We start from the raw sequence: 71,026 nt of genomic DNA on the forward strand, positions 1-71,026 counted from the left end.
AGGCCCAGAGAAAGAGTCCAGAATATGATGAGTCTCCATTGCTGTTTGGGCTCTGCTGGCTCCAGGAGGAATGTGTCCCTGGCCTTTGGGGCACGTAGAAGTGTCCCTATTGCCTGGAGGAAGTCAGCCCCTTGTGTTGGTCCAGCATTCTTTGTTTCACCCCAGAGCTGAACCTAAGGCAGAGAAGGGGTTGATGGAACCACCCAAGATGAGATGTGGCCAAGATCCTTCCCTGAGAACCACCTGCTCTGAACAAGGCCCCAGACTCTGGGCTCACCACAGTTTCTGACCGAACCTTGCAGCTGGCATTCCGGCTTCCAGATTCAGAGTCTGGGGTGGGGGTTTCTGATTATGCTCAGCATCCATCCTCTAGCAGGGATTGAAGAGAGGGTGTGTCTACCCTTCCAACTTCCACAGTGGGCAAGGGGGCTGCCTCTTCCTGCTTCTTGGGGTTCCCACAAATGGGGACTCAGATGTTGGGCAGCCCAAGTGACCAAAACCAGCTTTCTCACCACTTTATGAAGTCCATATTCTCTTTCAGTACTCCTCCGAAGGGCCCCATTTCCTGGTCCCAGTTTGATGGGACACGCAACAGTTATTGTACCTACATGTACCAGGCAGTGTGCTAAGTATTAGGACAAAGGTGATGAAGATTGCTTTCTACTGGGGGAGAGACTGATGATAAATAAGTAAGGAAACAAGATAATTATAGATGTGATGAAAGAAATGGACAGGAAGCTGTGAAAGGAAGTAAGTATATATAGTGAGTTTCTGTAACCTGAACCCCAAAACTTAGTCTTATAGCACTTTTACTTAGCTTGTGATTCTGTGAGTCAGGAATTTGGGAAAGGCTAGGGTGGGAGGTTTATCTCTACTCCATGTGGTGTTTGCTGAGGTGCCTGAGGCTGGAGAATCCACTTCCAAGATGGTTTATATTTTGCCCCAAATTTTGTAGTGAAAATTTTCAAATATATAAAAAATTTGATAGAATTGAACAGGAAACACTATACCTACCACCCAGATTCTCCAATTAACAGTATATCATCTTTATCACACACCTGTGCATCTCTTCACTTGCCCAAGATGGCTTTTTCACTCCCAGATCAGATGTCTACTGCTTCTTGAATTCTCTTCCTCCCGTGTGCTTTGGGCTTCTCACAGCTCAGTGATCTCAGGCTAGTCACACTTGTTACATGGTGACTGACTTCCATGGTATGCTATTGGTGAAAGTAGGCCTGGGGTAGAAGAGCGAATGGGATGGATCTATCTTTAAAAAAATAATAATCAGCCCTGACTGGTTTGGCTCCGTGGATAGAGCGTCGGCCTGCGGACGCCAGGGCCCCAGGTTCAATTCCGGTCAAGGGCATGTACCTTGGTTGTGGGCACATACTCAGTAGGGGGTGTGCAGGAGGCAGATGATCAATGTTTCTCTCTCTCATCGATGTTTCTGGCTCTCTATCCCTCTCCCTTCCTCTCTGTGTAAAATCAATAAAATATATTAAAAAAAATAAAATATATTTTTTTAAAAAATAAAAACATAATAATCAGCTAGAGAGGGTGATAAAGGAAGCTCTTCCTGAAAAGGTGGTATTTGAGCTAAGTTCGGAGGGGTGAGGACAGCCTTTCTTGTGAAGATCCAGGAGAGAAGAGCATTCCAGGCAAAGAGACTGAGGAAGGCAAAGGCTCAGAGGTGGACAAACAAGTCTTTCTACTCTGCCTTCCTTTTTCATATTCAAATCCCACTCGTCATCTGGGAACCACATCAAGCCACCTCCCTCATGAAGCCTTCCCAGATACCTCAGTCCTTGCTGATCTTTCCCTCTTCCTAGAGCACTCATGCCTGAATTGCTCATCTGACTTCCACCAGTTGGCTGGGGAGTGCAATGGTTACAGCCACAGCTTCTGTGAGGCCTTGGGGAAGTTGCTTACCTTCTCCAGCCCTAGGTTTCTTCACTTGTAAATGGGAATAATAATACCTGCAATATCGGATGGCTGTGGGGAAACTATTAACATATGTAAAGTGCTTGGCTCCTGGTGATTATTCAATAAATGGCAGCTATAATTAATAATTGCAAACTGGGTAACCTCATCATGTGTTAATCTAGTTTAGAATTTTTTTCAGAGCAGAGACCATGTCTTTTTCAATTTTTTCTCTTTCATAGGACAAACAGTGTGCCTCAAGTAGGTGTGATGGATAGGAACAAGCATTCCACAAAGCTCTCCATTGTGCTGTGGTGCTAATGGAGCCATGCATAGCTCAGAGACGAGCAAGACTCAGCTGGAACCCTTCAGAAGCTTGAGAAAGTAGCTGTGCCTGCAGCAGCCGCACTGAAGATCTTTCGCATTTGGATACGGAGAGTAACAGTTTTCAAAGCACCTGCACATCTGTATTAGTTTGCTAGGGCTGCAGTAACACAAAGTAGGTGGCTTACACAACAGATACTTATTTTCTCACAGTTCTGGAGGCCAGGAGTCTGAAATGAAGGCGTGTGTCAGCACCTTCTGAGGGATGAGAGGAAGACTCTGTTCCTTGGCTTTCCCCTAGCTTGTGGTGGTTTGCTGGCAATCTTTGGCATTCCTTAGTTTGTAGAAGCATCACCCTGATCTCTGTCTCCATTTTCATATGACATTCTCTCTACATGTGCATCTGTGACCAACTTCTCTTCTTTATTAAGGACACCAATTATATTGGATTAGGATCCACCCCAGTGACCTCATTTTAACTTGATTGCCTCTGTAAGTTCCCTATTTACATATGATCACATTCTGAGGTACAGGGATTGGGACTCCAACTTATCCTTTTTTGGGGACACAATTCAACACATAAAACATCACTATCTCCTATGACCCTCCTCACCTACACCCCACAGTTAACCACTTCCGGGCAAGTAGCAAGTCTTGTACTAAATATCTGTACCTTTCAGGCCTTCTTATGCTCCAAGCCTTTCCCATGGCCTTTCCACCTCCCACCATGCTCTTCTCTTTGCCTGGAAAACTCCTACTCATTCTTCATTTCTTAGCTTACATGTCACATCCACAGGAGGCCTTTCCTGATTACACTCTCTTGATGGTATCTCCCATGTCATTTATTCTCATGGTTTCCTCTCCCCCCACCTCATGGTTCATTTGAACATATTTCTCTGTGTGATTGATTAATGGAGCTGTCAGACATTAACTCCTAGTCTGTAAGCACGGTGAGGGTGGGGACTCACCTACTCATCATTGTCTTCTCAGTTCCATAGCACGTGATCAAGAAATGAAACTCCATAAATATTTGTTGAATGAATGAATGAATGGATCCTCCATACCAACCTTACATAGTATGGGATTAGCGGATGTTGAGTGAATTATAATAATTTCTGTCTGTATCCTCCAAGAGAGAGGGAGCTCTTTTAGGGTAAGATTAGGTCTCTTTTGTTGTTAATCCTCACTGGAGGATATTTTTCCATTGATTTTTAGGGAGAGTGGAAAAGAGGGAAAGACAGAGAAACATCGATGTGAGAGAAACACACCAATTGGTTGCCTCCTGCACTAGCCCTGACCAGGGCCCAGGCCGGGGAGAAGCCTGCAACCAAGGTGCATGCCCTTGCCTGGAATCGAGCCTGCGACCCCTTGGTCCCCAGGGGACCGCTCTATCCACTGAGCCAAATCAGCTAGGGCATGTGATTAGGTCTTAATTCTTTTTTGAATCGTCAGCATCCAACCCCTCTCCTCCTTGATCTTCTATGAAGTAGTTATCTATGCTGCACAACAAATTACTCTGAAATTTAGGAGCTTAAAATAGTAGCATTTTTTATTTCACAATTTCTCTGAGACAGGAATTCAAGTATGACTTTGCTGAGTGTTTCTGGCTCAATGCCTCTCATGAGGTTATACTTTATGATTTTGGCAAGTCGTCTGAAGGTTTCACTGGGGCTGGAGGATCCACTCCTAAGGTCGCGCATACACACATGGCTGGCAAGTTAGAGTTGGTTGTTTGCAGGAGGCTTCATTTATGGCCCATGGGAGCCTCTTTCTAGGGCTGCTTGCTTGTCTTCACAACATGGATTTCCCGTGAGTGATCAAAAGAGAGCAAAGAGGAAGAGCAATGTCTTTTATGTGTTAATCTTGGAATTCATGCTCCATGATTTCCACCACATCCTATTGGTTATACTGGTCTGGCACAGAATTAAGGCTTCTTCAATAAACATCTATAAACGTTTGCTGACATGGGCTGAGTGATAGATTTGGAGAAGCGAGGCGGGGCGGGGTCTCGGTCTTGCTTCCCCAGGCCTTTCCCTCTGGCTCAAACCCACAGAGTCGGGACAAAAGTCTAACAAACTACCAGCCTTAGCAACGCGGGCGGAGCTGAGCCCGCTGGTTGCTAGGCGCGTCACTTCCGGGAACCGTGGTCGCGGAGAACCACTTCCGGGGCGAGGCGCCGGCGGCGCGGGAGGTGAGTGCGGCGGCACCGCTGGCGGCCCGGCGGGGCTTGGGGCGGGGCGGAGTCGCAGCGGCGGCGGGAGCGGGGTGTAGGCTGGGGCCCGCGGCTCTGCGGTCCCGGCGGCTCTGCTCCGCCGGTTTCGGTCTCTCCGCGCGCGGCCAGAGTAACTTCCCAGGGGCCGTTAGGAAGTTACTTGCGGAGGGAACTTGAGTTCCCGGGAGGCGGCGGCCTCGCCTGGCGCCGTCCCGACCAGAGAACCCCGCGTTCCTCGGGGTTCTGACCGGACTTTTCCTCCGACCGGTGGAGCCAGGCTCCGGGGTTCGAGGCCCGAGGGCCCCGTGGTGCTGTGTGTAACCGCGGGCCATCTCTGGCTTCCTCGCTTGACCTGAGGATTAAATGAGATGGTGAATGCTAAGCAGTTGGTGAAGGTGCGCAGTTGCGTGTTGGGTGAATTCTTTTCAGAGCAACTGGGAAACGAGTATGTGAAACCTCACACTTTTTAAGTGGTGCAACAAATTCTAGTTTATTAATTACATTTTGCAGGACCCCTGGACCCCCGTTTCAGCCCTCTGGCTTCCAGTCTGACTGCTCTGGGAGATGACATTTTGCAAAACTTTAACCCACGTTGGAGCATTCTTGGGAATTTGTTGTAAGGGGATGGGTCTGGTTATACGCAGCCCATTGCTATGGGACAGGGACCAACTCATGATACTGATTTTCTATTCCCTAGTCTGTTTCAGTTGACTTCTCAAAATAGAATTTTATTTTATTTTTTAAAATGAGGAATGCCTGTAAAAGAAAAATTTTTTTAAAATTGATTTCAGAGAGGAAGTGAGAGGGAGAGAGAGATAGAAACATCAATGATGAGAGAGAATCATTGATCGGCTGCCTCCTGCGCCCCACAATGGGGACAAACCTGGCAAATTCCCGTAACCTGAGCAACGCCTAAGGGCTCAGAACAGAATTTTAAAATCGCTTCATTAGAAGCCAAGAATCCCCTACCAACACACTTGGAATCTGGGTTTTTCAGTCTCAGAGAAGATTTTATTTCAATTTGCTAAGTCTGGAGAGTTATAAACGTCTCCGGGGTTATTTATTTTGAAATGTTGACTTTTTCAGTAAACTTATTTTAGAGCAATTTTAGATTTACATAATTACATATTGTGAAGATACTACAGCGAAAGTCCTTTTAATGGCCTGTTGACCCTACACAGTTTGCTTACTCTACTGTTCTTGATCATCACATTCATTCCTGCCACAGGACCTTATCCCTTGCTGTTCCTTCACCATGGGGTTCCCTAACAGGTATTTTAATTACTTGTTCCTTTGCTTTCTTGCTTCTGCTGAAATGTCACCTTCTCAGGGAGTCCCTTCCCTGAACACCCCACATTTATAATACTTATCCTGACATTACATTATATGTGTGTATGTATGAGTGCCACTAACTGGATGGGACCACCATGGCAAAAACTAGAATGTACATAGTAGGTTTTCAATAAATATTGAAATGAATGCCTCTGACCACTAGTGTCTGGCATTCAGAAATGAACCTCAAGGGGTATAGTAATGAAATTATTTGCCATGTTTGGTAATAAATTAGTATGCACTTTTTATTAAATTCTGATAGGGGTATGAAATTTCCCCCTTGCATATATATATATATGTATATATATATATGAAATATATATATATATATGAAATATATATACATATATATATATATATTTCAGAGAGGAGGAGGAGGAGAGAGAGAAACATCAATGATGGGAGAGAATCATTGATGGGCTGCCTCCTGCAAATCCCACACTGTACATTGACCTGGGTATGTGCCCTGACCAGGAATTGAACCATGACCTCCTGGTTCGATTCCTGGTCAGGGCACATGCCCAGGTTCATGGGTCGATGCTCAACCACTGAGCCATGCTGATCAGGTGCCCCTTTGCTCTTTAGCAAGTCTAAGCACCACAGGATTAGAGAGATTGCAGGATATTCATCTCTGCTCTGATTCACTGGGAAAGCCTAAGCAAGACCCATGCCTCTCAGCTCCTCCTCATTGTTAAGTGAAGCAGTTGGTTGAGGCATCTGCTCTTGTTTTAAAGGTGGAAAACAGGCATAGGCTTTATTATTTACCAAATATTTCAGTCAGGACCAGGAACAAACTCAAGATGGACCCAGGGTCCCTGTTGTCCAGGAGCTTATAGTGTAGCAAGTAAAAAACTTTAGACTCAGTGTAGCATTTATCAAACAATAGGAAGTAAATGTTGACTTGTGGCCAGGTGGCTCAGCTGGTTGGAGCGTGGTCGTGGTCACGTACACCAAAAGGTTGCAGGTTCCATCCCCGGAGACAACTGATCAGTGTTTCTCAAATTGATGTACCTCTCTTTCCCTTTCTTTCTAAAAAGCAATGAAAACATATTCTCTGGGTGAGGATTACAAAAAAACAAAAGAAATAGGTTTTGAATTTTGACCCAGAACATCTATACTTGGATGTAGATGGATATGACTGAAAAAAAAGGCTGGACACAATGCTCACCCTTGCTAATGTGATATTTTCTATTATTTATTTATTTTTAATTTAAATTCTTTATTGTTTAAAGTATTACATGTGTTTCCTTCCCCCCTCCCCCCCCCATTGACTTCTCCCCAGCCATTCTCACTCTCCAGCACATGCCCTCACCCCCCCCTACTGCCTGTGTCCATGGGTTATGCTTATATGCACACATACAAGTCCTTTGGTTGATCTCTTACCCCACTCCCACCCCCCCATTCCCACACCCACCTCCACCTTCCCCCTGAGATTGGATGGTCTGTTCGATGCTTCTATGTCTCTGGATCTATTTTTGTTCATCAGTTTATGTTCATTAGATTCCACAAATGAGTGAGATCACGTGATATTTATCTTTTTCCGACTGGCTTATTTCATTTAGCATAATGCTCTCCACTTCCATCCATGATGTTGCAAATGGTAAGAGTTCCTTCTTTTTTACAGCAGCGTAGTATTCCATTGTGTAGATGTACCACAGTTTTTAATCACTCATCTGCTGATGGGCACTTAGGCTGTTTCCAAATCTTAGCTATTGTAAATTGTGCTGCTATGAACATAATGGTGCATATATCCTTTCTGATTGGTGTTTTTGATTTCTTGGGATATATTCCTAGAAGTGGGATCACTGGGTCAAATGAAAGTTCCATTTTTAATTTTTTGAGGAAATGCCATACTGGGTCAAATGGGAGTTGCATTTTTAATTTTTTGAGGAAACTCCATACTGTTTTCCACAGTGGCTGCACCAGTCTGCATTCCCGCCAGCAGTGCACAAGGGTTCCTTTTTCTCCGTATCCTCGCCAGCACTTGTCGTTTGTTGATTTGTTGATGATAACCATTCTGACAAGTGTGTGATGGTACCTCATTGTCATTTTGGTTTGCATCTCTTGATGATTAGTGACTTTGAGTATGTTCTCATATGTCTTGGCCTTCTGTATGTCCTCTTTTGAAAAGTATTTATTTAGGTCCTTTGCCCATTTTTTGATTGGATTGTTTATCTTCCTTTTGTTAAGTTGTATGAGTTCCCTATAAATTTTGGAGATTAAACCCTTATCAGATATAACAACATAAACTAATTAACAAAAACAGATCCAGAGATAGAGAAGCATCGATCAGACTGTCAAACTCCAGAGGGAAGGGAGGGGAAGGTGGAGGTAAGGGGGAAAGATCAACCAAAGGACTTGTATGCATGCATATAAGCATAACCCATGGACACAGGCAGTAGGGGGGGTGAGGGCATGAGTTGGGGAGGTTGGGCGGGGCGGGGGGGGGGTTATGGTGGGATAAGGACACATATGTAATACCTTAATCAATAAAGAAATTTTTAAAAAAAGACTTTTATGGTTTCCTGTCATCCTTCCTTGCCTCCGTTGTCAAATATTAATTGAGTATAATGGCTTGGGTCGATTTCTGGGTTCTCTGTTATGTTCCATTGGTCTATATGCCTGTTCTTGTGCCAGTACCAGGCAGTTTTGAGAAGAGTGGCTTTGTAATGTAGCTTGATATCTGGTATTGAGATCCCTACAAGTTTGTTCTTCTTTCTCAGGATTGCTTTGGCTATTTGGGGTCTTTTTTAATTCCATGTGAATTTTTGGAGGGTTTGTTCTAGCTAGGTGACATATAATGTTGGTATTTTAATGGGTATTGCATTGAATCTATAGATTGCTTTGGGTAAGTATGGACATTTTAATGATATTGATTCTACCAGTCGATGAACATGGTATATTCTTCCATTTATGTCTTCCTCTATCTCTTTTTTTCAACGTCCTGTAGTTTTCCGAATACAGGTCTTTTACCTCCTTAGTTAAGTTTATTCCTAGATATCTTTTGTTTAAAAAAATATGTTTTTATTGATTTCAGAGAGGAAGGGAGAGGGAGACAGATAGAAACATCAATGATGGGAGAGAATCATTGATCGGCTGCCTCCTGCACGCCCCCCACTGGGGGTCGAGCCTGCAACTCAGGCATATGCCCTTGACCGGAATCGAACCCGCAACCCTTCAGTCTGCAGGCCGACGCTGTATCCACTGAGCCCAGCTGGCTGGGGCTATTCCTAGATATCTTAATTTTTTTGTTGCAATGGTAAATGGGATTGTTTTTTTAATTTCTCTTTCTGTGAGTTCATTATTGGTATATGAAAAAGCCATGGATTTCTGGGTGTTAATTTTGTATCCTGCTATATTGCCAAATTCATTTATTAAGTCTAGTAGTTTTTTGATAGAGTCTTTAGGGTTTTCTATGTACAATATCATGTCATCTGTGAATAATGAGTTTTACTTCTTTTCCGATTTGGATGCCTTTTATTTCTTCTTGTCTGAACGCTATGGCTAGCGTCCCCATCTCCCATTTATTTATTTAAAAAAAAAGTTCCATCATTTCGACATATGTACATTTGTGCTTTATATTTTTTATTATTTATTTACCACAAGTAAAGGTCATGAATTGTTATCTTTTAATTTTTTTTTACTGTTTCACTTCATTACTGCTGCGTGTGTGTGCTCCATGTGAGTGATGTAGGTGGGTTCCGATTTACAGTGAAAATCGCACTATGTCGCGCTGTAGGAACAGATCTCCGACATAACCCGAGGACCAACTGTACTATGTTGAACAGGAGTGGTGAAAGTGGGCATCCCTGTCTTGTTCCTGTTCTTAGGCGAAATGGTTTTAGTTTTTGCTCATTGAGTATGATGTTGGCTGTAGGTTTGTCATATAAGGCTTTTATTATATTGAGGTATGATCCCTCTATATTGTCAGTTGTTTAAAGTGCTGGCTAATAAAGTTAAAAAGAAAGAAGTGCTGGTTACAGCTTTGGAAATGGTTCCCACAGCTGTGTGAAAACCATTGATCTAGTGCAGTGATGGCGAACCTATGACACGCGTATCAGAGGTGACACGCGAACTCATTTTTTTGGTTGATTTTTCTTTCTTAAATGGCATTTAAATATAAAATAAATATCAAAAATATAAGTCTTTGTTTTATTATGGTTGCAAATATCAAAAAATTTCTATATGTGACACGGCACCAGAGTTAAGTTAGGGTTTTTCAAAATGCTGACACGCCGAGCTCAGAAGGTTCGCCATCACTGATCTAGTGGGTGAGAGTTCAGGGTCTGGAGGAGTGAGCCAGTTTCAATCCTGACTTTGCCACTTCTCAGCCAAGTAATCCCTGGCAGGGCCATGATAGCTCTCTAAGCCCTGGTTTCCTCATCCTCATTGGTAATGCCTGGCCTCCCAGACTGGTTGTAAAGTGAATGAGATGAGTGTGTGTGTACTCTGGAAAATGATCTTTTCACTGCTACTGCTGTGACAGTGGCCAGGGTGTGTTGGGGGTGATGGGGAGTGAACAAAGCCTGTCACAGGAAGCCTGAGGGTAATGCTCCTAATTGAGAACTGAAGGATGAGTAGGACTCTTGTGACTTCTGTAATCAGGAAAGGAGAACCCAGAATTACTGGCAGGCAGGCTGGTGTTGCTGGTGACTACCATATTAACAAGCACAAATATAGAACATTTCCATCTTTGCAGAAAGTTTTATTGGACAGTGCTTCATTAAACCCTGTAAAAGTCTTGTGAAGGAAGTACATAGGGCATGGATTTTCCTTTTATTTTTTTAATTTTGTAATTATTATTTTTAAAATTCTTACTGGAGGATAGGCTTATTGATTTTAGAGGGGAAGGGAGAGAGAGAAACATCGGTGTGAGAGAGAACGATTGGTTGCCTTCTTATATGTCCAGGAATTGAACACACAATCTAGGTATGTGCCCTGATCGGGAATCAAACCCAAAACCTTTCAGTATACAGGATGAGGCTCCAACCAACTGAGCCATACTGGCCAGGGCAGAATTTTCCTTGTAAATTGTATTCATTTTTTCAACATTATTCCAAAAATTAAAACTAATGATTCCTTAACTTTAACAGCAACTATTTACATTTTCCTATGGCCTCTTTTTTTTTTTAATATATTGATTTTTTTACAGAGAGGAAGGGAGAGAGAGAGTTAGAAACATCGATGAGAGAGAAACATCGATCAGCTGCCTCCTGCACACCGCCCAGTGGGGATATGCCTGCAACCAAGGTACATGCCATTGACCGGAATCGAACCTGGGACCTTTCAGTCCTCAGGCCGACGCTCTATCCACTGAGCCAAACCGGTTACGGCTCCTATGGCCTCTTTTGATCTTTAGCCAAAGAAATCACAGTTTCTACATTGTTGCAATCACAGTGTTTATATAATTGTTTTATTTTTTCTTCTCTTTTTTTTGTAATACAGTTTTTTATTTGGGAGGGACATATTTGTATTTTTATATGCTTTATATCTTTATTGGGGTGACACTGGTTAACAAAATTTATAGGTTTCAAGTGCACAGTTCCACAACACATCATCTTAAACTGTATTGTGTGTTCATTCCAAGTCAAGTCTCCTTCCATCACCATTTTTGTTTTCTTTTTTCAGTTAATGTTATTTTTCAAAGACTTTCCCCTGACCTGATACACATTTATATTTGTCTTTTTAGTGAAAGGGAATATGCCATGATCTGCCTTAATTGGGTTAACTGGTTTTTAATTGTTGGACACTTTCATTGCTTCCTGTTTTTCAGTATTATGAATAGCACTGCCATGAACTTTTTTATACCTGAAGCCTTTTTCTTCCTTTGAATTGTTTCCTTACTTTAAATTCTAGGAAGTAAGTTATTCAGTCAAAGGATATAATCACTTTTATGGCTCTTGTTATATATTGCCTAATTGCCATGAGAAAAAAAAAGACTAAATGCATTATGGCTTTGAATAGATACTGTTGTTTGGCTCCTGAGAACAGGAGGTCAAGAGATGGGCCCAAAGTGTAGCTAATTGCTGGTGGAGTCAGGGTTTGTGCACAGGATTCCTGACTTCTGGCCCCATGTCTTTTATTGTTGTTGTTAATCCTCACTTGAGGATATTTTTCCATTGATTTTTAGAGAAGGGAGAAACATCAATGTGAGAGAGACACATCAGTTACTTGCCTCCTGCATGTGCCCCAACCAGGGCCAGGGATCAAGCCTGCAATTGCGGTACATGCCCTTGACCAGAATCCAGCCCCAGGCCCATCAGTTTGCAGGCCGAGGCTTTATCCACTGAGCCAAACCTACTAGGGCTCATGTTTTTATTGTACTGCAAATATAACAGTGTTGTTGTTGGTAACACTAATAAATCTAAGTATTGATAAGTCAAGTAGGCTTGTTACAACCTTAAGGGTAAAGCTTGGGGCTGAACGCATTCCCCCCCCCCCCCCAAAAAAAGTTTATTTAGAACAGTGGTTCTCAACCTTCCTAATGCTGCGACCCTTTAATACAGTTCCTCATGTTGTGGTGACCCCCCAATTTCATTGTTACAAATTGAACATAATTAAAGCATAATGATTAATCACAAAAACAATTTGTAATTATATATGTGTTTTCCGATGGTCTTAGGCGACCCCTGTGAAAGAGTCGTTCAACTCCCAAAGGGGTTGCGACCCACTGGTTGAGAACCGCTGATTTAGAAAGTCACAGAGTTAGAAGAAGTGAGCTGCAGAAGAAATGAGATCAGGAAATAAGTTACAGAGGGAAAAGAAAAAAAAATGAACCCTTGGAGTTAGGAGAAAGAGGCAAGGAAAACGAGCATGGGGGAGGGCTTGGGGAAAGGGAGAGAGAAAGATAGGGAGGGGAGAGAGAGAGAGAGAGAGAGAGAGAGAGAGAGAGAGAGAGAGAAGAGAAGAGAAGAGAAGAGGAGAGGAGAGGAGAGGAGAGGAGAGAGGAGAGAGAGAGAAAGAGAAGAGAGAGAGAGAGAGAGAGAGAGAGAGAGGGCTTCTGAAGGCATTTTTAAAAAATGTGTTTATAAGGTGCAACTGAAGAAATAAGAGGCCTTTCTTACACCTTGTTATTTACATGGCATAGTATATACAGCCCTGTTGGGGCTGCAGGTTTCCTCCAGTGAAGCTGTTCTCACAAGCTGCGTTGGAATTCATTTCAGGGCCAGTTTATGATCCACCCCCAAAAATCTGCCTGGTGTCTTAGCATCATACCTTGTATTTGACCAAAAATGGTATTCCTGAGCTTGCGGCCCCACCTGATTCACCACACTTGGATCCAGATGATGTTGGGTGCTTTCCAGAAATCAAATTCTCCCTGGGAGGATGAAGATCTGCTAGCTCTGAGAACTTTGGGGAGAAAAGGGGGAGGTGGGCTCAGGCTTTGAAGGCTATTCCTAAAGAAGACAAGTGGTGTGAAAAGGCGACCACCTTGTTGGCACAGCACAGGACCTTCCTCAGTGACCAGGTTGAAAAAGATACAATATATATTTGCATAAGTCCCAGTCTCTTTAGTTAGAAGGTCATTTTTGTTATACTTTAGTCACTCCTCCTTCATGTTGGAAAATGTTGCAAAGCAATGAGCTGCGGGGCCAAAGTAGAGGAAGACCTAAGGACAGTCTTTAGCCAGAGTTATGCCGTAGGAATACAATGCAGGCCACGGATGTAATTGTAAATTTTCTAGTAGCAACATTTAAAAAGTAAAAAGAAACATAAAATTATTTTTTGTTGTGGTAAACTACACATAACATAAAATTTATTATTTTAACTATACAATTCAGTGACATTCACAATATTGTATAACCATCACCATCCTCTATTTCCAGAACTTTTTCATCATGCTAAACTGAAACTTTGTACCCATTCTATCTAATAAAAGAGAAACATGGTAATTAGCCATACCTCCGCTACCCTTCCCATTGGCTAATCAGGGCAATATGCAAATTAACTGCCAGCCAAGATGGCGGCCGGCAGCCAGGTAGCTTGAAGCAAGCATGAGGCTTGCTTGCTTCAGTGACAGAGGACTCTAAAGTTCCCTGCCTGCCGCTGCTGGCCTCTGAGCTTGCAGTTTGAAACATTGTTACAAATATAGAAGCTAAACAAAACCCCAGAAACCTGCTTTCAGCCAGCCGGGGTCTCAGAGCTGGAGTTGAAACAGTGTTTCGATTTTAGAACCCAAACAAACCAGATACCTGCTTTCAGCAGCCGAGGCCTAAGAGGTGGAGCCAAGCCTCAGAGCTAAAGCTGGCCCAGAATAAAAAAAAGAAAAGAAAAAAAGGAGCAGTTGGGAGCTTCAGTCACCCGCCAGCCTGAAAACAGCCCTCAGCCCCTCACCCAGGCTGGCCAGGCACCCAAGCGGAACACCCACCCTGATCCAGGACACCCTTCAGGGCAAACCAGCCGGCCCCCACCCGTGCACCAGGCCTCTATCCTATAGAGTAAAAGGGTAATATGCCTCCCGGCACCGGGATCAGCGCCCAAACCCCCTGATCGCCCTGCGGCTCTGTGTGTGACAGGGTGCAGCGCCCCAACACGCCCCCCCCCCCCCACGGGCCCTGCTCTGTGTGTGACGGGGTAGAGCCATAACCTCCCCATTGGCCCTGCCCTGAGTGTGACAGTGGTGGCGCCCCAACCCTCCCACCCCCACGGGCCCTGCTCTGTGTGTGACGGGGTAGAGCCATAACCTCCCCATCGGCCCTGCCCTGAGTGTGACAGGGTGTGGCGCCTCAACCCCCTGATGGGCCCTGCTCTGTGTGTGACGGGGCGGTGCCCCAACTCCCCTATCGGCCCTACTCTGTGAGTGACAGGGGGGAGCTCCTCAACCCCCTGATCGACTCTGCTCTGTGCATGACAGGGTACGAAGCCCCAACCCCCCTGATGGGCCCTGCTCTGTGAGTGACGGGGCAGCGCCCCAGCCCCCTGATTGGCCCTGCTCTGTGCGTGACGGGGTGGCGCCGCAACCTCCCCATCGACCCTGCCTTGAGTGTGACGGGGCAGTGCCCCAACCCCCCAATCGGCCCTACCCTGAGCGTGACTGAGGGTGGCATCGCAGCCTCCTGATCCGCCCTGCTCTGTGCATGACAGGGGGCAGCGCCCCAACTCCCCGATCAGTCCTGCTCTGAGCCCGACCAGGGGCTGCACCTAGGGATTGGGCCTGCCCTCTGCCACCCGGGAGCAGGCCTAAGCCAGCAGGTCGTTATCTCCCGAGGGTCCCAGACTGCGAGAGGGCACAGGCCGGGATGAGGGACCCCCCCCCCCCGAGTGCACAAATTTTTGTGCACCGGGCCTCTAGTCTATATATATAAAAGCCTAAGCGACCCTCCGACTGGTAGCTGTGATGCGCACTGACCACCAGGGGTTAGACGCTCCGACCGGTAGCTATGATGTGCACTGACCACTTGGGGGCAGACGCTCAACTCAGGAGCTGCTGAGCTGTGGTGACTTGGCAGCTGCAGTTCTCAGGTGAGGCACCTGGAACCAGAGAGGAGGGAGCCTGATTCCCGGATGCATCACCCGAGAACCGCCCTCTCACAATCTGGGATCCCTCTGAGGGGGGATGTTGGAGAGCTGGTTTTGACCCGATTCCCCATAGGCCAGGCCAAGGGACCCCACTGGTGCACAAATCCATGCACCCGACCTCTGGTTAATTCTCCACTCCTCTCCTTTAACCCCTGATAACTTATATTCTCGTTTCTGTCTTTATGTATTTGCCTACTCTCAGTACCTCATATAAGTAGAATGATACAACATTTATCCTTTGTGTCTGACTTACTTCACTTAGCATAATGTTTTCAGGGTTTATTTGTGTATCAGAATTTTATTCCTTTTAATAGTTGAATGATATTTCTTTGAATGTATATACCACATTTTATTTATCCATTCATCTGTTGATAGACTCTTGACTATTTCCATCTTTTGAATATTATGAATAATGCAGCTGTGAATATTGATATACAGGTATCTGGTTGAGTCCTGCTTTCAGTTCTTTTGGGTATATGCCAAGGAGTGGAATTGCTGGATGATATGGTAATTTCTATGTTTAACTTTTTGAGACACCACCAAACTTTTTCAATTTGTCTTTTCACTCTCTTGATAATGTCCTCTGATGCACAAAAGATCTTTAATTCTTATGAAGTTCATTTTATTTTTTTCTTTGTTGCCAGTGCTTTTGGTGTCACATCCAAGAAATCCAATGTCACGAAAAGTTTCCCTTATGTTTTATTCCATAAGTTTTATAATTTTAGCTCTTGAGTTTAGATCTTTGATCCATTTTGTGTTAAGTTTTGTATATGGTATAAGGTAGGGGTCCAGCTTTATTCTTTTGTATGTGAATATCCAGTTTTGCTAGCACTGTTTGTTGAAAAGACTGTCCTTCCTCCATTGAATGACCTTGTAACCCTTGTTCGGAATTGAATTGGTTGTATATGTGAGGATTTATTTCTGGGTACTCTATTCTATTCCATTGGCCTAGATCCTTATACCAGTACCACACTGTTTTGATTATTGTAGCTTTGTAACAAGTTTTGAAATCAGAAAGTGAATCCTCTAACTTTGTTCTTTCTTTTCACAATCAGGTGAAATTGATAATGTAATCAATTTAACCCAATATATCATTTCAACATATAATCAAGATAACACATTATTAACGAGATCTTTTACAGTCTTATGTTCATATCATCTTCTAAATTGAGTGTGTATTTAACTTAACAGTCATTCTCAGCTTGGGCTAGCTATAGTTCAACTCTCAATAGCCACATGTGACTCTTGGCCGCCACATTAGCTCAGATTTCACAGAAAATTGCACTGTGACACAGATCTCTGAAAAAACAAAGGGCTTTGGAGTCAGGTGGGCCTGGTTCCAAAGTAATTTAGCCCCTTGTTCGTTGAGGTGGGCAGAAGGAAGCCACTTGTGAGTGCTGTGGTAGAGGGGGAGTAGTTCAGTCAGGAAGGTGGCAATAAGAAAGACATGCTTGGGAGGTGGCACTTGAGAGCTCAGCCTTGGAGGAAGAGCCTGGTTCTTTTAGAGAATTACAGGCAGTTCTTTCAGCTTGACCAGGGTATTGGGAGTGGGAGGCCAGGTAAAAGGAGAGGCTGGAGGTGGGCCGAAGCCAGACCCTCCACCACTGCCCCTGTCATCCATGTCCCCAGCATCTCTTATTTGAGTTACTGGCAGTAACCTCCTGACTGATCTCCGTGTCCACTCTGCACCCCTCCTCCCCTCATTAGTGTAAGTCAAGTCATGTCACTTCTCTGCCCAAAACACTTCCATGGCTTTACATGTTAATCAAATCGAAAGTGTGAGGGTTCTGCAAGGTCAGCCCCCACTCCTCTCTGATTTTACCTCTCTCCTCTCTCCCTCCTGAACTCCCCTCTCTGGCCATTTTGAACTCATATCCTTGCCCCCAGGGCCTCTCACTTGCTTTTTTCTCTGCCTGGGATATGTGCCCTGAGATGTTTCTATGGTTTACTCTCACATTTCATATCTCTGCCACTTTATTCCCATCTCTCCTTCAGAGAGCACTTCCTGTCACTCTGTACAAAATAAATGATGCCCTTCTTAAGTTTTTTTTTTTTTTTAAACAGTTGTAAATAGCTGGTGTTTCACATCTGGATGTGTTTTTGCCTCTTTTCTGAGATGTAGACCCTACGAGAATAGAGATATGTCTGTTTTACTCACTCTTCAATGCTTGGTGTTCACTGAGTATTTGTTGAATGAATGACTAGATGAATAAATGAACACATAAGAAACGTAGCAGGCCTTCAGTAAATGTGTGTTGATTTGAGATTTTTGTTGACGTGTTTGCATTTACTTACTTATTTTTTCCTACTTTATAATTGGAAAAAAATCCAAACATGCCAAAAAGTTGAAAGAGTGGTTCAATAACTATCCATATATACTCCACCTAGATTCAATAATTGATTTCACCACCATTGTTTTATATATTCTTGCATATATATGTGTGTGTGTGTGTGTTGTGTAATGGTACCATTTAAAAGTCAGTTGTAGAAAATGACACTTACCCTTTGCCTTTAGAAGTTGGCTGTGGAGTGTGGTGAGTTCTCAGAGGAGACCTCAGATAGCCGGAGCCATGGCCTCTGACCTGGACTTCTCACCTCCTGAGGTGCCTGAGCCCACATTCCTGGAGAACCTGCTACGGTATGGACTCTTCCTGGGGGCCATCTTCCAGCTCATCTGTGTGCTGGCCATCATCATACCTGTTCCCAAGTCCCACGAGGCGGTGAGTCCTTCCTTCTTTGTGTCCCTTAGCTCCCCAGGGTGGGTCTAGGTAGTAAAAATAGATATCACAGCAACAAAGATCAGCAGGGACTATGCTGGGCTTTATGGATCAGGTGTCCCTAACTTCCTGCCTGGTGACATTGAGCCATGTGATTAATACTTTATTTGTTCACATGTGTGTTGAGCAGATTTTTATTTTGTGTTACACTCTGCTAAAAGAGGAGGTGTCTGCCCTCAAGGGCAGATGTGAAACATACACATCTGAGAAGTACAGGTGCTGTGAGGGTGATGGCAAGAGGGGACCTGAGTGGCTAGGTCACTTTTCCTCCCCAAGGGAGAGGGAACTGCATGGTAAGTGCCTGAGTAATAAAGGAGGGGTTAGTTCAAGGAACTGAATGCAGGTGATGGCGGTTAGAGCTCAGAGGGGACATGATGAGAGAGGTGCAGAAGAGTCAGCAGAGCCCAGAGGGTTTTAAGTAAGGGAATGACATGATCAGATTGGCTTTTTTGTTGCTTTGACTCTTATTCTGTAGTTATACACCCTCCTTTCACCACCACCACCACCACCCTTACTTTTCTCAAGATATTAATATCTTGGTGAAAGCAGGTCATTGTCATCTAGGATATCCACATGCAGGATTTGGCTGATTGCGTCTTTGTGGTGTCACTTGCCCTGTTTCTCTGTTTCACATATTTCCTATCAATAGAAAATTTAATACAGAGGCTTGATTCAATTCAGATCAGGTTATTGTTGAGAACACATCATAGCTGGTGCTGTGTACTTCCTGTCCTATGTCATCAATAGGCAGATGGTGTCTGGTTGTTACACATTTAAAGATTCTAGGATTGATCACTGGGATAAGATGAAGTTAGCTGATCCCACTCTTATAAATCCCATAAGTCTTTCACCTAGATGGTTTTAGCACTCACTGATGATCATTGCTTAGATCCATTACTTCTTTCTCCATTTATTTGTTGGAATTCTTCATTGAAGAAGGCCTTTTCCTTATTGTCTGTGTGGTTACTCTGAAATGTTGTTCATACTAAAAGGTAGGATTTATGCTTGGATCTTTCTCTTTATTAATTTTTAGAGTAGTGAGTTTGGGCTTTAGCAGTCTCCAATTTTAACTAGCAAAGCTTTGGTTTTCATATATTTTGAACATATATATTTATATGTTTGTTGGGTTTTAACTTTAGGTGTTTTTTTTTTAATGCTCGAATAGTCTCAGTGAGAGCTCCATTGAGTTGTGTGAAATATTGTCTACCAGGGAAAGCCATTAGAAACTCATTGCCTAGGGCAGGGGTGGGCAACCCCTGGCACACGTGCCAAACATGGCACGCCAGTAACTTTTGCTGGCATGCGAAACCCTCTCTTATAATCTTCCATTTACAATTTTTTTCTTAATATCGACTTTTTTATTTTTCAGATAAATTCAGTGTAGGTGCATCTTAGATAAATAAATAATTTTACATAACAAGTTATCTTAAAGACCATAGACATGGATTGACGAGAGAGTGGAAGAGCAATTTCAATAGTGTCGAAAACGAACTATTGAGGACTTGGAATGCCATTCCAGAAAATTTTTTCTGTTTAAAAAACTTTGCAACAGCGTTACTCTCCATGTTTTCATCCACATACGCTTGTGAATCTTTGTTCTCAGTGATGAATTTTGTTAAGTCTCGTAATAGGAGTAGCCTGACGGATGAAAGTAGTAGCTCATGCATATCTCTGAAAGTCACGAAATATAAACCTGATGTAAAAATCTCTGTCATCAGTGATGCAGCAGCAAAAGTCCCACTGATAATATCAAACGGAGTCATAAAGTTTTCTGTTGGACTATCAGTGTACATGTATACATTAAAAAATAATGTATAAATTAATTTTACAAATTAATGATAAATATTTTTCATCATCATATACTGTGTTTTTGTCGCTCGAGGGAATTTTATTATTTCTTCAAGGTTCTTCACATACGTACACCTTAAGAGATATCAAGTAGGCGTAACATGTTCTCAAAAATTAGGGTTGGCACGCAGAAGAATTTTGAGTCAGGGATTTTGCTGGTTTTGGCACGCACTCACAAAAAGGTTGCCCACCCCTGGCCTAGGGTTTTTATTGGGGATGGTCACATAGCACCCTCTGCTTAGCACAGACTAAACTTCCAGACTTCTGGAAGGAAAGCAGGTATTCAGCATAAACCTTATTGTTTGCACAAACAGTTTGTAGACACAGTGAGCCACCACAGTTCTGGTAGTGGTGGGAACCACCCCAAATCCAGTTTCCCAGATGCCAGCCAAGGGCCAGCCTTACAAGCTGACTTTTCTAAGGATAGCAGCTTTTTTAATGGTACTCTATTCTGCACACCTACGATATACTTGTTATAGTTTTAAAATAACTATATTGGTTTCACTACTAATAGTAAGACTCAGAGTGAAACTTAAGATTTCTTTGTGGTTCTGTTTTGGCCTACAGATACGTTCCAGTAGGGATGTCTGGTCAGAGTACTGTGTTTAGTAATTCTTTTCTTCATATAGGTATACTTCCATCATGGCATACAATTAGGTTAATTTGCTTTAATTTGTTTTTAATTTTTAGGGCTTTTTTCTTTTTATTTAATTAGAATTATATAAAACATTTATATACAGCATTGCCCACAGTCAGAACTGGATAACAAGATGCAGGCACAGGAGTTCCCTTTAGTCTCCGTGTTCTTCAACCTTCCTTCCTACAGCTAGGTGGCCTTTTTTATTATTTTGATTTATCCTTTTTTTTTTAAACATACACAAATGTATATTTGTGATATATGTATATTTCACATATATATGTCATATATGTATGTATGTATGTATACTCCCTCTTTGATACACATAAGGTAGCGTACTATTCCTAGTAAACACAGTTTCACATCTTTCTTTTTTCGCTTAACAGAATACAGTGTGTTCTGGAGACCCCCATGTCCTGGAGATGACTGTGTCTCAGAGAGCCTGCTGTGTAACTGGGAGGGTGATGGGAATTTACTGGATGCAGTGGGGAACCTGGCGAAGGAGCAGGCTTGGATGGGGGTGGAGAAGGAACATGCTGAGTTCAGTTTTAAAAGGTGCCTTTAAGATGTACAGGTCTGTATCAGGAGAATCACCTGAGCTGAGGGTTGATCAACATTTGGGAATTGATGACTTGTAACTGAAGCCAAAGGAGAGAATGAGGTCTCCTTAGGAGAGAATATAGAGCGAGATGAGAAGGGGGCCTTGAGGAGCTCTAGCACATAGGGAATAGGAGGGAGGAGCAGTGTGGGGGCGGGGACCTCGGTAAATATGGACAGGCTCGTGGCCTCTAAGTGGTTCTGTCCATCTCTGTTTCTTATTCTGGTATTTTGAGAAGGGGGTCATGATTGGAGTTTTTCCACCCACAATTGTATCACATTGTAAAAACGTAATCCCTGTGCCTTGGGACTCTGTCCTCAGACATGGCATGCTATTGAGCATTATAAATAACAAACATTTTTATTGTCATTGGCCACTGGTGAAGCCAGCTAAGAGTCCAAAGGAAGGAGGTGATAAATGTTCTTGTTTTATAGGCAGAGATGTAAAGTCAGAGGTGTGTGGCCTTTGGAGAGCTGCTGATTGTGTCTTAACCCTACGAGGCTAGCCACAGAGGCCTAGGTCAGTTTAGCAAACTTTCAGAAAGAGGGGTGCCCTTTACTGATCTCTGAGGTTTTTTAGTGGTGCAGTGGATTGAGGTCTTTTGAGGCAGGAAGTTGACAAAGGGTTTACAGTATGCCTCCATTCTCCCTCCCCTGACTTACCCTGCCATTTAGAGGTTAATTTGGGACAACAATCTCATCTTTTAAAATATAAATATAGTACATAAGCTTTCATTTTAATTTATCTTTGCAATTTAGGGGGAGTGAAGCTCACATGAGTGAATTGTCTTCATAACTGAAGCTTACTGTTTTGCCCCCCCCCCCCCCCCCCCAGTTTTCCAATGGATCAGTAACAAAAAATACAGTACCATTAATTTAACTTCTTATTGGTGCATCACTAGCAAATGGCCCCAGTTATGCCAGCTTTCCTGTGTGCTTCCATAATGCAGCCTTCTCTCACTCAGACTCCTGAAGAAATGGAGAGGGAAAGAACACAACATTCTGTGCATAAACAATCTTACAGAGAGAGAGAGAGAGAGAGAGAGAGAGAGAGAGAGAGAGAGAGAGAGAGAGAGAGAGAGATTGATTTGGAATTTGGGTGGGGAGGGAAAAAATGGGGGGTTTAACTTGGGGCTAGGCAGCTCTTAGGAAGGAAGGGAGCCTGTGGGAATAGGGACAGTTTGTGGGACTCCAGGCAGCCCAAGGGCAGGAGGGAGGTACCTGGAAGTAGAGGGTGGCTGGAGGTGGGAGAGGGCAAGAGTAGGGGTGGGAGGATCCAGAGAACAATCTTGTTCTTTTTGCTTTGTTGCTTAGGGCAAAATCATCTCTCTTGCTTGGCCTATAGAAAGAAACAAGGTTTATTAGTAGCTTTTTGGGTCAGAAGATAATATTTTTGGCTCCAGATGATGGGAAAGCCTTTGCAAAGCAAAAGAATGTCTTTCCTGTTGTTCCAGTAAGCTGATTTTTTGCAACTAGTTTGTGACTTCAGTACTTCAATAATTAGATTATTTGAAAGCTCTTTTGAGGGTAATCAGGGAAGAAAAAAGGAACACATACAAATACTTCCCACCCCACCCCCTTCCTTTTCATATTAGGAGCAAGAAACAATTGGTAAAATCAAAACTAAAGGTCCTAGAATCCTAAGCTAAATGAGGACCCCCCCCCCCCCCTTGACACCTCATTAAACTAAGACCCGAGAAAACAAACATTTGTTTGAGCCTGGGCTGCCCCCATAGAGATTTTGATTCAGTTCTCTGAGGCCCTGGCTTAGTATTTTCTTCAAATGCCAAGGTGATTCTGTTATGTAGCCATTGGAATAGTCCTTAGACCATTTCCTGAAGCACAAACCAATTTCGGGACAGGAGGTGTTCGGTTCTACAAGTGTTAGGTGGGAAATGATAGCAAGACATCCAAGTGAGAAGTTGGGAATAGAGACTGGGAATTATTTTATCAGCATAGCATTATTTCTTAAAACCCTAAGAATGAATTGCTAAGCTTTTCAAGGGAAATTAAAATTCAGGAGAGGCCTGAACTTAAAGGCATTGCCTGAACTACTTGAAGTAGCTTCTGTGCAGTGTAGACATACTGAAAAGATGGGGGTACTGTGCCCGAGCAGGGATGCAGCTGGGCCTCTGGAAGGGGTGGGAACTCAGGACCCCATTACCCACCATCTGCACCCCCTTGGCTTCTCCTCTCTGTCTGTTTCCTGCCTTTCACTTCTCTTACCTGGGTCCTGCTTCCTCTGTGTGCTGTCGTTGTGGTTAAGGAGAAACATGGCCACTAACAGCACCCAGAGCTGAAGTCCTTCAGCTTCAACATCTGGAGGCTGCCTTCCTGCTTGGTCCCAGTTTCAAAATCCCCAGAGAAGGAACTGTAGCTGACCTCACTTGGGGCAGCTATGGCCTGTGGCGTGACCTCTGGGAGCGGAGGGGAAGGTCAGTTCTCAAAGGAGCAGGAGTGCTGTGCAGACAGAGCAGGGGTCTGCATTCCTCTCGCGCTCTCAGGAGACTGGGCTGAGCAGTGGGCAGACAACCAGGAGACTGTGGTCTCCATGAAAACCACCCAGTGGTTCAGGAGAGCACGTGGAAAACCAGTCCCCACAGAGACCGGGTGATGAAAACAATCGTGTGATTGAGGAGAAGCTGCTCAGTTTGACGACAATGCTGTGTTCAGGCTGCTCCTTCAGTTTGGTTTCAGTAGAACGGAGTTCTTAATGGGGAGTTCCTGAGCCCCTAGGGCAGTGATGGCGAACCTATGACACGCGAACTCATTTTTTTGGTTGATTTTTCTTTGTTAAATGGCATTCAAATATATAAAATAAATATCAAAAATATACATCTTTGTTTTACTATGGTTGCAAATATCAAAAAATTGCTATATGTGACACAGCACTAGAATTAAGTTAGGGTTTTCAAAATGCTGACACGCCGAGCTCAAAAGGTTCGCCATCACTGCCCTAGGGGGTCCCTAGAGAGGCTTTAGAAGTCTGTGAGCTCCCTGGAATCGTGTACAAAAATGTGACATTTTCATGTTCATGCACATTTCCTGGGACGATAGTCCAAAGCTTTTCTCAAAGTGGAGTGCTGTAGTTTAATGAGGTGGGAGCCCAGTTCCTGGAATTTCAAGAGTGGCTAATAAGACAGTGAAGGTAGGGAGCCCTCTCCCTACTCGTCCTGAAAGCCTGCCTGAGCTGACTCCCAAGCCTCCTTTGGACCAGTTTCTACACACAGTGTGGATCCACTCAATCCTCAGCCAGTGGGTGTTGACTTGGTTCCGCGACTCCTGCAGCAGATAGTAATAGTTCATCTGGCAGCTAATCATGAAGTCTCCTAGTAGTTTAAATGCTGACTGTCCTAACATCTTCAGATGTTTAGATCACATCTCCCCAGCCATCCGGTGCCTTCATTTCCACTCTGATGTCTTTGTGGATTGCCACAGTCTCTTCTTGTATTAATGGGGACACTTGCTGTTGAAAGTTCAGAAACTCAGCTCCAGCAGTTTCCCAGAAAATGGTATTGGCTCTTCGAACTGGGAATTTCAAGGCACAGCTGGGTTCAGAGGCTCAATAGGGTTCTGTTGGTCTCTTCATTCCTGGAGGCTTTCCTGCAAGTGTTGACTTCATTCTCAGGCCCTTGCCATGTGTCAGGAAGATGGCTGCAGCAGCCCCAGTCTGCATCCAATTGCTCATTATTTACAAGCAAGAGGGGCCATTTCTCTAAGCTCATGGCAAACTCATGCAAGACCTCTGCTTCACATGCTTGCACCTTCTCCACAGGTAGGAAGGGCAATGGGTACCATTTCTGCCAGGCAACTTGAACTGTCTGCTAGTATTCCTATGTCCACAGTGACTGAGAGGCCCCAGAACCACATGGAACAGAGAAAGGGAAGGGCCCTAATCGAAAGGAGGTGCTGGGCAGACAAAGACTATTAATGGCCAGCATTGTGATCCAGTGGAGGGCAACTCACCAGAATTGATGACAAGAGTGATGGCTTTCAATGCAATGCCCAGGTAGACTTTACTGTCAGCCAGAAAACCCTGCAGTGTTGGAGCCCTGGAACCGGTTTTTGGATGGCACCCTCCTAGGGGCAGTGGCCTAGAAGTTCAAGACCCTGCTGGGAAATTCTGCATGAAGGTCTTGATTTTATACTAGGCCCCCCATTGCCAGTAAAGGCTGCCCTAGTAAATAATTAACCTGGGCAAGTGTATTCCTATTCTCAGCACCTTAGGAGACAGGTTGCAGAACCAACTGTGAATTCTGCCCTGTACTTTTTTTTAAGCTTAAGAGGAGTTTGCAGTTGAAATGGGCAGCAGGGATTTTTCCACTTAGTGAGTCGTCTCTGAGAGATTGCTGTGTGGTGGGCAGGGTAAAAGTATAAACATGGTCTCGAGATGTGAACCTGCTTGTGGGAGAGACATCTGGACACATAGGGAACCACAGACCAGCCGGTGGGAAGGGCCTGCGTTGTGCTGACTTGTGTCTGGAATGAACTCCTAAGGCTTTTCTCACTAATCACAGTTCTCCTTGCCTGCCAAGCACGTCCTGGACGCATGTCTCTGTGTCGAGCCCACATGCATGGCCTCCCCTGCTCCCTGTTTCAGCTAGTCCTATTTTCCTTGAGGCTAGAGCTGGTTCCATCTCTGCAAGGTCTTTTCAGCGCCCACCCTGCCCAGGGCTCTGGACAGGAGTGCACAGGGGGGCAGCAGGAGCTTCAGCACTAGTCACACCTGGCCTGGGTGCTGGCCCACCCTCATCTCCCTGAGCCTGTGTGCTGAGCTGTAAAAGGAGGACACGCCTGCCCGGCCCACAGAGTTCTTGAGGATCAAGTGAGATAAGGTGTGCGGGGTTTTCCGAGCTGAGCACAGTGGTTTTCTTTCCTGGACCAGTTTAGAGGAAAGCACGGTTTAAGTCTGTGCAGAATGACATTTGGTCCTGATTTATAGCACAAATCCACACCGAACTGTGTAGTGGAAACCATAAAATTCTGGGCGCTTTCCCTGCTGGAAGGGATTTGATGCATTGTGGCACAGATTCGATTATTTGAAGCTGATGAATAGCAGCAATTTTCTGGCCTTGTAAGCGGTTGTGGAGCTGCTTCATTATTGATGAGGCCTCTGTCCACAGAGGACATCTCTGCAGACCCAGGAGCCTCCTGGCAGGAGAGGTTTTCTTTTACTCCTGACAGTGTGATTGTCGAGGAAACTCAAAACTTGCTTTAGAGGAAGAGAGGTGTTCCCAGATTGAAAGGTGGGGCTGTAGCTTTTGGAATCTGCCCCCTGCCTGGCTTGTACCAGCAACGTGCAGTTGAAGAGAAATTAAGTCAGCCATTCTTGCCAGCCAAGGACTTGGAGCTCCAGCTCTGTGTGGCTAGGACCGCAGCAGCCGAATCGTGTGTAATAGCTGCCTTGCTTCCCTACAGCTTGCGGGGAAGGCAGCTGTGCCTCCGTGGACCAGTCTCTGAGCCTTAGTTTCCTCACCTGTAAAATGGAGCTTACAGTGGCTGGCTGGTCAGGGTGATGGGAGGCTCACGGAGCTGATGGTTGTGAAGCACCCACATGGTTCACATCACTAAGTATGCATTATCTTCTGCATTACCCTATGGTGCCCGGCACAGAACCCGCTTAACACTGGGCATAGACAGATGGGCGATGAATGTGGAGTGCCTGTGCTGAGCATGATAGGGAACTGAATACCTGGGAGTTGCTAGCTTGATCAGTAACACAGAGTGACAGAGTGGGATGCATGAAGGGGTGTGTCCTGAGACAGGGTCGAGGCTAGAGTGATAGGGCCCTCTATTGAGAGGGAGCCAGGGACACTTTTAAAGCAGAAAACAGATGCGGTCACCTGAAACAACAGTTTTAGATTCTGAAAGCAATGTGGCAGGTGGTGAGGAAAATCTGTGGGAGGCAGATACAATGAGGCAGGCAGGAGACTGCGGGGTCTGATCTGGCACAGTAGTGTGTGTCCAAAGGAGATGGTGGAATGAGAGCCCATTGGAAGGCAGAGCGGACAGGACCTGGGGACAGGTGGGATGTGGGGCATCGGGGAATGATGAGAACTCAGAAACGACTCGGAGCTTTCTGGCTTGGGTAACTAGGTGGGTGACAATGCCAGAAACTGAGATGGGAAAGAGAGGAGGTCGGGATGAGGAGACAGATAAGACGTTCAGATGACTCAATGACGGTAATATGTACACACACCTACAGAGAATTGCTTTCATCTGTAGAAAGTAAAGCATGACTCGAGGAGCACTAACCCACTTTCCTGACTCCTGTAGAACTTTCGTCACAAACAGGGGTCCTGGATGACCCATTGACAGACAGAATCTAGAACCAGTTGTCCTTGTCAACTTGTGAAAGTAGATTTCACAGTTGACTCAAATTATCCGTCTCCATAACCCTGAGGTCACTTAGGAAGCTGGAGAGGTATCCTGTATATAACCATTAAGAGCTTAGGTTCAAATCCTGGCTCTGCTGCTCACCAACAGACCTTAGCCGAGTTACTACCTCTCTGAGTATCTCTTCTTTCATCTACAAAATGGGCTCATTAGGGCACTTTGTGAGGCTAAAGTAAGATATGTCCAAACCATGGAACACAGGCATATTGTAAATAATATGAGCAGCTGTTGTGGCTGTTGTTATTACTGGTTGCTATGTCTAGTCCTATATGCTTCAGGGTATGTATATTGGGTTTAAAATCTGCTTGTGTCCTCTGTGCCATGGAAAAAGTGACGCCTAGTCTTATGTTATAGGGATCTCTCATGGTTATGGGAGATCTTGCCTGTTCTTTCATTTCACTCATTCATTCATTCATTCATTCAGCAACAATTGAAGTTGTCCCAAGGAGCTCACAGGCTAATAGGGGAGACCAACATGAGAACATGTAACTATGATAAGATAATAGTGGCATTAAAAGGTTCCTGGGGCTCTGCGGGGTGGTGCTGGGGTCCAATCCCAGCAGGTCCAGGGGTCCCCAAAGGTGTGGACGGAGTCGGCGAAGAAGGAATGACACGGAGACAGTGTTCAGTTGATCAGCAGCCTAGTCAGGATCTCCAGCCAAGTTCTGTTCAGGATCTCCAGCGAAGTTCTGCTCAGGATCTCCAGTTAAGTTCTGGTTAGGATCTCCAGCGAATTTCTGGTCAGGATCTCCAGCCAGGTTCTGTGTCCCTGTTCTCTTGCTAGGTTCTCCAGCCAGGTTCTCCAGGTTCTCCAGCCAGGCTCTGTAGCCAGTTCTCCAGCCAAGTTCTGTCTAGGATCTCCAGCCAGGTTCTGTAGCCATGTTCTCTCACTAGGTTCTCCAACCAGGTTCGGTCGCCGGGTTCTTCAGCCAGGTTCTGTCTAGGTTCTCCAACCAAGTTCTGTAGCCAGGTTCTGTCCAGGATCTTTTGCCATGTTCTCTCGCTAGGTTCTGTCTCCAGTTTCTGTGGCCAGTTTCTGTCCAGGATCTTTTGCCATGTTCTCTCCAGCGAAGTTCTTCTGTCTGTAGGTTCTGTGTAGGTTCTGTGTCTAGGTTCTGTGTAGGTTCTGTGTCTAGGTTCTGAGTCTAGGTTCTGTGTCTAGGTTCTGTGTCTAGGTTCTGTTCTCTAAGTTCTGTCTCCTGTTGTCTTGTTACATCTGTATTTATACCAGTTGATTCAATCCTATCAATCTCTATTCCAAAGGTTAGGGCGTTTCTTATCTCCATTCCAGGGAGTAAAGATTATGTAGCTTAAGCATGATTGTTCGTAGTTAAAGTGATTAACTACCCGCCTGGCACTTAGTTAAGGGGTTTTATTCCCTCCCTAACTTCGGGGGAAAATCCTTACCTGGGAAAACAACCTTTCTCGGAGAGGTGACCTTGGTTAAAACACATAGCGCCAAGAACGTGAGCAAACATATTAAGAACAGTATGCCATATACGCCAGGTCCCTTGAAACAGCAAGGACGGACCGGCTCCTGGCAGGGTGGAGGTGGAGGAGAGATGTACTTGGCTACAAGTAGAGGAGTAGAGAAGGAAGATTAGACTGTGAGTAGGAGTGTGTTCTACTTACTGAACCAAATCATGGGGAGGGCTTTACTGGGAGGCCAAGGAAAGAAGGGTGCTCCTCTTGTTAGGGGTGACCAGTGGGAGTCTGGGGCCTGACCCAGTGTTTGGGGGTGGTGGTGGAGAAGAGCACAGTTGAAGCTGGAGAGGTGGTCTCCTTAGATGCCATCCCAGGTGTGGGACATGAGACTGTGGGTGATGGAATCAAAGGGGATGGCAGCTGGATGTCAATTTCTCTGTGGATTCCAAACTGGGCCCCTCTGAAACCAGAGGAGGCACTCAAGCTCAGAGTGGGGCTCCACCTGGAGATCCTGGCAGGCCTCAGCAAGTGCCCTGTGCATAAACCATTGGTCTAATCAGGGCCTGTTTGCCCAGGGCACTCAGGGACCCACTGGTTTCCAGGGACTGACGGGTACTGCTCCCAAGGTCTCCCAAGGCATTGTGCCCTGTGGGGTTTGCCTTAAACAGTAGCCTTCCCGCTGAGCTCTGCAGCCTGCAGCCTGTGCACTTGACACACTGGCTCCTCTGAAGTTTGGTTTTGTTTGCTTTTATAATGGGACTTTTTTTTTTTTTTTTGCCAAGTTACATAAACAGTGTCAGCACAGAGGGACAAGCTGGGGAAGTCCAGAGTTGTCATCAGAGACTTGGCCAGAGGAGAGACCGGCCTGCTTATTATCTTGAGACGATCACTTGTAGGTTTCCTGGGACTGAGGCTGGGCCTTTACATCTGAAGTCTCAGCTGGCAGGGTGGAGAGAAGACAATACTGGCTGATAAGAGGGAGCTGACGGACCTCTGGACTGAGCCTTCTGGCGGGGACTGCCCCTCCCCAGCCGAGGTCCTGCCTCTTCTGTAGGGTGAGACTTAGACCAGGGGCCAGTGGACGAGCTGGGAAGGATAGAGCTTAAAGCAAGCTGAAGCTGGGAGTTGTCCAGTTAAACAGGGGGAAATATTTTTCTCTTCCAGAAAAAGTGTTCTCTCCTGATACTCTTAGTCTTTTGTTTTGTTTTGTTTTGTTTTCAAATTATTTCATAAAAGAACAATTTTCTTTCCATAGTGTTGGGGGCACCAGGGTCGTGGGGCTATGGGCACATGAAGAAAGGGGCAGCTGCAGGTCAGCCCATTTCTTCCACAAGGGGATTCAGGGCTAGTGTCACCGGATGTTTAAAGTTTTCAAAAACGCTATGGATCCGGATTGAATGGGAAATCTCCCAATTGGCTTAAATTCTTAAAAATAAACTCTGTAGGCCAAGTGAAGTTCGCCTGTGGGCCAGATGTGGCTGGGAGCTGTGGTTAGTGCTCTCTGAGCTGGATGGAGCTTGCTGACGTCTTGCCTGGCTGTGGCACTGTGATTGATCACCCAGGGGAGGAAGGGATACTCGACAGGACTGAGCCCTCCCCAGATTCCTCTGACAAGAGCCTGGTGGCTGGAGAGGCTGAGGCCCTTGCCCAGAGCCCACTTTTTATATCACCACCGTGAAGGCTGGGGGCAGATCTGCAGGTTTGAACCTCTTTCAGGCCACAGAACTTTGATTAAACCGTCTTATTGGGAAGGAATCACAGTGTCTATGACGGATGAAAACCAGGGCTTCCGCAGGCATCGGGAGAGTCTGGAGTTCTGCCCTGAAGCTGCCTCCTGCCCACCCCATGGGGCACCTCTGCCACGTTCCACAGAACAGTGCAGTGACTGCCTACCTGCCAGCACGCCACCCTGTGGCCCTGGCTTTCTGTGGGTTGAATGGTAGGAGAACAGCAGGGCCAGAAGGGGAGAGCAGGCCATAGTGGCATTGCCCCACAGCTGGCTCATCACCCAAATTCTGCCCAGACCCTGCCCAGGGTGACCAGCCAGCCACTGGGTGCAACTACATTTACTGGGTGCTTTTTGTGCATTATTGCCTACTTATATTAGTCCTCCAAGCTATGCATCGCTACTTCCATTTCATAGGTGGGCAAACCAAGGCACAGAAAAGGGAAGCAGATTGCCCACAAGGTCACTTGACTGGAACATGAAGGAGCCTAGATCCTACCCAGGCCTGTGAGACTCCAAAGACTGTGTCCTGTCCTCAGGGCCTCCCTTTCTCTTTACTAAGAACTGCCCTGCTCCCAGGGATTAACCTGCACACATACCCGTCCTGGGTCCCAGCCATCATGGTTTCCATCCCTTGTGTTTCTGTGGCATGCTACAGTCTGCAAAGTCCCTTCAGACATGATCTCATTTTGCCAATGTCAGGCTTGCTTAATCTAAGCAGGACTCTTTGTTTTATCACCATGCAGGAGACAGAACCATCTGAGCCCAGAAGTGGGGAAGTGAAGAAGCCCAAGGCTGCTGCTCCTTCCACAAACAAGAGGCCCAAGAAGGAGGCCAAGAAGAAGCGTTAGAAGACAGGCCTGTGGAGCCGGATGGGAGGGGCAAGGGCCTTGAAGGCAGCCCTCTGGGGACTCAGCGTCCTGTTCCCTCACTCCGTCCAGGCTCAGAGATCTGGGCAATCATGACAGTCCCAGGTCCCAGCTCGGCAGACCACCACTTCCTCTTCCTTCTGCTTCCTTGGTGGTTTAGAGTCAAGGAGACTGAAATACCCTGTGAGCAGAGACTGTTTGAGAAGCCTGTTCACAAGTCCGGTCAGATTATGTTTTCAACTTAATCATGGAGTCTGGCCTTTAGTACCCACCTTGTGGATTTACACTACGTTTCAGAGCCATTAGCTAATGCTGACAAGCACCGCCCTCTCCCATTATTTGTGCACCACAGACCTGCCAATCAGTCACCTTTGTCTCTTCCGCTTGTGCAAGTGGAGCCAGGCCTCACCTGTTTTGTTTAGGTCAAGACACCATGTCCAGTGTAGTGCTATGGCCAGGTCTGAAAACTGCCTGGTGTGAGAGCCAGCAGAAGACCCAGGTCAGGGTAATGCCTGGTTCTCCTCCCGCAGATGGAAGAGGTTTGGGTGAATGAGTGTGTGTTTCTTGGGCCCAATTTTCTGAGTCTCTGAAATGAGGCAGGCGGGGGGCGGGGGCGGGGGGGGCGGGGGGGCGGGGGCGGAAGGTGCCTGTCACTCTCAGACCAAAGTCTTTTCATCCTATCATAGCACATTCAAGGTGAGCCTTTTGGCTTCCACCTCTGCAATATCCCATGTGTCTCTTCCCTAAGCCCCCAATTCTCTCACTCCCTGACCAGTGTGGAAAAGTTTTGGGGGGAAGTAAATGTGAATAAACTGGCCTGCATGCTGAACCTCCTGTGTGCTGTCTGTTGCTGAGCAAAAGGGGGAGCCTGGTCCCTGCCTTAGGGGTGAAGTAAGGGCTCACCCTTGGAGAGGTGGGACATTGTGGCTGAGGATGGCTAGGGGTGGGGGCAGCTCTGCAGTCATCCTGGGACAACTTTTCAGGAAGGGTTTAGCCAGCTGCTTCGTGTGGCCTTTAGTCACTGGAAACACTTGTGAATGTCCATGTATGTGTTAAAGTTTCCACTGGGACCAGGTCCCACTCATTCCCAGTTCCTGTTGCCTGAGGAAGGAGCTGCTTGTCCTTAGAGTGACTTGAGAAAAATCAAGTCGAAGGCCTCACGTGGTGTGGGGTGGGTCACACAGGTCCAGCCATGTACCTTGAGTCAGCTGCCAAGGAAAAGCCTCGACCTAAGCCCGATTCGCCCAGCTGGTTTACAGTTTGCCAAACACTTTCCCAAATGTCATGACTGATGAGGAGGGCCTTAGGGGTGAGTGTGTATCATCTCCATTTTAGAGAGGGAAACTGAAACCCTGGCTTCTTGAGGGTGCCAGAACTCAGACTTGGGCCCAAGTCCATGGCCCTTTCCTCGGGATTTAACAAATCCTCAGTGTCAATAGGCTTGGTGCCGTGAGGGTCCCTGCACTGCTACAGTGGGCCTGGCCAGATTTCCCACCACAGCAGGTCCGTCTTCCTTAAATTATCTCCCAGAGAGGCTGTTTGCCAGAGAACAGACCTAGGAAAGCAAGGGTGGTCATCCTCTACTCCACCCGCCCCCTTCCATTCTTACTCTGGACAGTTTCTAATGTTCGGCTCTCTTGGCTTCTAGGACCACACCCTCCCCTGGTTTTTCCTCCAACATCACTGGGTTCTCCTCCTCGGAGGGGCCCTCGGTTCTCTTATCTCTGCACGCACTCCCTTGAAGATCTCATCCAGGCTCATGGCTTTAAATACCACATGTCTCCCAAACAAATCCCTCCAGACCTCTCTTCTAAACTCCAGACTCTCATATCTGACTTTACACTCAGTATCTCCATTGGATACTCAACATGCATCTCAAAGCAAATCCCTGATCTCTCACCAACCGTCCCAAGTCCGATCTTTTTGCGGTCTTCCTCATCTTAAAGAGCATCTTCATTCTTCCAGTTGCTCAGGCCAAATACCTTGGAGTCATTCTTGACTCCCCTCATTCTGTGACACTCCACTTCTGACCCTTAAGTGGTTCCTTGTGACTTGACCTTCAAAATCCAGAATGAGACCTTGTGTCACCACTTTCCTCTACTCCCATGGCCCAGCCACCATCATCTCGCCCAGATAGTGCAGCAGCCTCCTCATGATAGACTGTACTCGACATAGCAGCCAGAGGAATGATGTTAAAACCCATAAGATCACGGCCCTCACATGCTCCCATTCAAGTAAAGGCTAAAGTCCTGCAAGTGCCACTCCACTTTCTTCACCTTTCTGACCTTGTGAGAGACCACTCCTTCCTTGCCTTCTCACTGGCCACCATCTTCTTCAAACATGCCAGACAACTGCTGCCTTAGGACCTCTGAACTTGTTGTTCCCACTTTCTCTAGATACTATGCCCTAAGTCAGTGATGGAGAACCTTTTGAGCTCAGCGTGTCAGCATTTTGAAAAACCCTAACTTAATTCTGGTGCCGTGTCACATACAGAAATTTTTTGATATTTGCAACCAGAGTAAAACAAAGGTTTGTATTTTTGATATTTATTTTATATATTTAAATGCCATTTAACAAAGAAAAGTCAACCAAAAAAATGAGTTCGTGTGTCACCTCTTGACATGCATGTCATAGGTTCGCCATCACTGCCCTAAGTGGTAGAATAATGGCCCCCAAAGATGTCCACCTCCTCGTCCTGAGGACTGGTGATTATCACCTTACATGGCAAAAAGGACTTTGCAGGTATGATTTAAGGATCTTGAGATGGGGAGGTGATTCTGGATTATCCAGGTGGGCCCAATAAAATGACAAGGGTCCTTATAAGGAAAAGAGGAAGGCAGGAAAGTCGAAGAGAAGGAGATGGGATGATGGGAGCATACGTTGGAGTAATGTGGGGCCATGAGCCAAGGAATGTGGGCGGCTTCTAGAAGCTGGAAAAGACAAGGCATGGACCTTCCCTAGAGCTCCCAGAAGGAAAACAGCTCTGCCAACACCTTGATTTTAGCTCAGCAAGACCCATTTTGGACTCCTGACCTCAAGAACTGTAAAATACTACATTTGGGTTGTCTTAAGCCACTAAGTTTGTGTACTTGTTACAGCAGCAATAGGAAATGAATATACCTTACTTCCCTCAGATCATTATTCAGGGAAGACTTCTCAAACCCAATTTAAAATTATAACCTGTCCCCAAAACTTCCTATCCCTATCCCTTATTCATTTTTTCTTCTGAGCATATACCATCATCCAATGTACTATGTATTTTACTTACTTGGTTTGTTTTCTTTTATCTCAACTAGAGGCCCAGTGCACGAAATCCGTACATGGGGCGGGGGAGGGGGGGGGAGGGGGTCCCTCAGCCCAGCCTGCAATGATGCAAGTGTTCCATGCCCAGCCTGGCCAGAGGCACTCCGTGGCCGGGCGCAATGCTTGCCTCATCGTCAGGGCAACAATGCAAGAGTTGCCCCTGGCTGCTCTGTGCTTGCTGTCCAGAGGCCCTCTGTGGCCAGGGTGGAATGCTTGCCTTGTTGCCGCAGCGACAAAGCAAGCATTCTGCCAGGCTGCTCACACTGCTCGCTCTCAGCGGCCACACCACTGGGGGACTCCGGCGGGGCTGAGAGGACTGGGCACCACCATCATTGTGATGGGGTGATGGTTAATTTGCATATTACCTTTTAATTAGATAGGGTTGGAATGTAAGCTCTAAGAAGAAAGGAATTTCATTGTTCTTGTTTATAGATGAGTCCCCAAGGTCTAGAAGAGTGCCTGGCACATGGTAGATGCTCAATAAATATTTGCAGCATGGATGATATTAGGAGAAGGTGGCCTGCCCTAGCAATATAGCATAGTGAATAAACATTCATGTGCCCAAACACTCTATACACAACTCCATCCTCACAGCAACCCCATGAGGATGGTAACATGATCATCCCCATTTTATAGATGACGGCATGGAGGTACCTGGAATTGAACTCAGACACCCTGACTCCTGGCCCCACTCTGAGTCATTGTGCTGCCTCCCCGCTTTTTACCCTGGAATTCTCAAGGAGGGCTCTCTGCGGGGGGAAAAGATTCGGCCCAGGTTCTGGAGGCATCATTATCCAAAGGACTAAATCACTAATGGTAAAATTATGCTCTAGAGTGGAGTTAAAAAATCTTATTGAAGTGAATAAACATAAAATGAACTATTTAAAGTGTACAGTTTAGTGGCATTTAGTATATTCACAATGTTATGTAACCACCACCCCTATCTAGTTCCAAATTAACTTTGTCATCCCTAAAGAAAACCCCATTAAGCAGTTTTCCCCCACTCTCCTCTCTCCTGAACCTCTGGCAACCATCAATGTACTATCTGTCGATAGGTATAGATTTACCCATTCTAGATATCCTATATAATAAAGAGGTAATATGCAACACACAAGATGGCCACCCCCATGTGGACACAAGATGGCCACCACAGGATGGCCAGCAGGGGAGGGCAGTTGTGGTCGATAAGGCCAGCAAGGGAAGGGCAGTAGGGGGGAACCCAGGCCTGCAGGAGAGGGCAGTTGGGGGTGACCAGGCCAGCAGGGGAGGGCAGTTGGGGGGGGGCAGGCTTACAGGGGAGGGCAGTTGGGGGCGACGAGGCCTGCAGGGGAGGGCAGTTAAGGGTGACCAGGCTGGCAGGGGAGGGCAGTTAGGGATGACCAGGCTGGCAGGGAAGGGCAGTTAGGGGCAATCGGGCAGGCGAGTGGTTGGGAGCCAGCAATTTTGGATTGTAAGGGGGATGTCCGACTGCCTGTTTAGGCCTGATCCCACCGGGCAGTCAGACATCCCTCAAGGGGTCCCAGATTGGAGAGGGTGCAGGCTGGGCTGAGGGACACATACATCCCCATGCACGAATTTCATGCACCGGGCCTCTAGTTTTAAATAAATGGAGTCACACACAATATGTGACCTTTTGTGTCTGGCTTCTTTCCCTTAGCATGATGTTTCTGAGGTTCATCCTTGTAGCATGTATCATATCAGCACTTCATTCCTTTTTTATGGCTGAATAATATTCCTGAGTGTGTGTGTGTGTGTTGAAGGCAGCTTGGTGAATGTGATTTTGGAGCAGTCACGTTTTGAATCTGATCCTATGGAGATGTAGCTATGTGGTGTCTCTGATTTTCAAAGTTCACTAAATGGAGATCATATAACAACCTTGCAGAGCTATTGAAAAATTAGACACACTGTGTGTATATATGGTGCATAGCAGTAGTTTATAAATGGGAGCAATGAAAACGATTATTCAATCCAGAACAAAATTGTTATCATTAAAACATGATCTTGGCTTCCTCAGAAGATGAGCACGTCCTTACCCCACAGTCCTGGGAAACCAAAGTTAAAAGAAGGTTCCAAGGTTGAGCTCATGCTTGCTTTTGTAGTTGGAGAGCTCTTTTGATTTCTGGTGGATTGTGTCTTCAGTTTTCCCTTCCTCATTTATTCAAACAGTTCTTCAAATTATGGAGGCTGAAAGCTACATGGCAGCAAAGGGGAGAAGAACTACCTTAAAAAAAATTCTAAATCAATTCACGAAAGGAGTCCATTAGTCATCAGGGAAATGCAAATTAAAACCACAATGGGATACCAGAATGACGACAATAAAAAAGACTGACGGAAAAAAAAAAAAAGGACTGACCTCAGCAAATGTTGTGGAGTCTGTGGAGTGATTGGAACTCTCGATTGCCGGTGGAAGTGTAAAATGAACCACGTTAGCAGACCATTTGGGAGTTTCTTTACAAAGTTCAGCATACATCTACCCTATGATCCAGCATTCCACTCCTAGGTATTTACCCAAGTGAAATGAAAATACCCATGAAAGTCTTGTACTAAACTCTAGCTAGAATGTTCATAGCAACTTTCATCATAGTAATAGGCAAAAACTGAAAATAGCTCAAATGCTGATCAAGGGAATGGATACACTGCAGTGTGTTTAGGCAGTGAAATGCTACACACCAAACGCAATGATCTACTCATATACCCAATAACACTAATGAACCTCAAAGCTATTATTTTAAGGGGAAAAGGCCAACATACCCACAAACACAAATACAATGCATACTGCCTGGTCCTACTCATAGAGAATTCTAAAACAGACAAGACTAATCTAGGGTGATAGAGATAAGATCAGGGGTTCCTGGGAGGATTGACCAGGAAGAGGCATGAGAAAACTTTCTGCGGTAATTGCAATGTTTTCTGTCTTGATATGCAGTCATCAAAATGGAATGTTTAAGATCTGAGCATCTCATTATGTGTAAATTACACTTTAACAAAAAATATTCCTGTGGGCCAGGTACTAAGCTATTCTCTTTGTACACATTATGTCATTTAAGTTGTCAGCAAATCCCATGAGGTAGATATTATGGTCTCTGCTTTAGAAATGAGAAAACTCAGAAAGGTTAATCAACTTACCTCAGGACACACAGCTAGAAAATTAGATTAGAACCCAGGGGGTATGACCCTAAAGCCCATCCTCAGGGATCCCTTTTTCCTCAACACATTCTCTTCCCTGAGATTTTACAGATGGGGAAACTTGAGTCCCAGTGAGGGCTGGAAACATGCTCAATACCATTTAGCTCTTTGGAATCAGAATCGAACTAGAACCCAGATCTCTTGAGCTTTCTTATTATATCACATTCTCACTTGGGCAAAGAGATCAAGCTCACTCCTACTTCTGCCCATATTGGGTTTGGGAGCTAAAAATATAATTTTTAAAGAGTTGAGTACAAATTCATGTTGTAGGAGACCAAACTGGAGGCACAGATATCTTGTAACTTCAAAATGAGAGACAGCTTTCCACCTCTCTTCATACTGCTAGAGTCATTCCAGGTTGGTTTTCTGTGGATTATGGAAGTTTACCGTTCACTCTCCCTATAATTCGACCCGCAAGACCCCACCAGACTCACCTGTTAACCTCTGTCCATGCCTTCTTGGGTAGCCAGATGTCCAAACCCTCTAACATTCAGCAGCTTCCCTCTGCTTAATTTAAGAGGAGCAATCAATTGGAATTCTGGCATGGATTAGCATAAAAAGCAGCCAATCTAATTTGGTTTAAACTCACATCCAGTCGACATTAACAGTGGTTGCCAGGTTTAGCCCATCATGTTATTTAAAAAACACTGTTGTTTTTGGTGGTCTTAGAGGGTACCACCTTGTGTTTTGGGAGAAGTTGGCTCAAACCATGATCTTTTCCTCCCCCCAAAGCTTGTTCTCTGGAAGGAAAAATATGTATGTCCCAGCTCCCTCAGCCTCTGTCCACTAAAGGGAAACTTCATCTTGAAATTTCTTTGTCTCCTTTTTTAAAAGTTGCAGAATGTATTTCATGTTCTGTCTTTTCTCTGGAACTGGCAAATAGTGCTGTGAATGAATCACCCTGTTTCTGGGAATGTTTTGCTCCAAGAGTTCAAGGGTGGGGGTGGGTCCAACAAGATGATAAACAGCCTCTTGAGGGATCTCTCCTCCCCCCACCACGGGGCCTGTGGCCTGTGGCCTGTGATTTCATAGAAAGGGACCATGGCTGAGCTTTCTGAGACTGCTGGGTCTAACCTGGTTTTGCAGATAAGGAAACCTAGGCTTTAGCGTTTATGGAAGGGGAGCTATGAGGCAGAGTCAGGGCCATGTATGTGAGCACGATTCATCCCCACTGATCGTGGACCTGTGGATTGTGCCTTCATTGCTCCGAGCTTCAACTTCCTCCTCTGGAAAATGAGGGCAGGAAAAATGATGTCCCTGTTGGCTTTTAATCATTTAGGGGCTCTATGCATCTACACAGCTGCCTGGTAGAAGTGCTGAATCTGAAATGTACTTTGCCTCCCAAGCCAGAGAAGCATCAAGGCCTGTGGCCTTCACAAGGTTTCAAGCAGCTCATTTCATTCAAGTCCCTGCTCTGTCTAAACAGTGGTTCTCAACCTTCCTAATGCTGCGACCCTTTAATACAGTTCCTCATGTTGTGGTGACCCCCAATTTCATTGTTACAAATTGAACGTAATTAAAGCATAGTGATTAATCACAAAACAATATGTAATTATATATGTGTTTTCCGATGGTCTTAGGCAACCCCTGTGAAAGGGTCGTTCGACTCCCAAAGGGGTCTCGACACACAGGTTGAGAACCGCTGGTCTAGACCCTGACCTGGGCACGGGGGACACCAAAATGGATCAGACGTGGCTCCTTCCTTCAATCTGTGGGGCCAGGTAGACACACAAACAATTATAAGAGACGTGACAAGCCTGGTGATACTTTGCCTGAGGGACTTTGGGAATGCAAAGAGGGCCCTAACCACACTGCCTGGGGTCAACTCTAGAAGCTCTGTGGTCCAATCCCCTGGACACTTTGTTATCCCTGTCTTCTCTCATGTGGCCCCCCGACAACATCAGGCTGACCTAGGAGAACCCCCTTCTGGCTCAAGGAGCAGGGGGGATGGGACGCTGCTCAGAACCCCTTTGGAAGCCTTTTCCTGTAGCTTTTTAGATGTGAGGGCTCCTTGGGGCTCTACATGGCTTTCTTCTCATCCTATATACAATATCTTACTGTGAACCTCAGTTTTCTGATTAGTGAAATGGGCATAATGATAGTTTGTTTTCCAAGGGGTTGATGAAGGGATTAAATGAGGTACTATACATAAGGCACTTAGTTCCTGATGCAAAGCGTGCTCAGTTAAGTGTTGGCTGAGTGTTACTAGTTTTTCAACATCTCCATGGATACATAATAGGTTTCTCCAACATAATTTGGCTAAAACTGAACTCTTGACTGTTTCCTCACAGTGGACTCCTACCCAGACTCCCCCATCTCAGTAAATGATAACTCCATCCCCTCAAACCAAAAACCTGGGAATCAATCTTGATTCCACCCTCTTTTACACCCACACTCCTGATCCAAGCAGGGACTGTGGGTGCTTCCTCCAAATGCACATGAATCATGCACTTCTCACCACCTCTCCTGCCAGGGCTGAGCCCCTTCCCCCCGGAGAACTTCCCAGCCTCCACCTGCCCTCTTAATCCTCCTCCATTCAGCTGCCAGTGAGCTCTTTCAAAGCCGTACATAGGACTGTGGTGTCACCCCTCCTCACGGAACATCCACAGAGGCCTCCCAATGCATGTAAATAAAGATCACGCCCCTCACCACCACCCAGGAGGCTCCAGGCCAGCGGTTCTCAACCTGTGGGTCGTGACCCCTTTGGGGGTCGAACGACCCTTTCACAGGGGTCGCCTAAGACCATCGGAAAACACATATATAATTACATATTGTTTTTGTGATTAATCACTATGCTTTAATTATGTTCAATTTGTAACAATGAAAATACATCCTGCATATCAGATATTTACATTACGATTCGTAACAGTAGCAACATTACAGTTATGAAGTAGCGACGAAAATAATTTTATGGTTGGGGGTCACCACAACATGAGGAACTGTATTAAAAGGTCATGGCATTAGGAAGGTTGAGAACCACTGCTCCAGGCCCCCTCATGACTTTAGCTTCGTCCCCCACTGCTCTCCTCCCACCCACTGCGCCACCCGGACCAACACAAGCCAGTTCTCACTTCAGGGCCTTTGCCTGAATGCTCTTCCCCCACATCTTCCAATAGCCACTCTTTGATCCTTCATTCTTCAGCTAAAATTCATCTCCTCTGAGAAGCCCTCCCTGGCCTCCTGGCTTTGGTGCCCCCTCCCTCCTGTCCCCACTCACTCCCATCCTAGCCTGCAGCACAGTCTGTATTTCTGCATCAATAGCTGTGTTCTCTGGTTTATCGACCACCTCTCACCCTAACTGTGAATTTCATCCAAGGCAGGAGCTGTATGTATTTCATCAACCAGTGTGCACCCACGAGACAGTAAATGTTTCATCAATTCCCAAGGCCTCAACCAGACCTCCAGACCTGGGCTCTGTGTCTTGGGGATGTTTCTCACCCTCTCTGGGCCTTGAGTTTCCAGTGCCTGGCAGGTAGAGGGGTCTGCAGGGGATGGACTCCTCCTCCCCACCCTGGCTCAAGGAGCAGGGGGGATGGGACGCTGCCCAGACTGGCCTTTCCCCTGCTGGATACATCCCAGGCATGTTTCCTCTTGTTGACACAGATAGCGATCCACAAGTGTTTGCAGAGTTGAATGTAGTCAAATAGCCCTGCCCCACGGTCCTAGAAACACAGACGCCAGCACCTCCAGGAATGAGAAGGCTGCAAGGGAGCCAGTTCAAGGCCCAGGGAGCGAATTTAACAATTGGATGGTTAAATATGTTTAATTATTGGGAGGTAGCTGTGGTCAGAAGTCAAGCACAGATCACAAGCGGCAAGAGGCCTGGTTCAAATTCAGGTTGTGGGGAGGAGTTTCCCTGCCAGCTCTGGGCCTCTCCCAGATCAGGCCTCGAGATGGGAGCGGTCTCAGCCAGGGACTGCAGGCCCTGGTGGCTGAGGCCTGGGCAACATGGAGGCTGGGCTCCTTTCTGGCTACTCTGGGAATCCCTACCCCACTGAGCACTTACCTGAGCTCGAGAGTGGTGGGGGGAGGTATGGGGAGAAGGTGAGGCCAGATTCAGGGCGTGACCGGGGCAGGATGGCTGGCTCAGTTCCTGGTCTGGCAGCCTGAGCTCATGTGCTAGCCTCAGGCAGAGGCTGGGAGAGGCTTGGCACTATTTCAAGGAACTTGGGGAATCCAGGCCTGAGATTCCTGCCCCAACAAGCATGGGGCCTGTTCAGTGTCAACCCCTAGTCAGGGTAGGGTTGGGGCACAAGAATGACCGGAGCCCAAACTCTACCCACAGGAGCTCTTGGCCTGTGGGGGGGAATGAATGGGTTATAATGAGCATTTCTTCTGAGAAGTGCAGATGGGGTCCTTGAAGCTTTGGCCCTGGCTGGAGGGTCAAGGGAGAGACCAAAGCACGAACAGGATTAACCTGGGAGCAGAGGCAGGGAGAAGGACTAGAAGTGAGACCCTAGCTCAGGTGGGGAGTGAGCAACAGGTAAGCTCTGGGGGAAGATGCACATGGGACTGGAGTGGTCAGCAGAGCCTCCTAAGCATGGTCTTTGGCCTGAGGCCACAGGGGAGCCCCTGAAGGACCAGAAATGTGTTTTGGAAAGAAGAACATGAAGGCTGTTATAGAACCAATCAGGGATGGAAAACCAGAGGCCAGGAGATCACCAGGACACCAGGATGGGGTCTAGATGAGGGTGGGGGAAGGGACAACAGGAATGGGTAGTTGGGCTGGTAGAGGCAGTAGGTCTTGGGAGTGGGACTGAGGTGGGGTGAGGTGGGGAGGCTGGGGATGCCCACTCTTTGGCTGAAGTGCCTGAGGGGATGGAACAGCTATTTCTAAGCTGGGAACCTAGGAGGAGGGCCAGTTTCAGGGGACAGAGGTTGTGTTCTGCTTAGGATAAGCAGAGTACTCTGGGTACCAGGGTGGAGGTTGGGGGGCTAGTCTGGAGGATGAGGGATAGATGGGTCCAGAGCTCTGGAGAGAGGCCAGGGCCAAGGGTGGCGATGAAGCTGGGTGGGTTGCCCTTTCTCAGGTCTTTCCCTCAGGCTTTCTTTCGGGAGTCAGGGAGCAGGCTTGGTTAGAGGGAATTAACAGCCCTGGGGGCATCCTGGAGCCCAAGAAGGACAGGAGTGGGGGACACAGGCTCTAGCCCCGCTCCTCTGGGAGGCATGCTGAGACTTATTTGAGTTTTCAGAGGAATAGAGTTCAGGTTGCCCACAGGTAACCTGGATGACACTCCTTATGTTGGCTTCTCTCCTTCCCTAGTCCTTCCTGTTCCCTCACCGAGGTATGGAGTCACTTCCCAAATGAGTACTTGTTTCGGGCTCTGCTTCAGGAGAACCCAACTTAGAGGAGTCTAGTTGAAGCTGTGAGACTGTGGGCTCCTCCTTGGCGAGCACTGGCTGTGTCCTCAGGCCCACACCCCTGCTCAGGCCGAGGAGTGCCCCCTCCTCATTACCTGCTTTTGCCCACCCTGGGAGGCTTTGTGGATGTAAGTAAGGCGAGCCAAGGCTGAGGGCAAGGGGAGGAGGGTCCCAGGACATCATGGGAGAGAATTGGGCACCCCCTCTGGGAGTCTCTCTCTTCCTTATCGAATGGAGCCAGAAACAAAATGAACAATAGGACCCCAGGCAGATGCACCTTGAGGGGCCAGCCCAGAGCGGGTGGGTAGAGGTCAAGTGCATGACCAGCTCACCCCTGCGCACTGTGCCCCCCAGGAGCCTTGAGCTGTGGAATGGGGAGCAAAGACCCACTGTGATCAGAGTCACCAGTAATCTGAATTGCTTTCTGTTGCCCGAGTAACATGAGCTCACTGCAGAAAACGTCACCACATAAAGGTAAGCACAAAACAAAAAAAATTATTAAGGTCCTTTGTGATCCCTCTGTCCTGGGAACAACTGCTGGAAACACGCAGTGCTATCCCTTTTATTTTCCTAGGCCCATTTATTTTATTTTTAACAGAAATGGGATTATATCGGTAATACTCTAACATTTTAATTGCCTAATATAGCATAAGTCCTTTTCTTTTTCTTTTTTTAAAATATATTTTATTGATTTTTACAGAGAGGAAGGGAGAGGGATAGAGAGTTAGAAACATCAATGAGAGAGAAACATCGACCAGCTGCCTCCTGCACACTCCCCACTGGGGATGTGCCCGCAACCAAGGTACATGCCCTTGACCGGAATCGAACCTGGGACCTTTCAGTCTGCAGGCCGACGCTCCATCCACTGAGCCAAACCGGTTTGGCAGCATAAGTCCTTTTCATGGCAAGATGTATAGATCTCCATTGTTAATTTTAAGGCTATCATAGTTGTCCACTTCATTAATGGAATCTTAGGTCAGCTGCACCAGAAAATAACAACAACAGCAACAACAACAACATCCATTTACTAAACATCTAGCATCTGTGTCATGCTAATCACCAAACCATCATATGAGGTATTCTGGTTTACAGATGAGGAAAGCAAGGGTGAGAGGGTCAAGTGACTTGCCCGAGGCCACAGAGCTATCAAGGCAGGATTCAAAGCCAGGTCTCTGAGGCAGGATTCAAAGCCAGGTCTCCGCGTACGTGCTTTTGACCAGAATCAAACTGGTGACCCTTCAGTTCACGGGTCAAGACTCTAACCATTGAGCAACTGGCCAGGGCTCCACAGCTGCTCTTAACCATGATGTTGGGCCACCTGGTGGGTCCCCTTCCTAGGCCCCTATATTTGTTTCCATCCAGAAATTCTGATGATTGGAGCCTTGTGGATGCATTTTGCCAGTTCCTTTTAGAGGGAAACTTTCTATTGGGTTGGCAGGATGGGATGGGTGCAATCCTCACCATCCCATCTGTCTGTTCCCTGTAGGTTGTTGAACCTCGTCCCTCAGCAGCTCTGGAAACAACCCTGGCCAGGGAGGGGAAGGGACTTGCCCGAGGTTCCACTGCACAGAGGCTGCACCTGACTGGAGTCCTGGCTTCCGATTCCCCGCCCGGGCCATGGACAAAGCATGCTGGGTGCACAGGACATCAGGGTTAGAGGTCCAAGCTCCAAAGGACAGGGGCTGTGCCCGGCGTGGTCACTGCTGCATCTGTCTCCACCCACAGCATGGCGCCTGCCTGCCATGCAGGAGGCATGAGTGGATAAAGAGGACAAAGAGGCCCAGAAGGGGTAGGGGTCTCTGTGGAAATGGGGGGAAGCATGGGACTTGGTTGGAATGTCTATAAGGAGGGTTCTTCAAAAGGTCGGGGCTTCTAAGGGATTCTTTCCAAAGGCGGCAGCCCCTACCTTGACTTTTCCAAACAAGTCTGATCCCCTGGGGTGTTTTGCTAGAATCTCTATGTTTAGTCTTTAAAGACCTGACCCTGTAGAAGCATATACTTTCCCAAGGATACCTACCTTGCTAATTGTATCTAGAGGTTAATTTTAGTTCAAGCCGTTATGACAATAAAAGCCAAAGGAAGCAGGTGAACAGGGCTACTTGGTGTGATAGCCAAGTAGGGCCTTAGCCTCTCTCTTTCACAGAAATGTGTGTCAGAGCAATCTGTTCATCCGTCGCTCAGGGTCCGCTGGTCAGCCCCTGCAAAGTGGTGCCCCGTGTGAGGAACCAGGAATGCAATGAAACGCGATGGAACCCTTGAAAACTAAGAGTAAGAAAATGAAAGTAACTGCGCAGTAAGTCATTGGAGCCCGCTTGGGATTTCCAAGTTCCAGGGAATTGTTTCTCCGCTAAGGAATTCACTGTCTCTGTTAGGCTTCTTAAGAATGTCAGTGTTTTCCATGAGAAAAATAAGCCTATTTCTAAAGGTAAGGGAAAAAAAAGTTTTTTCCTGTATTTGCCTAGGAAGCAAAGGTTTTATATATATACTAGAGGCCCGGTGCACAAAATTCGTGCAGGGGGTGTGTGTCCCTTCAGCCCAGCCTGCACCCTCTCTAATCGGGGACCCCTCCGGGGATGTCCAACTGCCGGTTTAGGCCCAGGGATCGGGCCTAACTGGCAGTCGGACATCCCTCTCACAATCCGGGACCGCTGGCTCCTAACTGCTCACCTGCGTGCCTGCCTGATCACCCCTAACTGCCCCCCTTGCTGGCTGGTCACCCCCAACTGCCCTCCCCGCCCCCCCCACCCCCCCCCCCGCCAACCTGGTCATTTCTAACTGCCCCCACCCGCCAGCCTGGTCGCCCCTTACTGCCTCCCCTGCTGGCCTGGTTGCCCCCAACTGCCCCCTCTGCTGACCTGGTTGCACCCAACTGCACCCCTCTGCCAGCCTGGTCATCCCCAACTGTGCCCCCACCAGCCTGGTCACCCCTTACTGCCCCCCTGCCAGCCTGGTTGCCCCCCACTGCTAGCCTGGTCACCCCCAACTGCCCCCCCCCCAGCCTGGTTGCCCCTAACTTCCCCCCTTGCTGGTCTGGTTGCCCCACACAGCCTGCTGTTCGGTTGTTACTATTACTGTGATGGTGCCTCAGACAATTTGCATATTTCTCTATTATTAGTATAGATTATTAAAATAATTATGTTATATTAATCAGGAAGTTAATTACTTTAAATGAATAGATTACTTAATACTGTTTAGTAATAATAATAATATAGTATAATGTATTTGGCTACCTTCCCAGGGTTTGAATTTTAAGAATTGCTTTCCTTATGAAGGAAAGTTTATACTTACGGTATATGTGAAGCTCTGTCTACTAAGGAAATAACAATTATATTCTATTTATATTGCATATTAAATAAATTCTAATATGCTTTCATTTATAACTAATTGTTATGTTAAAATATTGTGGGACATTGTGTGTTGCAAAAAGAACAAGATTCTATGTCATTTATATTACTCTATAAAGTATCTAGATTTATAGAAATATTGGCAAGAAAAATCAGGAGAAAAAGAATTTGATTATAGGACTAAATGAACTAAAAGTAATGATAGTTTTGTTAATTATTATTCTCATGGCAATATGTTTATTTGCATGAATCCAATAAGAATCTGATTTCTTCATAACAGGACATAAGTCAGTTTCCAATTGTAGTTTTATTAACCAAAACTTTACTGGAATGTCATGCCTGAAAGAGAGACATGCCAGGACTCTGGATGTCACCAAAAGCTCTAAGGAATGAAGATGGACTTTGAAGCCTATAAGCCCCTTGAAGAATAGCCTGGTACCTTGCTTTGTCATGTAGGTCATGGCAGTCTTTGCAGGTTAAGAATGAAGGTTGCTTTCCTGAGAGATGGCATGAAAGAATCCTCCTTATAGACATTCCAACCAAGTCCCATGCTTCCCCAAGTGGAAGGCTTCTAAACAGGGCCCAGATGGGCTGAGGAGGGTGAGTGGGTTTAGAAGGGTGGGGAGAGGAGACGGCGGGCGGTAGCATGGGCAGATGGGTGGAGGCGGGAAGGGACAGGGTATGTTGGAGGTTGGGAATGAGACCAGGAGAAGATTGACCAGGGAGTGTTTGAGTGGCCAGAGTAGACCCATGGAGGCTCCAGTCCCAGCCTTTGGGGCAGCTTCCCAGCCACCACAGAGCCCTGCCTGGGTGACTCCTGAACGGGAGCAGAAGGAAGAAGCTGTTGAAGTGACACTCAGCCAGCCGGTGAGTGGGTGGCAGGCTTGCTTTCATTTCCAGAAGAGTCCAGGCGTTGTTGGGCTCTGCCACCCGCCCCCGCCCTTGCCCACCCCTGCTGCCTTGGCCCTGGGCTCAGGAGATGGTGAACCCCAAAGACAAGAGCAGCCAGGAAGGAGGCATCACGGCCAGGAACTGGGGAAGTCCCATTGCTTGGGAAAGCCCAGGGAGAGTGGCCTGTCTCCTCTGCCACATCCTTCCTGCCTGGCAAACTCCTTCCCAGCCATCAAGACCCACCCAATCTAAATGTCCCTTGTCTGGGAAACTCCCCAAGTACCCCCTACCAGAGCGAACTTACAAATCGCCCCTCTCTGAGCTCCTCCAGCACTCAGACGGCACTTACACAGAAAGGAAAGGCGTACTGTTCATTCAGTGCTTGCCGTGAACCAGGCTGTGCTGGGCGCCTCGCAGCCTCCACACCGCACGGGATCCTCTGTGTCACCTACAGTCAGTTTGGTCACCAGCTGCATTTTACCCGGCAGCACAGTGAGCTGAGCAGGTTCTCATGCGTGGCAGATGGTGGGGCTGTGTCTTCTGGACACGGAAGCTCATGGCTCTCTATCTACCCCCCCCCCCCCCCCCCCCCCGCTCAGGGTGTTTCAGCATCTGTCTCCCCTTCTGGCTCGAAAGCTCCAAAGGGCAGGGTCTGTGTCCCTGGACACCTGGCCCAGAGGCAGTGCTGATCCGTGGACAAATCTTTGAACCTCTCCATCTGTCTTCGCCGTGACGATGACTCAGGCTGGCGCCGTGTATATGCAGTAGGCATTTAATACATTCTTGTGACATGGAGGAACCTTGACCCTAGTCCAGGCTGCCATAAACTTGCAGGGTGACATTGGGCAAGTCACTTTCACTCTCAGGTCCTCAGTTCCCCCAATTTTCGAAGGAAATGTTTAGAGACGGCTCTCTCGGCTCCCTGCCTATCCTAAAATTCTGTCTTTTGCTCTAGAACACAGCATGGCATGTGCCCCACAACCAGTTTCCCCTATTATAAGCATCTTATATGACAACTAAAGAACCAATATTGATACATTATTATGAACTAAAGCCCATACTTTATTAAGAGCTCCTTAATTTCCCCATAATGTCCTTTTTCTGCCCCAGGGTCCCAACCAGGGTGCCAGGTCACATGGAATCATCACGACTCCTCAGGCTCCTCTTGGCTGTGGCAATTTCTCGGTCTTGCCTTGTTTTTGATGACCTTGACCATTCTGAGAACTGTCAGCTATTGTGTACAATGTCTCTCTATTGGAATTTGTTGGTGTTTCTCGTGATTACACTGGGATAATGGGTTCTGGGGAGGAAGGTCACAGAGGTGGTGTGCTATTCTCATCACATCATATCAAGGGGACATTTTGTCACTGTGTCTCACCCCTGTCATTGCTGACCTGGGTCACCTGGCTGAGGCAGTGTTCGGCCAGGTCTCTCCACTTTGTAAAGTTATTCCCCCCCTTTCCCATGCCGTCCTCTTTGGAAGGAAGGAAGTCACGATGAGCAGTCCAGGCCTAACTAGTAGGGAGTTAAGCTCCCTTCTTGAGGGCAGAGTATAGGATTAGCATTTTTCTTCTTCTTTAATATCTACTTTTTGAAGTATCCTACAAAACATGGCTACATTCCATCTTCCCAACAGACCTGGGAAATGTGGGAGACGGAGAAATTTTGTGAGGTGGAAGTCAAGGCTCAGGGTCTGGGATCAGTGATTGGGTGGGGCTCTGTGGGTCCTGCTTCTCCCTCTTGGATGTAAAATATGTGAGAAGCGAGACTCATAGAAGGTTTGGACAGGACAGAACCATAAAGCCCGAGTTTCAGACTCAGGAAGGCTTGAAATGGGCCTGGGTTTGAATCTGAGGTCCCTCCCTCCCTCCCTCCCTCCCTCCCTGTGACATATCACTTTGTCTCACCTCAGTTTCCTCATCTGTACAATGGGGATAATAATAGGTCTGACATGCAGTGCTGTGAAGAACAAATGTGATGCTACACACAGCCCCAGACCAGGGTGCTGCCCAGGAAACTGCACAGAGTGGCCGTGAGCCATCGCTATGATGATTATTTTTACAATTGTTCTTTGAAGCTCTCCTGTTGCAGGCGGCCTCCTCTCTGCTCAGCAGGTTTTTATCCCTGTTGAGTCACAGCCCTCGCTGCAGATTTCCGCCCTGCCCTCTGCCCTCCTGCCAGGCCAGGAAGATCAAGGGCCCTGGCTCCTGCTATCTTCTCTCGCACACATTCTGAGATATGGTGGAAGGAGGCTGGGGCTGGAGGGGGCCTGGCTCTGCCTGCCAGTGACTCTCCTGTGACCTTGGGAGAGTGCCTGCCCCTCTCTGGGTCTCCACTGTGGCCTGAGGGGAGTAACGTGAAGGACGGACGGCTGACTTTCCCTGCACTTGACCTTCACACAATATTGGTGAGGCCAGACGTGTCACCTATTTTCACATAGGAATCCCCTGTTTCCTCTGACATCCCCTGTTTCATCTCCAGAATCTGGGGTGAGTAGAGAAGTGTCTGGGCCTCAAGCTTCCCATCTGTGCATTGGCCATACAGCCCCAGGTGAGGCTGTGAGGATTTTGATTATGTATGACTGTGATCAGTGGTTAATGCTGTCATTTGTATGTTATCACTTGGGCTTCTACTGTCTCCATCCCTTTCCTGGAGGGTAGGCAGACACTGGAGCAACTGCTGGCAGCTGGCTACCCCTTTTGGTGGCCGGCCTCTGAGGGAGAACATGCTTACCTGTTCTTGGCTCCTTCTGACTCTCGTGAGGATAGGGAGGGACCCTTCTCTCGTGTCCTGTGTTTTAGGCCTTTGAGTAAGTCTGTCCTCATTCCTGGAACCTAGGTATGTGCCCACATACTGGCACTCACACACTGATGTAAGCCGGGGCTCTGCCTCAGCGGGTCCACAGCTGTGGCTGCCATCAGCGAAGAGGCCTCCAGACTGCTTCTCCCTGTCCCTGCATCTGCTTCCCACTCAGTGACCCTGCTCTGCTCACAGCCCTGCATGGCTCCCCACTGCCTCCAGGATAGAGGCCAAGCCTGGCATTTAAGGATCTTTAGGGCTAATCCCAGCCCCAAGTCCCACCCCAATTGCCCCACTCCAGCCACCCATCAGGTTGTGTTCCATTAGCACTGCTCTGGTTGGAGTTCCAAACATAGCAGTATTTTTGGCCTCTGTGCCTTTGCTCATGCTGTTCCCTCTGCCTGGACACCTTCTCTGTCCATTGTCACCTGAAACTATGTCTTCAGGCTTCTGTACTCTTCATAGACAGTTCCTTTCTTCACTGGCCCTGCTATTCCAACACGCATGCTGGGTTAGGGCCGCTCCTCTGCGCCCCTCCAGCCTCCTGCGCTTGCCCCATCACCACCTAGAACTCTGGTCACGCTTCCCTGCTCCTCCAGGCTATGAGCAACTCCAGGCAGAGACCAGATCTAGTTTGTTTACCTCTGTATCCCTAGCACCTAGTACAGAACATGGTAGATGCTCAGGAGATATTGACAGACCAGAAGAAAGAGTAAGGGTTAGTCAGAGGCTAGGGGGTGGAGAGAGCTTCAGACAGAGGGACCAGCAAGGGTAGAGGACTCAGGATGAAAGGAGCTGCTGTGATGGAGTTACAGCACAGATGCAGGTTGGACAGAGTTGGGAAGAGAGCCTGCAAGGGAGGCCTGAGTGGCTGGTAAGGGCCTGATCAGCTGATGTACCGAGGAACCAGATATCTCTGGGTAAATTGCAGTGCCATGGAGGTGGCAAGCCCATTCCATAACCTCAAGCTAGAGCCTGCACATATTTCCACCCTGACCTATGCCCTGAGCCAGGTGGCTTTGAACAGACAACTCACAGCAAATTATCTGGGGAATGACAGGGCTGGTCTGGAATTTGCCGCTGAGTGCCTGTGATGGGTCCAGCCTCCTGGTCACTGCTCCAAGAGCTTGGAGTGGGCACAGCAAATAGACCACCATCAAGCCAGAGCCATCAGGGCCCTGGGTGAGGTGTGGGCAGTGCCCCAGATCCTGTGTCATGGGAAAGCTCTTGCCAAAGAGTCTGTTGCCAGTTGTGTGGCGCCAGGCCTCACGCCACTGTCTCCATCCTGCCCTCAGGTATGGCTTTGATCCAGGTGGGGGGAAGGAGGGGAAGTGGTATCTAGAGATAGACGAGTGTGTACAACAGGTGTTCACCATCTCAGCAATGTTGACATTAACATCTGTCATCCGCTGGGTGCTTTGGGTTGGGAAACTGTCCTTGATGTTCCAGGCCTGGCCCAGGGCTGTGTATATCATTGGTGGTCAATAAATGTTTGCTGTCCATTAATGATGATGAATGATTTGGGGGTACTAAGCAATGAGTTGCTATTTTACTAACAATTTTAAACAAAATAATGCAGAAAGAGTCACTTATCCATCAGGCCAGACCACCAACTCTTGCATCTGCATAATCCTGGGAGATGGTGGGGTTGTTGCCCCATTTTATTGATGAGTAAACCGAGACTCAGAGAGGGCGGGGTCACAGAGTCAAGGACTGAAAGAGTTGGAATGTGAATGAGCTCTTGTGTGTGGATCCCTAGTCAGTGTGTTCTCTCCAGCCAACTGGGCAGCATCTGCTCTGTGCTGGGCCAGGGCCAGGCCATCGTGCCTGCCTTCAGAGTGAGGACAGACACCCCCCGAATGGATGGGGACACCTCGAATGGATGGGGTATGCCTCCATCAGAGGCATTTCAGGAAGCATGTCCTGGAGGATATGGCATTTACTTGGGACCTTGATGGATAGGGAGGGTTGGGAAGCTAGAGATATGGGGTGAGCATTCCTGGCAGGGCAAAGGCCCGGAGGGATGGCTGAAAATAATGAATATTTCCAAGGCTCAATAATAAAACCATTGTGCTGGCCACATCCTCTTGAAGTGCCTCCTGAGAGCCTCAGCAGCTGAGACAAGCCCTCGGAGCCAGTGGTTCCAGATAGAAGGCTACATCTGTGCTTGCAAAGCCAAGACTTGTACAGATGATCCCCGCTGCTCCAAGAGAGTGTGTAGCAGTATGAATGACAAGGGGTCACACATACTGAGCTTACAGCACCTCATTTCATCCTCACATGAGTCTTCTGAGGGACGCACAATATGTAGCCTATTTTTCAGGCTCAGAGAAATGGCAGGCTCAAGGTCACATCCAAGAAGTTGAGACTTGAACTCAGGTCTGTGGGTCCAAAGTCTCTGCTTTTAAGCCCTTTGCCATCCCTGCTCTAGGAGCCCAGGACTTTCACTTGAACTCTTGGGCATAAATCTAGTGATGTGCTGGTGAGTATTTAACAACCAGCTTTCTGGAAGGGGGGAAAAAAAAGCCTTAATTTGCAGTGTTTGCCAATTTCCAAGGTGTAAATAATCCCACAGTGACTGATATCAAGCTACCAATCATTGAGGTTGAAGTTGGAAAAGATGAAGAAAATTTGCTCTTGCAAGTGGTAAGATCCAGCCCCAGCACATCACTGGATGAATATCTCATCCCTCGCTCCATGTGGCCAATAAAGACCTTCAGCTGTCTGCAGAGTGAATGAGGGTTGAGAAACCTGCTTCTCCAGCCAGGGGCCCGCCCAGAATCCTGGGAAGCTGAGGTTAATCTGTAAACCAGCCTTGTAAACAAGAGAAGCCATTTCACCAGTCACCAGCAGAGGATGGCCTCTGGTGCTGGCTCTTCAGTTGACTTGCTATGTGACTTCCAGCAGCCCCTCCCCCTTCAATCCTCAGTTTACTAAGCATAAGAGTTACCATTTGTGGAGCATAACCTCAAACACCCTCATACTTGTCAGTTTTAAACTTCCCAGGAGTCATCTGTGACCATGTTCACTCCTATGACTTGTACAAGGTGCAGCAGGTAGGCAAATAGCTTACATTTGAACCCAGATCAGTCTGGCTCAGGGCCTTGCTCATTTCTGGTCTCCTGGGTGCTATTTTTATGCCCTGAGGCCTTTGCCTCCCATATGCTAGGGTTCTCCTCCCAGCTCCTCTCAGGAGGTATCCAGGCCTGGTGCCAGTTGACCTGGCTGGGCCTTAGTTTCTCATCAGTGAAATGGGAGAACTTTCAGAGAAGGAAACAGGGGCATTTAAAGCTGATTCCGGCAATGATTCCAGGAGGACAGGTGAAGAACCAGGGTGGGTGTGGTGCTGACCCCCAGTAGCGCAGCCTGGGCCGGGAGGGGTGGGAGTAAGGTGAGGTCAGATAGTGGTGGTGGGTGGCATTGTGGCTAAAGCGGCATTTCCTCAGTGTCCACTTTCTCTGCTTTACTCCCTGCCCCCTGCATCAAGGTGCACTTCGCCTTTTTATCTGCTTAAAAGGATAATAATTATCACTAAAGACCCGCTTCAGCCCCTTCCTCAGCAATAATACCCAGAACTTGGTGACTTTAATGGGCTGCCTTAGTTGCTTTTTTAAAAAGAGCACATTAAAATGAACATGAATCTATTAAAAATAAATGTGTCTCTTCTCCACACTGTGTCTCAGGCCCCAGTCCCCACTTTGGGAAACTAAGATCAGAGTCCAAGGTCAAGGTTCTTGTAGGTGACCCCCTTCTCCCTGCCTCAGTTTCCTAATCTGTAAAATGGAGATAATCATCCCCCCAGTCCAGCTGGTTGTTAGGAATAGATCCTAAAGCCTACCAGAGCCATTTAGCATGGCACCTGGAAAGAAACGAGGGCTTCATTAGTGCTGATATCATTATTATTATTATTATTATTATTAATTACTATTACTAATATTGCAACAGAAGTAGATTTGGAGTAAATAGGGTGGGTGGATTGGGGGGAATTAAAGAGGGGCATTTTGGCACAAGGACCCATGGGGGTCCTCCAGGGTGGGGCGTTCTTACCGGGCGGGGTGGGGGGCGGGTCTCCTGCTCCGCGTGCCTCCGTCGCCCCCCCCCCCGGCTCCCCCCCCCCCCCCCCCCCCCGCCGTGGCTCCAGTGCTAGGGGGCCGCGCACGGGTCTCTCGAGTCACCGACGGGGAATCCTCCCTCCGCGCTTCCTCCTTCCTCCTCCTCCCGGAGGCCTGCCGGGCCCCTCCTCCCTGCTCGTGCGCTCCCTCCCTCTTCTGCCCTCCCTCCCTGGGCCGCCTCCTCCTCCTTCTCCTCCTCCCTTTCTCTCCCGCTCTGTCTCTCCCGGCCCGGAATCCATTCCGGCCTGGGAGCCGGAGCGGCCTGGCCGCCGTCTGCCCGACCCCCTGGCCGTCTGGCGGTCCGCCCTCCCGTGCGTCTGCCTGCTGGTGCGCCCGCCTGTCCGCGGCCCAGGTGAGCACACCCCCGCCCCTCCGTGGGCGCCCTGTCTCAGCCGGTGTTGGGGAGCCCCCGTCCGGGACCACCCTGGCGTCGGATCGCCGGGCCGCGGGGGCTCCTGTCCACCCCTCCACCCTCCACCCCCCACCCCGGCGGAGCCGCGGTCTCGGAGCGCTGGGCGGGCGCACCGGCTTTTGCCCAGGTCGGCCTTTTGTTGTGATGCGGCGGAGGGAGGGGGCTGGGCGGGGGGCTCCGGAGTCCTGTCCCTGCAGGGACCTGCTCCGCCTCACCCTGCCCTCAGAGCCCCCTGAGAATAGCCAGCCGGCCCAAGCCCTCAGGCCGGGTCTAGGCCAAATCTGAAATCTGAGCCAGTCGGCGCCACCTCTGGCCACGGCAGCCAGCCGGGCCTGGTGCCCCCGGCCCAGGATGGGAGGTGGAGGGGGGGTCCCGCAGCACCCAGGCCTGGGGGGGCCGGGCTGGGCACCAGAATCTCTGTCCTCCTGGGGCTGTGGGTAGGGTCTGGTGCCACTGGCTTGGAAGGGACTGGGCCAGACTGTGCTTGGGCCCTCCTGTGCCCAGCCCCCAGACTCACCCTGATGGGGCCCAGAGGCCTACCTGCCCAGAAGTTGACAAAAGTTTTGGATTTTCACCACCAGGCTGGGTCCACCTGCCTGCCTGGCCTGGGGTTGGGCCTGGGTGTCCCTGCTGGGTATCCTCAGACAACTAACTGCCTTCCCTCTCTGAGCTGGAGGGTCTTCATTCGTGGCCAGTGGGCCTGGCTGGGATTACTGGGCTGGTGGAAGGACGGGGGTGAACACAGTATCTCACCTGTGGGCTCTCAGTTCAGTCTCGGGGGCTCTCAGGCCAGCTTGAGCGTGGACAGAGCTTGTGGGGCCCTGGGTGAGGCTTTCTGAACTTCAGGGATTCTGTACAATTGGAGCAGTGGTCCCTGGGTGAACTGGGGTGAGTCCAGGCCCAGCTACAGTGAGTGGAGATCAGACTGTTTTCAAGAATGGGCTGGGCTGGTCCTACTGCCAACCCTCTTCCCAGCCTCCTGGCTGGGGAGACCAGACACCTAGGCTCTCATCTCACTGGGTGATCTGGGCCAAGGGACTGCCCTCTGAATTCCCATATGTGGAATGGGAATCCTTAGGGCAAGAACCTATGTGTTTCTGCATGTGGGGGCTTGGCGTGTAGTAGGTGCTTAATAAATGAGCACTTCACTGGATGATTTCCTAAACTGGGTAGGAGGTGAGGTCATAGACCCTGGTGGGACTCGTCTCCAGAGAGGAAAAGCCACCCCATAACCCCCTGAGAAAGAAACAGCCCCAGCTCAGCCCTGCCACCCAGCCGCTGTGTGACCGTAGGCAACGCACTGCTCCCTCTGGCCTCCGTTTTGAAATGGGCCAATGAGAATGATAGCTGCTAACATCCACTGAGCACCTCCTGCGAGGTCGGGACTCTTGTTTATCCTCATTTTGCTGATGGAGAAACTGAGGTGTAGAGAGGGGAAGTGACCTGACCAGGGCCACACAGTTTGACACGGAATTAGAACCTAGACCTCAGGGATCCCAGTCCGGCTGCCCTCACACCCGCCCAGTGTTGGGGGAGCAGGAGTTGCCCGGTGTGCGACCAGGCACATGGCATTGTCGGAAAAGACTATACCGATGGGTGATTGCATGGAAGACACGAGCCGTTAGGTGATGTGGTGTGTCTTGGTGATGTGGTCTTTCCACCCAGGGAAATGATGTATGGTGTGTCACCTCTGTCAGCTGACTGCCTGGCCAGGTCCTCCTGTGTGGCCCCTGGGCCTTTGCTCCTGAAGTTGTCCCTGCCAGGGCTGCCCTCTCCTCCGAGCTGCTTATCTGCTCTTGCCCTTTGAGGCTTAGCTTAAGGCCCACCTCTCCCAGGAAGGCCCTCCTCTGCCACCTCTCCCCCCAGCTTTCTCCTCCTCTCCCTTAGCCTCTTCCTGGAGCTTGAATTATCCCTAGCTCACAGCCAGTTCTTGCTTTTGCTTCTTCCCTGATTGTGCCCTGGGAACTAGGCAGGAGATGGCTCAGTGATCTGTTGACAGACACCCTCTCACCGCCCTGGCCCTCAGTGGACCCCGTTTTTCCCAAACCCACCTTGATACAAGCACCCATGACCACGAGCACCGACTGTGTACTAGGAGCTTTGAACTCAGGCTGAGCAGTGTGGTGAGGGGGTTAGCAGTGGGAGCTGTAGGGAGGCATTGGGAGGCTTCCAGGAGGTGGTGCTGAGAGGAGCAGCAGTTCACTTAACAAGGGGACAGGGTTTTCTTTCTTTGCTTCTGATACTTCCCAGGGCCCCTGGGGTTGTGGGGAGGAGTTGGCCTGGGTGGGTTCTTGCTGGGGAATTGTGAAGAGATCCCTGGCCTCCCAGAAATTTGGGTCTGGAGGGTGAGCCAAATAGCAAACAAGTTGCCAAATGAATTACTATATAATCACAGATGTGATAAGGGCTCAGAGAAAGAGGTGTGGGATACAGAGGAATCTTGAAGGAAGCGCGGAGGAGTTGGTCAGGCATGGAGCTAGGGCAGGAGTGGGCAAACTTTTGACTCGAGGGCCACAATGGGTTCTTAAACTGGACCGGAGGGCCGGAACAAAATCATGGATGGAGTGTTTGTGTGAACTAATATAAATTCAAAGTAAACATCATTACATAAAAGGGTAAGGTCTTTTTTTTTTTTTTTTTTTTTTTTAGTTTTATTCATTTCAAACGGGCCGGACCCGGCCCGCGGGCTGTAGTTTGCCCACGGCTGAGCTAGGGGAAGGGCTTGTCGGAGGAAACGACATGTGCAAAGGCCCTGTGGTGGAGGAGTATGTGCTGTTGTGGAGAAACAGTGGGAAAGCCCGTGAATCTGGAGCACAGAGAATTAAGAGGATTGGGTGAGAGGTGAAACGAGGGGTGTTACAGCAGGGCTGGACCATTGGGCCTTGAGGAGTAGTTTGGCCTTCATTTCACACAGAGAGCTGATTGGTGTCCCCTGTGTGAACAGCTCTGTGCTGAAGGCCAGGGGTACAGAGCTGGTCAAGGCCTCTGGTAGAACTAGATCTGTGGGATGGAGTATTCTGTGGAGGCCTAGATCAGGTCAAGAGGAGGAGGCATTTGAGGCTGGGCTTTGGAAGTCGAGTAGGAGTTCACTAGCAGGAAGGCAGGAGAGAGTGAGAGCGATGGGCTGGGGAAGTGCAGTGCAGGGCTGCTGGAGGCTGGGAGTGAGGTGGGGGGGAGCGAGGGGTCAGCTGGAGACCGAAGGTATGGTAAGGGCTCAGGAGTCAGACAGATCTGACCGTCTTTACTTGTTGTGTGTCTTTGGGTCATTCATTGTATCTGAGACTTAGTTTCCTTGTCTTGAAAATGAGGACAATAACTATCTCCCCATCAGGCAAGGGTTAAAGGAGGGCTGTATGCCCAGTGCCAGGCACCGGTAGGCACTTGTTTGGCATTACATGGGCAGGTCGGTTGGCCCAGTGGGTTTCGCCTCGCCAGCTGTGTGGTGAAGGCTTTGAGTGGATGATCTCACTGAGTCTAAAGGTGCTGGTCTGGGCAGGACTGTCCCAGGAAGGGATGTTGGCAGCCAGGGCCACCAAGTTCTGGGTGACTCTAGTTCTGCCCTGCCTTCTCTGTGTGACGAGGCTGACCTGGGGAGGAGGGTCCTGCTCACCCCAGCTTCTTGAAAGCCTGCCTTAGGCGAGGCTTTTTCATTTCCCAGATGAACATTCTAAGAGCCAGAGAGGAGAAGCCTCTTGACTAGAGCGTGACTAGGGTCTCCCAGTTGACAAGTGACAGGGCTGAGCCAAGGCTGTAGGGCTCTGGGCTCCTAGTCCAGTGCTGGGAGCTGCGGGAGCCTCCCATGTCATTGTAGGCCTTAGAGCCACTTCAAAGGACCTCTGCCCCCTGCTTTGGGCCTTTCGACTAGAGCCTCATTTCCTGCCTCTGTCATGTGATCCCCCACACCTCTATCTCCCTTTGGGTTCCCATAGCCCTTTACGTCCCTTCCACGGTCCCCACCCCCTTATCTCCCTGGTAAACTGTCTGGTTTCCATTTGAACCCCTGGGGGAGGCACTTCCTTTGGGGCACCTCAGTTTCCTCATCTCTGAAGTGGGATAATATGAGTCATGGCTCCCACGATGTCCTGAGAGGACTGACACAGTGCATTTAATGCATTAACTTGATAAATAGGGGTGGGGAAGAACCAGACGCGGGCTCCAGTCCTTCTTCCTCTGGCAGCTGACGCCCCTTCCTGTGACTCAGTTTCTGAACCTGTAGAATGGGCATGAGGCTTGCACTTGGTAGGGCCCAGGGGAGAATGGAGTGAGGCTGTACCTTAGGGGCTTACTTGGTGGCTGACGCCTGGCTCTGCATCACCGTTCTGGGGGAGGGTGGTCCAGTAGATACCTCCCCTGTGTCCAAAGGCAAGTCATGTAGCCTTGCTGAGCCTCAGCCTGGGCACCTCTCCCTTGTGAAGATTAAATCAGCTCCTGTCTCCCGTGGCTCGACTCTGTTGGATACTCAGGAAATGCTAAGTCTCCCTTCTCTCCCCTCAGGGGGGCTCAGATATTATCCAGTCTTGGGATGGCCTGGGGCTCAAATTCTCCAGACCTGGACTGCCATGTGGCTCAGTCTTGGCTTCATGGAAAAGACTACTGTGATAGACTTGTAATGCCTGCCATGGGCAGGGGATTAAAGAACATCCTATGTGTGCCATGAGTTTGTTATTCCTGATTTATTCTGACCTTCTCTTCACAGATGGGGGAAATGAGGCCAGAAAGACCCAGGACATATTATCCAAGCTGGGAGGAAAATGCACATCTTTCGTCTTTTGATCCAGGGCTCTCCCTACCCAGCCAGCCTGCCCCTTCCCACAGGACAGCCTGGGTGGGGCTGAGTCAAGGGGTCAGTGATTGGAGAGGATCTTAGAGCTGGAAGCCAACACCGCCATTTCCCTCCTCCTTGCTATGGGGAGTGAGGGACTTCCCGCCAACCTGGGCCCCAACCCCTCCCCCTGGAACTACCCAGAGGAATTCTAGAATGAAATGAGAAGCCAGAGGGAAGGAGAACTGGATGATCTTGGCCAACTCTCTCCCTGCTCTGGCCCTCAGTTTCCTCATCTGTGCGGTGAGGGCTCTTCCCTCACTGGTGGGGATCCTAGCCCCCCACGGGTGGGCCAGGCAGAGTCCTCTTCTTTGATGCCCACTGCGGGGCTGTTAAGACACTCTGGGAATGGGCCCTTTGAACCCTCAAGCTTCCAGTGCTGGGGGATGGATGTTGGGGTTGGGTGGTGTTGGGAAGTTCAGCTTCCCCGTTAAGGGTTGATTATCTTCTCCTGGGCTGCTTTGTCCAGTTTTGTGGCCTTGACTTTTACTCTGTTCGATGTCAATGTCTTTGCATTGTGCTCTTCCCACCCAGGTCATAGCAGGTGACCCATTCCATCCCTTGCCCCATCATGCGGTGGGTAGAACTTTTGTTCCTACTACGTCGAAGAGGTGACTGAGGCTCAGAAAGGCAAGGGCTGGGGCCATGGTCCCCCAGCACAGTGAAGTGTGAGCCCCGACTTCTGGCTTCTGGGTGGCTTTTGGCACCTGAGTCCCACTGAGTGTGCACCAGCTTGGCTGAAATCTTTCCCTAGGCAAGGGTGTAGGGTGCGTGTGTTGCTGGGAGCAGGTATCGAGACTCTCTGGGCTTCCAGCTCTGACGGATGGATCTCCACTTGGGTCTGGAGGACTCTGATCTTGCAGGGAACCCTCAGGTCTCAGGATTGGCATATCAGGGTGCTCAGTGGATGTTAGCAAGGCCTGTGGAGCTGGTTGGATCTGGGTTCGAATCCTGGCCCTGCCTCTTGTTCGCTGTGTATGATTGTGGGAACATGATTGCTCTGAACCTTAGTTTCCCCGTCTGTGAAGTGGGGATGACAGTACCAGTACCAGCTTTGACAAGGCGATGAGAGGATCAGGTGAGCTAATGTGTGCCTGCCCTGGTGCGGGGCCTGTACACAGTACATGTTTCATATTTCTGAGTGCCTGTGATTAGGAAGGCAGTTCCCTGGCAAGGTGGGATTGCTGGGCCTCTGCAGGCCAATTGATTCCAAGGAGTGAGCCTGGACACACCTCTGTCCATGGTGGCCTTGATCTGTGGGGTGGGGCTGGGGAAAGGTTAACTAGAGACAGACAAGTTTGGTGGCTGGATAGATTGGAAGTCACCCGCTCTAACCAGCCTGTCTGAGCCCAGCTCCCGCCTCAACCCTTGCCCACCTGTAACGTGTCAAGGCCTCCCGTGCCCTCATCCCTGGCATTCAGTACTTTCCCCCGTCCCCCCCAATGCACCCATCTCTCCAAAGGTGGCCGCTGAGTAAGCATTGAGTCTTTGTGTCTTTGCCCACTTGGCCTGGGAGGCAGCTGAGGCTCAGAGAGAGGCCAGGATGGGCCCAGGCTCCATAGCAAGGGCTCCTGTAGGTGCTGTTGGTCTGGGCCAGAGCTCTGCCCTCTGCCTTATTCCCCCATCATCTCCCACATTTCCCTTTCACTCAGGTGACCCTTTAGCCTTTCTGATCCACTGGCTGTCTTCCTGCTTGCCCTGGGATGTCTAGCTCCCATGCCTTTGCCTCTGAGGGTCCCACAGCTTCTGTGGCCTTTCTCTCAATACCCTTCTAGTGGCTAAGTGGCCTCTGTCTCCTGAAAGCTTTTACTGACTATCCTCTCTGCCCCAACCGGAGCCCATACTTCCCTCCTCTGCCCTCCCTCATGGCTCTGACGTGTTCTGCCTTAGATGGCAAGCCATGGGATTTTTTTTTATTGTTTAATCCTCACCCGAGGGCAAGCTTAGAGAGAGAAAGGGGGCGGGGAGAGAAAGAGAGAGAGAAGCAATAATGTGAAAAACGTAATTGGTTGCCTTCCATATGTGCCCTGACAGGGAATCAAACCTGCAACCTTTCACTGCACAGGACAACACCTGACCAACTGAGCCACTCTGGCTGGGCAAGCCATAGGATTCTTCTTCTTCTTTTTTTTTAATATATATTTTTATTGATTTCAGAGAGGAAGGGAGAGAGAGAGGGAGAGAGAAACATCAATGATAAGAGAGAATCATTGATCAGCTGCCTCCCCACACTTGGGATCGAGCCTGCAACCAGGGCATGTGCCCTGACCCAGAATCGAACCGTGACCGTCTGGTTCATAGATCTTCGCTCGACCACTGAACCACGCCAGCTGGGCAGCCATAGAATTCTTTCTGCTGCTATGAGAGTGGCGATAATCATCATCTTGAAGGGTGCTGCACTTTATAGTTTACAAAGCACTTTCCACAGTCACCTCTGAGTATCCCCAAGCGGGGCTGGGAGGGAAGCAGACCGTCATAATAACCTTCATTTGGCAGATGGGGAAACTGAGGCCCCAATTCTGGGTCACGCCAGGTGTTCTCTGTGCTTGGACAGATGGAACGGAACCTCCCCCGCCTCCATCCCCCTGAGTCCCCTCTCTCATAGGCCCTTAAAGCCTCAACTTATTGTCAAAAGAAGCATCTGGAGGCTCAGAGAGGTGAACTGACTTGCCTGAAGTCACACAGCCTGGGAGGTTGGCAGAGCTGGGAGGGTTCCTCTTAGGAATTAAAGAGGCCGGCCGTGTCCACATTCCCACCGCTTCCGAGTGCAGAATCAGATACAATCAGGATCCTGCAGGAACAGTGAGCGCATGGACCAGCCCTGGATTGCTTTAATAGTCATTCATTCCTTCAGCACTGGTTGAACTCTTGTCAGGGTCCCGTGATCGCTTGGGTCTGATCCTCACAGCATCCCTGAGAGGCAGAACTTCTGGCTCCATTTCACCGAAGAGGAAACAGCTCAGAGAAGCGAAGGGACTTGCCCAAGGTCACCCGTGCCTGGATTTGGACCCAGGGCCTCTGAGCACCGCAGGCCTGCCCCATCCTCCAGGCGGAGTCCTTCTGTACCCCCTGCCTGACCCCTGGCACTTCCCCAGCCCCTCCCGTGTTCCTCTCAGGGCAGGGCGAAGGCCAGGAGCCTCTTCTGTAAGCACTCCAGCTCCTAGCCCAGGGTCTTCTCCTTTACTTCTAACTGCTGTCACCCACTAGCTGTGTGGCTCAGTGAATCAGTTCACCTTTCTGGGTGTCAGTTTTCCCATCTGAAAAACGGGTCAAATGGCAGTCTCCACATCCTGGGCTTGTTCTAAGAATCAAGTGAGTTATTGTGCAAGACCCGCTCAGCCATACCAGCACATAGTAAGCTCTCAATAAATGATAGTTGTTATTTTATTATAATTTGTATGAACCTGGAGAGGAATGGAATGACAGCCCTATTCTCTAGGTAGGAAAACTGAAACTCAGAGAAAGGAAATAGGGTCCACCAGGCCACAGTAGGGTGTCACAGCCAGAGGTTCCTGGGGCACATCCCGCTTTCCAGATGGGGAAACTGTCCCCTTCCAGGACTCAGTTTTCTTATCTGTGCAATGGGTCTGTGCATATTGTGAAGGAGACAGTCTCATCACATTGTACCAATGTGGCTCCTCACTCAGCAGCCAGCCAACTAGGGGGGAGTCAGTTCTGCCTAGGCAGGTGGGATTGTGCCCTGTGTACTTTGCCCCTGAATTATGCCAAGTCTCCAAGACTGGGCCTGGGTAGGAGGCTGATCCAGGCCCCACCAGGCCTTCTGGGTGCCCTGTGACTGCTGGCACCTAGGACCCACCATATCACCTGGCCCACCTGCCTCCTCGGCTGTGTGCTTTGGGCAAATGGCTTCTCGTTTTGAGCCTCAGTTTATTCATCTATGAGATGGGTGCAGGAGTCTTTTCCTCATAGGGATGTTGAGAAGACTTGATAATCTCATTCTGCTCACATGCCTGCCCATGCCAGGCTTACAGAAAGCCCAGTCAGTGGTTGGGGGCATAGAGATGGCAGGATTCTGTCTGGCAGGAGGGGAACAGCATTCCAGGCAAAGGATCCATGCAGGCGAAGGCTGAGGGGGACAGTTTAGGGAGCACCCTGTAGCTAGGTGGGGGAAGTGGGAGAGGACCCTCCCTTCCAGGATTTGGATTGGCCCTGTGGGAAGTGGTTGGGGTATCAGTGCCGATGGTGATGAGGTTGATTTCTCTGCTTTTCAATCTTTAGATTTCCTTTGGATCCTTGGGAGCGGCCACCTGCCCTCCCCCCCAACCCCCGCCTCTCCTCCTCCCCCCCCCCTCCCCCTGCCAGGTGTTCCCGAAGGCCCTGGAACCAGATGAGCCACAGTTCTATTTGGGGACAATTCTGCTGTTCCCGTTTCTCTCCTGTGCCCTAGTTTTAGAAACGACGTGGGCTTGGTTACCAGTTGGCCATTTGCAGAGAGGCCCCCCTCCGCCTATCCCTTAGGTGTGTGGACTGCGGGGGCAAAATGGGACTCAGTACTGCTATGGGCAGTTGCTCTTGCCCTCTGCCCCTGGGTTTTCTGGGCAGGGAGTTGGCAGCTGGACCCTTGATGACCTGCTGGTGATGTCTGGTCCTTGTGCTGGATGCTGGGGACCCCAAATGTACACTTTGGGAGCAGCTTGCACAGTGGGGGAGCCAGGCACAGACCCTGCTCATTGCCTTGCCGTGGGGGAGGTGCCATATGAACTGTGGCAGTCCGTTACAAAGGCCAGAAAGGCTTCCCAGAGGAGGAGATACCTGCCTGAGGCTAAATGGTAAGCAGGAACTCAGGAGGAAGGCTGAGGGCTTGCTGGGGAGAACGGGCAGCAGGGACAAAGATCTGGAGGTGGGAAATCGTCTGGTGTGTGCAGGCATAGCCTGAGGAGGTGGGGAGCTGTACCTTCTAATGTACAAGGTCATTAGAAGATGAGTACGTTGATCATGCCTAGGGCTGCTCTGAGCAAGGCAGGCCTCCTGCTGAGGGTGTGAAGAGAGGACAGGGAAGGGTCAGATTGGGCTCAGGTGCTCAATTACTGTTGTCAAGTGAAGGCAGCCCACCAGAGGCTGGGGTTCCAGATGGGGATCAAGAACCCCCACTTGGGGCAGAAGGTTGAGGCTGGTCTGGGGCTTTGGAGGGAGTGAGTCAGGGAAGACTTCCTGGAAGAAGTGGTACATGTGACATACCTGGAAGGTTGGGGTGATTCTCAGCGGGGAGGTGGGGCTTGAGCAAGGGCCTGAAGGCACTGCAGGAGCAGTTCCTCTTGTTGGAGCTCGGAGGAGCGGAGGAGATTAAACCTGAGAGTTGGCTTGTGCCAATCAGTGGAGGGCCTCTAGTACCTGCTCGGGACGTCTACATGCTGTCCTGGGGCGGTGAGGAGAGGCTGCCGTAGGACTGACATTCCCAGCACTGTGGGTAGTGCCTGGCTCAGGGTAGTGTGGCTTTGGTGAGGTGGCCCTGGTGGCTGCACCGAGAGCAGATGAGCCTGGAAAGAAGGGGGGTGCTGGCTGGCCAGGCAAATGGTAGGTCTGGGTTGAAAGGGGAACAGCGGAGTAAGGGGTCGGGGCCTCTACCCTCTGGCCTGCCTGCCCTTACATCCTTTCCCTGCAGGTGCCCTGACTGGCAGGAAGTGGCGGGGACTTGTTGGGGCCTGGCCGGCAGATTCCAAAAGTGCCTGGGATGTGGACTGGGTGTGTGGCAAGAGCTCTGGGGCCAGGGACCGCAGGGCAGAGGTCTCCCTGTGAGGGTGAAGGGCCAGGCATGGTTGCCCACGTGTGCCTCCAGAAAGGCCCCTCCACCCTCTTGAGCCCAGAGGGTCCCTACTCCAGACAGGGTGTGTTGAGAGCTGTTAGCTGACGACTCTGGTGCCAGATGGGCCTGAATTTGAATCCCAGTGTTGGTCTTTGCTGGCTGGGAGATCTTGGCCAAGTGACTTTTGCCTTTCTGGGCCTTGGTTCCCCCATCTCCAGAAAGGGGGTCATCCCAGAGCCTCCCTCCTAGAGAGCATAAACGAGATTTTAGAGGGCTGTGCCCAGCACCATGCCAGCTTCTGCGATTGGGCTTTGGAGCGGTCGGTCCAAGCTTACTGGGGGTTCTGGGACTTGCCGGGCAGCTGAGGGCGACTTCCGGTGTGCCCCAGGCTCTCAGCACTGAGGACAAAGCCCCTTTGTGGTGGGACAGATGGAGCCTGGGTGCCCCCCCCCCCCCGCCTGCTTTGGGGACGAACGGGCCACTTGCCCCCCCTCCTCACCCAGTTCCCGAGGGGGAGGGAGTTTCCTCAGACTGAGAAGATGGGAAATGAAAGTTGGCTTGTGCAGGAGGAGTGGCCAGGCTGGCTGTAGCTGCTGAGGCCAGAGCCTGGCTGGTGAACTTGGGAAAGCCATTCCCCTCTTTGGGCCACCTTCTCAGGGCCACAGGCATCTCTGGCAAATCTCAGGCCTACTGGGTACGCCCTGTTCATTTATCCATCCATCCATCCATCCATCCATCCATCCATCCATCCATCCGTTCATTCATTCATTCATTCATTACCAAGTACCCACTCCATGCTAGGCGCTGTGCTTTGGGCCAGTGTCTGCTCTGACCAGATGGTGCCCAATCATCCCAGCTGTTAACTGTTCTGAATATTACACCCACTACAAAGTGTTCAGCTGTGAGTGTGACAGAAGTGTCTCCTGTCCTCATCAGACATGTGCTCGTACAGTGAGTTATGTATCAGAACTGTGGGCTGGGCCAGGAAGGAGAAGTTGAAGGTTCTCACTTGGGCTGGGGGAGGTCAGAAAGGACTTCTGTGAAGAGGTAGTTTTTAAAATGAGACTCAGAGAGCAGCGTTGTCTGGGTGTGTTGCCGTTTAGACAGGTGGTCAGGAAAGGCTTCTCTGAGTAGGTGTAAAGCTCCTGAAGGAAGTGAGGGAATTAGGCGTGAATATCTAGGGGAAGTGCGCTCTGCAGCTCTGCGTGGAGGAAGGACAAAGGGCCCGAGGCAGGTTTGAACTGAATTCTTAGGGAAAGGGGAAGCGGCCAGTGTGGAAGAGACATGAATGAAGGGCGTGGGCTGGCTGAGTCCACTATAAGGCTTCGGAGGCCCCTGAGAGGACTTTGTTCTTAGTCTTGGAGTTCAGGGGCTGTGAGCCTAATAAGCAAGAGTTACTGGTTCGGATTGACATTTGAGAAAGGTTTTCTGCCCTGAGATGGCCAACCTGTTGGAAGAGGCTGGGTGGAGGGAAGGAAGTGGATTCAGGATGTGTTTGGAGGTGGGACTGGCAGGGCTTGGGACCGGGCTACATGGGGGACAGGAGGAATCATTCTTCCTCTCTGGGGTTGCTGATAATGAGGGGCTGAGGCCCTGCCACAGACCTCTGTGGGGTTCAGGTTCGTGTTCGCTCCCCTTCTTCTTAATATATCTGGAGGCACATAGGCCCTCACTTTGTCCTGAGGGCTGGACTGAGTCCTCCTGCTGCTATACCTTAGCCCAAACTGGCAGGATCCCACCCATTTCACAGATGAGAAAACTGAGGTTCCTACCTCACAGTGCTGCAGGGGGTACCAGATGAAACAGTGCATGTAAAGCGCTGAGCCTGATGCCAGGCATACGGTAAGCGTTCAGTAATCAGCAGGTGTTTTTATTTAGCAATCAGCAGGTAGTATTGTTTCTGTGGGGAGTAAGGACATGTGTGCGAGTCTGGCCTCTGGCCATGTCCACCCCCAGAGCTGGGCTTTGGGGTAGGGCTGGAGTTGCTGAGGGGCCTCTTCTCGGTAACTCAGCACCTTGGGATTGAAGGTACCTGGAACCCAAGCCCAGCACCACCTTCCGCTGAGTGCAAAAGGTCACAGGATTGGCTCAAGGCTGTTCAGTAACTTGGGACAGAGCAGGGTTTCACACCGTCTCCTGCTGCTTTGTCTGGTGCCAGTGCCGCCACTTCCGGGCCTTCTCTCTAAGGTTTCCAGGCTGTGGCTGGGTCCTGGCGGGAAGGGATTGTGCCTCTATAGGCAGGGCCCGGGGTCTGGAAAGGGGTCCCCTTCCTGCCCAGGAAGAAACCTAAGAAATTTCAGGGCCCGGACCAGTCCCGTCTCTGCAGGACTGAGATTGGTGGGAGCTCCATGGTCCAGTTGCTTAGCCTTTGCTCTCCCCAGGCTGCGGGTCTCTTCTCTGGCAGCCCCCGCTCCCTCTCTCTGCCAGGGCCAGCTTGAGCCTGCAGCGGCCCGCCCCGCCCCAGCCACACTGGCAGAGCCGGTTTGAGGCCTGTCAGCCCCTAGCGTGTTTGCAGCATGAACATGGGACCAGACACGTTCTGGCTGCCCTGGCCCACAGACAGCCCCCGGCTCACTCGTCATTCACTCCTTGCTCATTCAGCAAACATCCCCTGGTACCTGGTCCACGTCCAAGCTCCTGCCAGGCGGGGCTCTGGGTGGGAGTTGTCTCAGACTTGCACATTGCTCTGCGTATGTCAGGGTGTTTAGAGGGCCTGCCACCTGGACGTGCCAGGCAGTGGCAGGGGAGTGCAGTGGTCGGGGCATAGGCTGTGGTGGGGCTGGACAGACCCAGAGCAGAGGCCTGTACCTATTCATCTTGTGGGGTCCTGGGTAGGATCCATTCATCCATCCCTCCATCCTTCCCTCCATCACTCCATTTTCACCCCACCCCCCTTCCATAAATATTTACTGAGCACTGCCATGTGCCAGACAGTGTTCTAGAGGCACAGAACCAACCAGACAAAACCCCTGCTCTCGCAGAGCTGACATTCTAGGTGAGGAGACAAAAACTCAACAAAGGAGGAAAACATGCACACAGTTTGTAAGAGTGACAAGCGCTGTGGATCAGATGTAAACTGCGAAGGGGTTGGGATGCTGGCTGGGGCTGAAGAATGGATGGTGGTTGGATGGGGACCCTGGGAAGAAAGACCTCCCAGACGCTCACACCCAAGGATGGTTGGCGGAGTCTTGCTGCTCCCTGGGGGTAGCGAATGCAGGTGGAGGGAGCAGCCAGTGCCGAGACCCTAAGGTAGGGGGTGCTGGACCGCAGGTGGGAAGGACGAACAGCAAGGAGGGCAGGGGAACAGAATGAGTGAGGCGGAGAGTGGAAGGAGAAAAGGGCAAACTGATGGAGGGACCAATTAAGGAGGGTCTCTGGACCATTCTAATGTTGGCTTTTAACCATAATGCTGGCTTTTAACCGAGTGAAATGAGAGCCATGGGACGGTTCTGAGTGCATCTGGCTGCTGTGTGGAGAACAGACTGGGGTGAGGGCGGAGGCAGGTGGATTACTGCGTTAGTCCAGCGGGGGGAGGGCGCGATAATGGTTTGCCCAGGCTGGAGGCCGTTGGTGGAAGGGAAACAGGGCCTAAACATTGTTTTTGTGTTATTTCATTTAATCTTCTTTTTAAAACTCTTTATTATGTAGGCATATTAGTATAATGAACCCCCATAAGCCCATCACTGAGCCCCAAACACCATCAACCCACGGCCTGTCTTGCCCCCTCCACACCCATCTGTCGCATCCCCATCCTGTGCCATTGAAAGCAAATCCCACATGTCATGGTTCATGTGTAAATCTTTCAATATGTATGTCTAAGAGAGAAGGACTCATGTGAAGAAGTAGCCACAAAACCATAATCCCTCTAAAAGAAATGGAGCAGAAATTCCTTAACGTCACCAAAAATCCCCTTCTCCCACATGTATTTTTTGATGTGTCTGGGCCTCCCTCTCTTTACCATAAAGTGAGCTTCACAGTGGCCCCTCCTCCCAGGCTACTGTGAGGGAACCCAGGTAAGATGCTGAGCACAGGCCCCGCGTATAGTAGGGGTTCGACACGTGACCGCTGCTACTGGTAGGGATTGATGACAAACACTTATGGAACATTTGCTTAGGTTTGGGCTCTAAGTACTTCACGAATATGAATTCACTTAATTCTCCAACAATCCTTGGAGGTAGGTTATTATTTCTGCCCCTATTTTAAGGGTGAGGAAACGGAGGCACAGAGAGGTGGAGTAACTTTCCCAAGGTCACACAGCTAGAAAGGGCCAGAGCTGGGTTTTGAACCGAGACCGTCTGGCTCTTAATCCCCATGTTATGGGCGCTATGCGAGCCCAGAAACAGAGGGGTACCTTTCTCAGTTGGGGGCAGGTAAGGTCGGGTGTTGCCTGTGGTCAGAGAATAGGTACACTGGAGTTCATGGGGGAGCACAGGGGCAGAGGAGGTGGATGGTGAAGCTTCAGGGAGGGATTAGCCCGTGCAAAGGTCTGGAAGCTAGAGGGTAATGATGAGTGGAAGGGAAGGTCAAGGGGTAAGGAGGAGAGAGCATGCAGCAGGCCCTCCTCCATCCTTAGCCTTAACCTTGTGAGCTTTGAGGGTTTGGGCCATCTTGCTGACCACAAGATGAGGAGGGTTGGAACTTCCCAAGGGCACACATCCAGGGTAAGCCACCTATGGGCTTTGAGTGGGGCGTGGGGGGGAGAGGGGTTGAGCTCAGGCTGACTGTGTGCAGGGGCCTGGCCACCAGGTGCTCCTGCCCACCAGTCTCTCTGAGGGAGTTACTGTAGGCGTGTGGGTGTGTGGGTGTGTGTGGGGGGCACTGTGTGTTCTCAGAGCAGAGAAGCAGTCAGAGCTGCTGGCAGGAAGCAGTGGGCACCGTGGGCAGGGCCAGCTGGTGACTGTCCCCCCAAGGCCCATCAGCCAACAGCTAGTGGGGTGCGGCGGCTGGGAGGCCCCAGGAGAGATGACCTTGGCGAGGTTGGGAGAGAACAGAACGTCACCTCAGCATTCCCTGTGATCACCCCCTGATACTGGGGCGTCTGCTGAAGAGCTCTGGGCATGCCAGGGCCTCTGTCCAGGTGCAGGTGCTGAGGCGCCAGGGGCGGCAGGACTTGCCCAGGGCCACACAGGGATTCTGAGGGAGGCCTTCCCCTCAGCCCTGAGGTGGGCAGCCCTCATCAGTCAGGCCAGTTGGTACCCGGCTGGTCCCTGGTACCTGCCTGGTCTGTGGGTTTGGAGCCAGCATCTCCTTTTCCAGCTTCTCCTCAGCCCAGCACTCCTGGGCCTGGAGCTCCAAGAATCTTATCTTTAGTCCCAGGGCCACACCCTCATTCGGGCGCGGCCTCCGCCTTGCTGTGTGGCCTGGGCCTGGGCACGCCACTCTGAGTTCTCGTCACGCCTGTCCGAGGCCGGCCGTGACCCAGTGAGGCCGGGACGCACTCAGCCAGATCT

At 49.1% G+C, this 71,026-nt stretch overlaps 1 protein-coding gene across 3 annotated transcripts; it reads left to right on the forward strand.

The window, feature by feature from the left end:
* The first annotated feature begins 4,391 nt into the window (after positions 1-4,391).
* Positions 4,392-32,409, forward strand: MANBAL (mannosidase beta like). 3 transcript variants are annotated; one of them, XM_081097098.1, is made up of 3 exons: positions 4,392-4,435; positions 17,826-18,027; positions 31,460-32,409. In XM_081097098.1, exons 2-3 carry the CDS (start codon positions 17,878-17,880, stop codon positions 31,562-31,564), a joined length of 255 nt encoding a protein of 84 aa, XP_080953224.1. In that variant the 5' UTR covers positions 4,392-4,435; positions 17,826-17,877; the 3' UTR covers positions 31,565-32,409. The 3 variants fall into 3 exon arrangements, with proteins under 3 accessions (XP_080953224.1, XP_080953223.1, XP_080953225.1); XM_081097097.1 differs by having other exon boundaries at positions 4,401-4,435; positions 17,823-18,027; XM_081097099.1 differs by lacking the exon at positions 4,392-4,435 and adding an exon at positions 5,718-5,728 and having other exon boundaries at positions 17,823-18,027.
* Positions 32,410-71,026: the final 38,617 nt, after the last annotated feature.

This window comes from Myotis nattereri, assembly GCF_964212035.1.
Source record: "Myotis nattereri genome assembly, chromosome: 8".
Taxonomy (NCBI): Eukaryota; Metazoa; Chordata; class Mammalia; order Chiroptera; family Vespertilionidae; genus Myotis; species Myotis nattereri.

Bases quoted from the DNA above. Each gene is read 5' to 3' on its own strand.
- MANBAL (XM_081097098.1), top strand. From the start codon at position 17,878: ATGGCCTCTGACCTGGACTTCTCACCTCCTGAGGTGCCTGAGCCCACA. The intron at 18,028-31,459 runs GTGAGTCCTTCC...ATCACCATGCAG, and splicing joins TTCCCAAGTCCCACGAGGCG to GAGACAGAACCATCTGAGCC.